Raw genomic sequence first — 71,398 nt, forward strand, 5'->3', positions numbered from 1 at the left:
GTCTCACCTTGCTCCTGGGAATACCAACCCTGTTGAGATGGGAGCTGTGCCCAAGACACTGAATCATAACACCTACATCAGAGAGTGCAGAAACCCTCTCAGTCTAGAAAATGAGCATGACTCTGGAGAGACAACTGCTATGTTAGGGAGAGGTGACCTCAGGTGTGAAGGAAGTGGCTTGAAGTGGAGATATATGATATATACTAAAGTATCGAAAAGGCAAAAGCAAAAAAAAAACCAAAAAACCAGAGGATCTCCAACAGACCTACAGCAAATCTGGAACTGACCTTCTCACCTCAACAAACACCATTAAATTCCCACCTTATGGCTTCCCACCTGTAGAATCATAGAATGTTAAGAGGTTGGAAGTAACCTTAAGAGTTCATCTGACCCCCACTGCCATGTGCAGGGACACCTTCCACAATACAGGTTGGCCCAAGCCCCATCCAACCTGGCTTTGAGCACTTCCAGGGTTGGGGAATCCACAACCTCCTTGGGCAACCTGTCCCAGTGTCTCTCGACCCTCATAGCAAAGAATTTCTTTCTAAGATCTAGCCTAAACATCCCTTCTTTCAATTTCTACCCATTCCCCCTTGTCCTGTCACTGCAGTCCCTGACAGAGAATCCCTCTCTGGCTTCCGTGTGGGCCCTTTTGGATACTGGAAGGTGCTGCGAGGTCTCCACAGAAAATTTCTCTTTTCCAGGCTGAATAGCCCCAGAGAACCTGCTGGGTATCCTTGCAAAGGTCTCTACAGACACAACAGCCATGGGTTTCACAGTGGGTCCCCAAATATGCACTGTCACAACAGGCTCTGATTCCCTTATGGTGACCCTGGGCCCCTGCTGGGGCACAGGAATCTGGTTACCTTTCACCATTACCTCAACACAAGTGGTTAAAGCTTTGCAGATACTATTGAGGACAGTAGCTAAAAAAAACCCAGCATATGGGGGAACCCCTATGTTAAGAGTTAAGAGTGTGTAAAGAGTTACTGAGTTTGGGGTGCAGGCAGCAGAGGGAGGCTGGGCAGGCTCTGGGGCTGCCTTGTGTCCATGTCACACCTTGGGACCCCTGCCCTGGAACTGTTGTGCCATTGCTGGACATGGAGCTGTGGGCAGTTTGAATCTATTTAGAACAACAAAATCGTTCAGGCTGGAGAAGCTCTCTGAGACCAGTGAGTCCAACTGTGACACCAGCACTGCCAAGGCCACCACTGACCCATGTCCCCAAGTGCCACATCCACATGGCTTTTAAATCCCTCCAGGGATGGAGACTCCACCACTGCCCTGGGCAACTTGTACCAGGGGTGGGCAGCCCTTTCCGTGAAGGAATTTTCCCAATGTCCAACCTCAACATCACCTGGGGCCGTTTCCCCTCCTCCTGTCCCTGTTCCCTGGAGCACAGCCCGACCCCCCCGGCTGTCCCCTCCTGTCAGGAGCTGTGCAGAGCCACAAGGGCCCCCCTGAGCCTCCTTTGCTCCAGGCTCAGCCCCTTCCCAGCTCCCTCAGCCTCTCCTGGGGCTCCAGCCCCTTCCCAGCTCCGTTCCCTGCCCTGGACACGCTCCAGCCCCTCAGGGTCTCTCTTGTCCTGAGGGCCCAGAGCTGTCCCCGGCACTGGAAGTGCCTCAGCAGTGCCGGCACAGGGGGGCGGTCGCTGCCCTGGTCGTAGTGTCACACTATTGCCGGTAGAAGCCAGGTGCCACAGCCCACCCGTGCAGATCCCAGCTGGAGTCCAGCGGCAATTCCCGCCGGGAATCGATGCACTCATTCTCAGCTTCCACCGAGCCCGCCGCGGAAGGATATGGAGCGGGGGCGCCGCACTGCGGCTGCGCTGCAGCAGCTCATCCAAGCCTCCGACGCGCGCCGATCAGCCTCCCGCGGCGGGCGCGCGCGATGTGACTGACAGCCGAACCAACCAATGAGCGCTGCGACCTCGACCCGCCTCCCTTCGCCTCACGCCTGTTTCTTCCACTCCCCTTCCCTTGTCTTTTTTTTTTTTCACGCTGCGGGCACCCTATTCGCGATTCTGTCTGCCAATTAGACCCATGGACCAATCGCAGTGCGGATCTTTAAAGAAAAGATAAAGGTAGCCAATGGGCGGCCTCCCCGCCCAGCGGCGGGGGCGGGGCGGCTCGGGGGGCGGGCCCTCAGAGGAGGTAACGCTGAGGGAAGAGGCGGCGGCCGCACAGCACTCGGAGGGACGGAGGAGGATAAGGAAGGGGAGAGGAGGAAGAAGGAGGCGAAGGAGCGGTGGCTCTCGGCGGATCCTGGTGGCTCCCGGTAGGTGCTGGTGGGTACCGGGCCCGGGGTCCTGCCCCATGGGCAGGGTCGCTCCGCTGGCGCTGCGCGGGCCGTGAGGAACCGTCCGGGCCTGGTCCCGGCGGGGCCGGGGGCGCCTCCCTACGCCCTCGCCCTTTTTGTTGTGGTGGGACCCGGGCTTGGTTATCCCGCTACCGCCGGCATTACCCCCGGGCTGTGGTGGGAGGGCCGCGCTGTGCTGCCCGTGTGTGTGTGGGTGAGGGGAGGGAGGAATAAAGAAGTTGTGCCGCTCCCTCTCTCCCCCGCTCTCCCTCTCCCCCGCTCCTTCTTTCCCCCGCTCCCTCCCTCCGTGCCCGGTGTGTTTTCCTTGCAGGGGTCTGCAGAATATCCCGAGCTGGAAGGGACCCGCGGGGATCATCGCGTCCAGCTCTTACCGCTGCACAGGACACCCCTATGTGCCTCCTGGACGTGCAGTCAGGGCTGTGTGTGCGAAACTCCGTGGAGTTTTGGAGGAGAAAGTTAGCAGCGGTGTGGGGTGAGGGATTGTGTTTGGAGCTAAGAGTTTGTGTTTGGGATGGTGAGGCCTCGCCTCACCCTTTTGTCTGTCCCCTCTCCTTGTCTGCAGAGCCGCGGGTGTAAAATACACACAGCCCACGTGAGTAAGGACTCGAGGTTACTGGTTTTATTCACGCCTTTAATGCTGCAGCATCCTGTGTGTTGTCAGTGGGCAGGGGTAGGTGGGATACTGGGGAGAAATTCCTCCCTGCGAGGGTAGTGAGGTGCTGACACAGGCTGCCCAGAGGAGCTGTGGCAGCTCCATCCCTGGGTATTGTTTGTAAACAAACACAACCTGGTAATGTCTCATCTGTCTCGATAAGTGCATAAAGGAAGCTCTGTCGTGATAAGGGCAAGTGGTTGGTGTTGTTGCTGCAGAGTTGTGGAGTTCCTGTTTGTAGGGTTTTTTGGTTTGTTTTTTTTTTTTTATTTTGTGGAGAGTGGAAGGGAAGAGAAGTGCAATGCAGCGTAGTCTTTTAGTGTTCACTCTGGGGAAATAAAAGAACGGAAAAAAGCGTGTGAATGAGCGAAGAGCTCTTGTGATGATTGTGGAGAGCTGTTGAACAGCTGGCATTCAGGCTGCAGGCTGGTCTTGTGTCTCTTTGGTCGTCCGTCACAGTTTCTGACTGAGAAAAACCCAACACGTGTGTTGTGCTCTTTTCAAATGCTTGTGAGTGGGGTAGCATTAGGAAAAAGTTTGTTTACTGGGCTAACCAAAACAAGTGTCTCCAAAAACCTGCAGCCTGTGTGTGTATTGTGTGTGGAGCTCATGCTGTCACAGTCCAGGGGTGTAAAGGGGTTAGATTCCATTGGTAGTGAGAGGTTCATAATAACAGCTTGTTAGGAGGCCGCAGGTAACAGCAGGTTTGTCTTTTCTCAAGCGTTCTGTCTTAGCCTGGAGAGCTGTACTTTCAGACTGATTCATGACATTACTGCTGTGGGGGCTGGCCTCTGCAGTGAGGGACTGATTAGCTGTTGCTCTGTTCTCCAGGCTGGAAAAGAAACACCCTCTGGTTGAGGTGAGAGGCCAGCAGAGCGAGGTTGCTTGTTTAGATTTTCTCATGCTTTGTCGAGGTGTTGGTGCGTGAGTGGGTTGTTTGTGTGCTCCTTCTGAGGCACAGCTTTCAAACTTCTAACATTTACAGGATCTGGTGAATTCGGGGGGGATGAGAGAGTGTGAGTAAAGGAGGTGTCTGTGAAGTCCCTTCCTCCCTTTGCTTAGCACTATCATGATGAAAGATAACGTTAGTTACAAATGCCTTGAAGAAGTGGAAGGGGAGGGTCTTGTTTAAGGTGTTTTCCACTTGAAGATGAGTCTGAGCATATGTTGGACAGCATCTTGGGGTGTTGAAAAGAGTAACCTGGCAGCTGATTGTTGTTCTGCAGTTGCGTGGGTCAGATACACAGACAGTCAACAAAAGGAGTGTAAGTGTTTGAAGATCCAGTTTTTTTTTCATTGAAGAGGCTGGATGTGCGTGATAGAACCTTGGAGAAGAATTCATCAGCTTTCCTGAGGTTTTGTTTAACAGTAAAAGAAGCAGGACAATTGAAGCAATTGAAAAAATGAGGTTAAGATTTGGTCTCTGAATTGTTCTCTTGTTTCCTTCCACCCGGCAGCTAGATTGACCAACAAAATCAAATACCCTGGAGTTGCACAGTGAATCTCCAAATGAAAGGCTCTCCCTGGGTCCTCCTCCATCTTCCTGTTCCACTTGATCTTTCAGAAGTCTTGAGCACCAGTTGATATAATTGAGTTTATTGGAGCTCAAAAAACCCTCCCTGCTACTGAGGGCAACTTTAAAAAACAAACCTTGTTTCCATCTCTCTAATCCCTTTCCCACTAAAGTACTGGGAGAACAGGCTTTGTAGTATGTTCTGGGTAACAATGAATCGGAGCTCTGCTTGAGACTGAAGCAAATTCCTAAGTTTTGTTTGTATAAAGAACAGTACGCAAAGTTTTAATTATTATAAAAAGTATTCCAGAGTTTTCAAATGTATTCAGTGCTGCCTTAATGGTTGTGCATGTAAATGCCCTGTAATTGAAAGCATCCATTTATGGGCCTGACTTGCTAAGTGAGCTGTAAATTCTGCTTTTCAGATTGGATTTAATGACTTTTATCATAAAGCCATAAACTGGTTGTGAACTGTGCCGAGAGGCAAACAATACCTAAGCTTACTTTGCCAAAATATTTGTAATTGTTGATTTGTTAAACTGAATTGCTGCAGGTCATGCGATGGGATTAGGTTTTTGTAATAGAATGGAGAGTACAGGCAGCCCTGTGCTCAATACTCTCTGGGCTAGAAGAAATTGGCTACTGCAGAAAACCTCTCTAAACATTCCTCTCCACTTGCAGTAACAGAAGCTCCATTGCAAACAGTAAGCCTTCATTCCAGATGACTTTTTGCTCTGATTGTGTGTTTGACAGCCACAGTGTGAACGAAGACCAAGCAGAGACTGCAAGAGGGGGGCTCCTGAGTCTCCCATCAGTTTAGTCTGGGGCTTGAGCTTGGTTTAAAACCCTGGAGCAATAGGAGATTAACATCAGATAGATATATAACATAATGGAACCTTGCTTATCAAGGGGGTGGGGGGCTGGCTTGTCTGAGGAACACTAGGCCTCTATTGAAAGTGAACTCACATTAACTAATTGTTAAATGCAATTGTTTGGGCTTTAACAAAGTGGAGGAGCTGCTAAGCTATAAACTGAAACAGGTACCTAGGTAACTGATAGCAGCTCTGTGAATATTCCTGTCAAATTTAGCCCAGGAGTATTTATTTTCTAAAATAATGAAGCTGACACTTGCCTGTCGCACATGGAAAATTTTAGTTAAAATTATTGAGGTGAGAAGGGCTTAAACTGCTGTGTTTTGGAGTGCTTAGTCACTGCTTTTCTGGGGCTGTTAATGTCCTTTGAGTTTTAAGAAGCAGTACTCTGATCTTGTTCATAATACTGAATAAGTGGAAGAATTTTGCGTCTTTGTAAAGACAGGTGGATTCGCCAGCTACAGTTGTGGAAGTTTTCCTCTTCTGCAGTTTTAGGAGAGTTGCTAAAATACATTGGGCCCTCCAGGAGTTTAATCAAAGGTCAATAAAATTAGCAACTCTTTCTTCTCATGTCTCCTGTTGCAGCCAGTTTTAGTATGCCAGGAGTGCGTGTGTTAGATGGAGTGCTAATTTTTTAATAGCAACACACCTTTTCATTACTGCATTGGCTACAATTTGAGGTAGCCCTTAGTAATTGAAGAAAAATCCAGCTTCCCAAGCTTTTTTAAGATCATGATCATGCTTGTTTAGTTCTGTATATGAGAAATTTGAGTTTTCTCATTTGATTCATAAAAAGACTTCATGGAGTGAGTGACATATACAGTCATGATAGGTGAGTAACTATGTTTTCAATGAGTATAGTTATGTAGAGTTTCAAGATGCATTGCAATACTAGAGCATGGTAAACTTAAAAAGATGTGTAAATTGAGTCTCTGTATAGGCATGTTTCAATTTCTCGCTGTAAAGCTGGCCCAGAGGAGGAAATCACTTTGCTCCTCCTTCCCTCCAAGGTCACAAGCATCATGCCTTGAATTTCATCAGCCTGTGTCAAAACAGAACCAGGACCTTGGTCTTGCTGACCAGAGCTCCTTGGGATGGGAGCTCTCCAGAGCCACCTTTCCTATTGGGCTGATGGGTTGAAAATCTAAACTGGAGTCTGAAGGCATTACTCAGTGAGGCTGAACTCCCTTTCTGAAGGAAAAACCCAAAACAATCCCAAAGAGCCAAACCCCAGTACGGAATACTGCTCTACTCTGGCCTGACTATGAATGAATGAATGAGCAGTAAGAATGAGCACCATATCACTTTTTCTGGTGGTGGTTCTTCAGAAAGGTGTCACAAAACCAGATGTCTGTTTGTAGGAAATGAAAGAGTTAGCCCTTCTGGAATCTTGAAAGGCAGTTTTTGGAGGAGTGGTGGGTGCAATAGATGCCCCTTGTCCTTTCCACTGAGTGATTTAAGCTAGAGCAGATTCTATCTCAAATGTAAAATATTGACTTTGATTTCAGTTTGAAGTTCATACTGAATTCAGGTGCACATTGTGCGCTTGGTGAAATTGATAAAGAATCTTTTCCAGATTCCAGGATTAATGAAAAAAACATTATCTTTAAAAAAATCCCAAAAATGGGACTAAAATAGGGAGGAAATGAGCTTGTAGACTTTCTCTCAAATACCACAAATTATTTTCCTCGATCTTCTTTCCTCAGGAGCTTAACTTCTGTCCTCTTTATTTCAGAAGAGCTCTTGCAAATGAAATTCTTCTAAGCCAGAATACTTCTAGTAAAACCAGGAGAGATCAGATTTCTTTATTTCAAGTTTAAGATGAATAAGGAGACTGATATGAAATATGTTGCATAAGGCTTTAGAATAAATTAGCCAGAAATCACTTGATATTTTTGGTAGCACCAATGTGTTTATAGTATGTTCCAGACGCTCAGGAAAGGAAAATTTCCCTTGAAGATTTTAGTCTGCTAGTATGCTGCCCTTAAGGTTTTCTTCATCTTTTGTGCTTAGTTATTGCTGGGATCATGGGCTTAATATTTAATACTTGTTCCAGAGAAGCACAGTAGAATGGAATAATAGTAGACATGACTCAAACTTTGACTTTAGAAGTTGCCAACTATGACACTGTTTGACCAACTATAGAAACATGTGTGCATCAGGGAGGAGAGATATGCTGCGGGGGCAGAGATGAAACAAATACCACCAAAGTTAGGCAATTTGTAGCTCTTCCAGTCTTAATCTGTTGGGAGTAACAGCACATGGCTCTCTGTGTTCCAGCAATCTAAAGAAACTTTTGTACCTTTCTGGGTAACAATGAGTACTCCCTTGGGTATCCATAGCTAGAGTTTGAAGGCACAGTCCAGAGATGAACTTGGGATGGAAAGGGCTGAAATGGAAGTTTTCTGTTGACTTGATACTACTAGTTGAACTAGTAGGGAAGGGATCCTGAAAATCTCCCTACAGCTACCCAGAGAGTCCCTGAATCTTGGTGTCTTGTAGTGGATATTGGAGGTAGTGCACAGGAAGGAAATAAGGATCAAATTTGGGCCATGCCATTGGGCCTCAGCAGAAGAGAGCACAGGGGTCATGGTGCAAAGAGTCAGTGATGGTGAAGCACATCTGAGCTCCTTTTAAAAGCAAAGGCTGTGAGCACTCAGTTTTTTGAGGAGGTTGGCTCTAAACTACAAGGGAATCACAAAAAACCACTTCAAGTAAGAGGGGATGTTACATATTCAGCATGTAGTTAATCTGAGGCCATTTTAGCAATGTGGAAATGTTTCTTGCAGCATTGGTAAAGATTGTGTTCTATGTGCATTTGGGGGGAGAATGTGTTTAATTTTTTTTTAGTGGAGGAAGAATGCGTACCAGGCAAAAATCTAGAGGAATGTTTCTAGCAAGAGGTAAGTGTCAGCAATGTATGCAATTATTGTTGTTTAAGAGATCAAATCTTCTTCTGTTACTGTATCCATTTGAAGCTAAAAGTTATAATTGATGAATAGAAATGGGATTTGCTGGTCAAAAATGAGCTTTAACAGTGACTCCTAAACCCATTGGTGTAAACAAGGTGTTTCTGATACCATTTGGGTGGGTACAGGTAGAATGATCAATGCAGGTCTAGGGATCCTTATGTTTGTTTGAGCTCCTGACAGATGTTCTGCAGCAAGCAGACATGTGCACCCTGCCTTCGGTCTCCAGTTCCTCATGAGGTGTAAATTTCTGTCTTTGTGCTTTATATTTAAATTATAATGTTGAGAGCTTTAGGATAATATGACAAAAGGAATAAATGCAAAGACAATGTTAGGCTGATACAATTTTTTTCTGTGGTCCTTGGATTAGTCCTTATACAGTGTCTTCAAGTACTTGGAATTAATTTAATGGAAGAAGTAAAGCTTTCAGGCTTGGCCTCTGTCCAGGGGAACATCCCAAACTGTGTGAGATGTGTTCAGATAGTTTCTTTGTGAAGAGAGGCTGAGAGCCCTCTTATTTGAGGGAGGGGCATGATTCAATTGTACACAGTTGTGAAGCTTGCAAGCCAGATGAATGCAAGTAGTTCTTCATTCTTCAGCAAAATTTTCAGTGGTAGAACAAGAGTGACTTTCTGAAACTAGAAGGGAATAAATTAAATTACTAGAGGTAGTTCTTTTAACAGTGGGCACTTAAATACTAGTGCAGTCTGCCACAAGAGGTTGTGAAGGCATGTTCAAAAGGTGGTTAGATGGGTTTGTGGACAGCAAGTCCATAAATTGCTTCTGATGGAAGTAAGTAGTAATGTAGCCTTTAATTTTGTAATAGTTAAAATTGCTGAAGGATTATGAGGAGAATGGACTGCAGAATACAGCCAGGTTCACATGCTCAGAATACAGCCAGGTTCGCATGCTTTCCTTGAGTAGCATGTCCTCTTGCCACCTTAGGAGCTGTTGGAGAACTGGGCTGGATGCACCATAGCTGCATTTTCATTGCAAAATCTCCATTTATCCAAATTGCTGATAATTCAGCCTACCCGTGCCTTGCAGTTTGCACTATCTCTCTAGTCTTGGAGCAGAGTGCCTTTTTTTCGTAAATTAAGGTTGAAATTTACTCTCATGCGAGTACTCATCACAATAGGCTGAAGTATTAAGCTGAATGAAGTCCCTGTCCTACTTGTGTCACATTCTCTCTGCTCACCCTTTGAAAGATACAGGGTCACTACTGGAATAACTTACTGAAATTCTTATTGATAACTCCTGGCAAATCACTGACATGGCAAAACAATAGCTAGAAGGAAGAAGTTAGTTTAAGCCTCCGAGACTCCTAGTCTGCAGCTGTGATGTATGTTGTGTTTTTGTTAAATAGCTGCTAAGCTGCAAAAAATCATTGTTAGAAAGGGCTCTTTAAATGTATCTCTTGGTGTTTTGGGATTTCTTACAGTTTATTTTCATGGAGGTAACATATCAACTTGTGCTTTCTGATATCTTCTGCAGAAGCTGGATGAGCCCACATCTGTAAGGCAACTGTATAAAATTAAGTGTAGTATCTGGAAATTTCTGATTAGTTAGATCTGAGCTTACAGTCATTTGGAAATGTAAAAAGAGATTTTTTAAAAATTTATTTTCCTCTGAGTATGTCAAAATAATGTGAGAGTTCAAATGAAGTGTATGGAATTTCTAAATTCTTTTGTGCTCCAGGATTTAAGTTACTCAATGTACATTTGAAGCAGGAAAGCAAATCTTTAATAAAGAAACACCAAACCACCAGATAACACAGAAAATTTTATTTCATTATTAGGGGAGAGAATACTGCAAAATTGAGCACCTCATCACAGAGAGTATTAAAAGCTGAAAAATTGGATAAAAGCATTGAGACTGTTTGGAGGGCCTGGGAGAATAGGCTCCAAAAGAGGCTATTTACCGCCTTGGTGGTAAATGAGACCTCTCTGAAGTCTGTGTTTTATAAGGCTGACAGTCAAAGGAGTATTCTGTGGCACTGAAAGGTGTCAAATTTGAAGCTAAAGAACAGTAAATATTCAGATAAGGATAAGAATTGGTGTGTGGAGCAGCAGTGATATTGGTACTTGATTGCCTACATCTGTCAGCACTGAATATTTAGATATCATACATCAATTGCTGCTCTTTGAAACAAGTCTTAAAAGCCAAAGAGGTTGTCTCCTTTAGTTCAGTCTTTCTGAATTTCTTGTGTGTGCCTCTGAAGCACCCAGCGCTGGCCTTGCTCAAAGGCTGAAGTATTTTTATAAAGCTCCCAGGGACTGCTGCTCCCTGCTTTAGAAACCCAGTGTGATTCTTCAACCAGTGGAGGCTCTGCAAGCCTCCCTGTTTAATCTTTGGAGCTGCTTGGTGTACTCATTAGGGGTCTAATGTGTCTCACTGCCAGGCCCTCAAATGGTTCAAAAGATATCAGGCTACTTAATTTGGCTTTGTCACCAAAATAAATGATTTAAATTAAAGCACATTTCCAGCTATGCAGTCAACACTAGTGCTGCAGTGGTAGTCTGGGGCTGGAGTTCTCTTTCCACACTCCTGTAATTCATCTGACATCACTTGTAGTACATCAGTACCATGTGTGAGCAGCTTTTTAGCTTGAAAGAGAACTATCTTGGCAAAACCCCCAGAAAATTGATGGGTTTTTACCCTTACCTAGCTGAATTTTTATGGAAGAGCATTAGCACTGGTGCTGAGGTGATGGTGCCACAGAAAGGAAAGGAAAGAGAACTGGGCTTCCTGTGGCAAAAAGCTGTTCTGTTGGCTTGACTCCTTTTCATACTGGACCTTGAGTGTCTGAGTCAGTGTTTCATTAAAAAATGTTGTCTATTTAGTTTTATTTTTCTTGTTTGCTGTAGCCAGGCCTCCAATGCAATGCTCAGCAAAACCATCAGTTGGAGTTATTGGGGACAATTCAGTAAAAATTTAATGTTGCTAGAAGAAGAAAATTTCTTTATAGTCTTGTGTGAAAATGAATGTTTTATCATTTACCAGGGCCTCTACAGACAAAAAATGTGCAATAGTTTAAAACTCAGAGAGGGTTGTTCTGGATTGGGTGTAAGGAAGAAATTCTTGCCTCTGGAGGTGGTTAGGTTCTGGCACAGGTTGCCTGGAGAAGTTGTGGCTGCCCCATCCCTGGAAGTGTTGCAGGCCAGGTTGGATGGGGCTTGGAGCAGCCTGGCATAGGGGAAGGCGTCCCTGCCCATAGCAGAAGGTGCAACAAGATGATTTTTAACAGTCTCTTCCCAAACCACTCAGTGATTCTGTGATTTAGGATGGAGTATTTTCAATGGCTTGCATAAAATTATCAGTGTTGATCTTGGTCCCTGTTAATTAGAACCTCTGTCTCCCTTACCCCAGAAAACTACTTTGCTTGCTTCTGTCATATTTTTTGGGTGCTCTGAGAAGCTGGTTTATGGAGGTGTAATTTATTTGAAACTGAAATGTCATGCCTACTGAATGTTCTGTTTTGTAGAAGTTGCAAAGTTATGACTTAAATTACCTGTAGAATATAATCTAGTGTTTGTTGACTTGGCCCTCACTGAAACTGCAAAAATGTGACAAGGCATAAATTAGCCATGAATACTGTAGCCTGAAGTACCTCGGATCATGCTGTTGTGCAGGTGGGAGACTTCAGTAAGATGAACTTGGTATATTTTGGGTAGATGTGAGGAGTGTGCCTGTACAGGTTGGAGAGGCACGTAAGCTGCCTTCAAAGCTCAAATCAAATAGCCTGAAGGTAGTGTTAGCTTTTAGCTAAAACAAGGTATTTTCAGCTGACTGAACTAACTTACTCAGCTTGGGAATATGGGAAATTTCTGGAGTTCAAATACCCATTTGTTGCCTGGAAATAGGATCATTTTTTACTTCAAAGCTATGCTTCCATCCATAGGACCATTAATGTCCTTGTGCAATTTCTAACAGCTGTCTGCCTGTTGATTTCAGGTATTTTATTTTAATGCCTAAAACCAGCCTAATGGAAGATGCAAAAGCAAGATGCTTTTTCCTAAGTGGCTATCATTTCTCTTTTAAATGATTTGAAGTGCATAATGCAGTGAATGCTAAACATAGCTCCAGTTTCAGCATCCTTTTTAATATTTCATTTTATATTAATATCCTGATCAGGTAGTTATACTGAATGAAGGGCTTTTAAAATTGAAAACAGATAGTTCTACTACCCTGATGCCTACAAAGTAAGATTTTAACTGTTCATTTAGTGAATTTTGAAAGACTTGATTTTAAGGACTGCCATTTGAGAGGATTTATTATCTGTAGACCACTGAATTTTAGAAGGGACTAGGCTTATTACTAGACTTGGGGGAAATTTGAAATTGGTGTCCCCCCATGTAAAAATAACTGGTAGTTATTTCAAACATGACAAATGAGAAAAGGTTTGTGAAATGGCTGGCTGTTGGAAGGTTTCTGTCAAGCCATAATGACTAAATCACCTTCCAAACACAATTTCATCTGCTAAATTAATTTGGAGATGGGCAGAACATGCATATATATGTATGCAATTTGTCAATCACTTGGGGAAAATATTAATAAATTACTTAAACCAGCTAGCCTAGGTACAAAGCTAGACTCAAGTTAACCTTCTATATTTGGTGAAGTTTGCTTTAGTTGGGAAAGATTTGAGAAAAAATTAATTTTCTATTCCAGCAGTAATCTTGGTTTGTGTTTGCTATTGCAGAGTCTACAGCAAACTTGATCTTTATTGATGAAGTACCTAACTGTGATACAGACTACTTCTGAGCTAATTATATTTTTTTTTTTTTTTTTTGGGATGCAGTGTCCTGTGGCATTTGGCAGTGAAAGGTCCTGAGGCAGACAGGTATTTGTTTCATGTGAAACCTCAGTGCTAACATGTCTCTTGTTTTGGTTTGTGTTTTCAGGGATCAGGCGGGAATCCCCAATTCATTGCTTGCTGAGTGTCCTGTCTGGTGGAAGTCATGTCCATATTGCCATTCACTCCACCAGTTGTGAAGAGACTTCTGGGGTGGAAAAAATCCGCTGGTGGCACTGCGGGGGCTGGTGGTGGTGAGCAGAATGGTCAGGAGGAGAAGTGGTGTGAGAAAGCAGTGAAAAGCTTGGTCAAGAAGCTAAAGAAAACGGGACAGCTGGATGAGCTTGAGAAGGCAATTACCACTCAGAATTGCAATACAAAATGTGTGACAATACCAAGGTAGGTGCTATTGTATTTGAAGTTACAGCCACTTAGGAAATGATTAAATGGATGCTCAGACCTTCTGTGAACAAATGACTAAAAAATAGTTGCATGCTTTTGATTCTTTAAAATTAATTAAAACCTGTATTGGATTAATATGGTGCTTGCTTATAATGGAATCACATGCTTTGTGAAGTCACAATTTCGTTACATTTCAATTTTCACTGATACGCAGGATCCTGTTTTTGTGTATTCTGATGATATTTAACACCGGTCTTAGTTTGTAGCACTGCTTCATGCTTTTATTTAATAACCCTGTCTATACTTGGGGAGGGGGGAGCATGCTTGAGCCAACACTTGTACTTGAAAAAATACCAAAAGACTAGTTTTTCCTTGGTCAACACTTCAGTAATCTAATTATTTTCAGTTTTATCTGCTAGTTTAAATGGTACAAGCTGCCTCCATTCTCCCTTTTGAAGGGAAATTTTATCCTTGGAGGCAAGTTGTCTGAAGACCAGTTTATTTACTGTAATTATTGTTATTGTTTAATGAAAACACTTTTTGCATAATAACTTGGGGTATTTCTAGAATTGCTCCTCTGATATGTATAAAGATTTAGATGAACAACTTGCATTCTACCCCTTTGGCTTTCCCAGCTTTAATTCATAGCAACTGCTGTGCGAGAGCAAGGGTTATGTTTGTAAGTATAATGCAGTCTGCTCTTGATTCATGTTGCACTGAAATCCCACTGGGGTGCCTGGGCAAGCTCATGGTGTGTGACAGAAGTATCAAATCACTTCACAGGTGTGTTTTTCCCTGAAAGTTAGAGAATTTCACTTTTCTGGGCACTTAGGTCACTTGATGCTAAAGTTTTTATAGGGGAGAGGAGCTACATCTGGTTTATGAACTTCATTTCTGTATTAGCGCATTCATCCTAGCTACTTTCAAACTTTCTATTAATCATAGCGCAAGCTAGATTTGACTGGTGTCACTAATGATTCCATATATCAAATGTGTTGTAGCTGTTATCTGATAATGGTTTCAGCATTCTGTTTTCGATTTGACACAGCTGTCTGGGAAAGTCATGACACTACCCTGAATAAATGACTATTTTAATTCTTATTTTTCTCTTTTCACGTTTTGTTTCTAATGCTGCACTCTGCTTCTATTTTCTTCCCTAGAATATACCCAAAAATTTCTGGTTTTGCCTTCTGCTTTCTTCCTTTTGCCAGATGGAAACAATAGATTATTAGTGCTTTCTTGTCTCAGTGTATTATCACCAGACTAAGATTGGAACCTGTAAGGTTTTAGGTTTCTTGAGATGACTCTGTGTATTTAGCGAGTCTTTACTGAAACTGAGATGAGGTGCTTAATTGGAAGTTGTTTCATATGGCGCAAGTTAAACACACTTGGTATAAAAATGTGTACCTAGGTTCCAGAGCTCTTGGATTTTATAGAGCCCTCCTTCAGGGAAACTGGAACAGTAGATATTGCTATTTCAGAAAAAGAGATGTCTGCAATGAATTTTGTTAGAAGATACAAACAGTATTCTAATACATCATTGTTTTTGAGTAGACTCATAGTAGTCTACTCATAGTAGAGTATGCTTGCGTGACCTTTTGTGCTAAAGTAGACATAATAAATAATTCTTTAAAATGGAATACAGATATTCTGTGACTAGCAGTTCTTGCTGTTCTCTGTCCTCTACTCAGCTGTAAAAAGAACTGGACCTGGATTTTACTCCTCTTGAGTACCTTAGGAGTTAATCAGGAAGAGTTTTTCTGTTGGTGTTGGCTATTATACAGGGCTTAATTTTAAATTAAAAAATTGTTTTGGCACTAAGGGGCAGGGTGATATCAGGGCTGCCAGCAGTGCCATACAGAATTTTTTCATTTCATAGCTGGGTTTTATATTGTTGATATTACTTCACTTTGACAGCAGTAGTTTGGGTTCCCAAGAAATAATGAATGTCAACTCAGTATTGTAATGACTTCTTGGAGATTCTGTTCTTGGATTTAGTAAGTTAATGAAACCACTGCTTGAGACCCACTTTAATGAATGTCTTAAAGATCTGCAGATCAGCAGGGATAAATAATAAAATGCTGAATTTGAAACTTTTTTCCTTACTAGTCAGCAGGAAGTTTGTGGTGCCAAGCTGCTGAGATGCAGTTCTGATGTGACAGCTGGGCTAGCTTTCCAAATGTTTTTGTGTATGTTGGTTTTTAGCTAGCTTTAGTTTTACTTACTACTGTTTTTAATTTGGTGCAGATATCGACAACTGTCGTGGGATGCTTCTGTTTGTCACTGTTGCATTATTCTTTAAAAAAAGTTTCATTTGCAGTTTCAGAAGTTTCTGGTCCCCTGGGAGATTTCCAGAGGTTTGATACAGTGTTTAACTCTAGTATACTTTTTCATCATTGAAACCTAAAGCTTCCAAACTCCCACAGACTTTTCACGAAACTGAGAAGCAGCTTGAACAAAAGTTGTAATAAATCACCTACTCAGAAATCTGCATTTTTTACTGTGTGTCATTGATAATTGTGCTGAATCAGGTTTATTCTGCTCCTGTGCTGTTTGTCAAGGTGACTGCACACTAAGGGAGGCTGATCCTGTGTGTACTACACAAAAGCTGCTCATGTGGTAATTAACACAACTTCTTACGAGACTAATGGAGGTTCTGAGAAAGCAGAAGCAAACAGATGGAGTGGGTGTTGGCATTGCACAGCAGGACTGCTTAGCTCTTCATAAGTGGGTCAGTAATCTAGAGCAGAGGCTAAATAAGTACAGAAGTCCTTTTGACACTAGCCCTCTAAGTAATTTGTAGTTATCTTGCTGAATCCTCCCAGCAAGCCAGTGGGATTGTAATCACATAATCCTTGTGTATTCTGAAACTAAATGTTGGCACGTGAGTTCACTTTTCTAAAATACAAAATGAATTTGGTGGCATTTAAGAACTTGTCTTTATGCTCTCTCATGTACTTTTGACATGGTCAGGAGATGCTGTCAGTGTAGAAACACTGTGAGCATCCTTCTTCTAAAGGAGCAGTTTCTTCCTTCCTAGCCTGGATTATTCTTTTGAATCTCAGAATCCTAGATTAGTTTGGGTTGAAGGGAACCTTAAAGATCACCTAGCTCCAACTCCCCTGCCACGGCCATGTGCAGAGGCATCTTCCTCTAGACCTGGTTCCTCAAAACCCAGTCCATAAATGCTTTGTAACTAGTGGAGGCTGAAATCCAAGCATCTAACAAACCAAACCATGCCATGTAGTGAATAATCAGCTGGCATATTGTCATATCTTTTGCATGTAGTCTGGCATATAGTCTTATCTTTGTTATTTAAAAAGTTGTTTCAGTGGTAACAGCACAGAGAATTGGAATCCAAAGTATGAAAACACAACTAGTTTCAGCATCTCAGTATTTTGGTGTGATCAGCTGAGTCATTTTTCTGTCTTAAAAAGAGTACAGATATGCTTCATGCCTTATTTCTGCTTCTTTTAAATGGGACCAGAAAACAGTTGCTTTTTTAAAGTGCCTTATAATGTACAACTAATGAAAAGAGTTTGGTTGGGTCAGGTTTGGGATAATAGTGACCTGGACTGTTGTAGTTCCTTTATTTTCAAAATTGGAAATAAATTTAAAAAACAAAAACAAACCAAAACCTAAGGGAAGGGAAGCATTGAATTTGGACAATTTTTTGTTGACATTAGAGCAATAGTCATATTACAGTTATTATATATAGTTGCTTTTGATACTGTATGTGGAACTGTAGTTAACACTTGAATCTCAGCTTTAATTGGGGGGCTTAGTTCCTGCAGAGGAGGTAAATTTTACTGCTGATTTATATTAAATTGCATCACAAAAGTAGAGCAATGTTGAAAGTTGATGGAGAGCACTCTGGCAGATTTTTGGCTGAAGAAAGGTTTAAAAACCCAGCTTTCTGGGTTTAAAAAACCCAGTTCAGAGAGTCTCTTCTGGGGTGCTGGTACCATGCAGGTGCCTCAGAGTCCCAGGTGAAATGCAGCAATTGCTTCCAGAGCAGAGCAAGGGCTAATACTCTTGTCATGCTCTTGCTTTCCAGCCTGCTTTGCCATTGGAATTTTACTATTATCTGGTCTTACGTGTGCTTTCTGTCCCTCTTGTTTAACATGAGGATAGCTTCTCTGTGCCATGGTTTTTAGAAGCTTATTCTTGCTTGTTTTTTTGCAGCTTCCCAATTTTGACTTAAAGAGTGAGAGTAAGAATTTAAGATGATCTGTGGAATTTGCAGTCCATAGTTAAATTTCTAAAGCACCTAGCTTCTGCTTCCAATATGAGCTGAATAGTGACTTTTTGTACCATTCGGAATCAAAGAGAAAGCCCTACAATGGGTTCCATGGTTTTGGGAATGTGGAAGATACTGAGGGAGTGTTGGGAATGTGAAGCACACAGTTACAAATTAAGTGATTGGTTAGAATTACTGATCAACTTCATTAATGTTGATGGTGCTTTGAGGTTTTTAGGAGGAAGTCGTAATATTTCAAATATTTTAAAGCCATACCTGTATGGGTTTCACTTCATCCAATACTAAAGGCTGGCAATTTTTTTAACTGCTCCCATGGCATTGGTTACACCCTGATTCTGGGGTGAAATAAGTTCTGGGGAAATAAGGTGTTGTTATTTAAGCATTGCATTCAGAATACCTTTATGATATTCTTTCCTAAATAAATGTAAAAACACAGTAGCATGCATTGATTGCATCTGAAGGCTGTAGTGTTTTTGGGTTTGGTTGTTGTTTAGTTACAGCTTTTTTAGTGAAATAAATGTCCATGTGACTTCTGAGCCTGAAAGACTGCTCTTGATGCTGAAGTGAATAATGCTATTGACACAACTTCTCTTAGGCTTGCTTAAAGTATCCAGGAAATAAATCCAGTATATCTTAATTTTGCTCTATTTCTGAGTACTCTGAAATGCTTCAATACTTAAAGCTGCAGAATCTGATGAAAATTTGTCAAACACATGAAAAAAAGGCCATTTGACTGGATTAAAATCCTTTGAAGAAACTGTGTTTCTCTGTTGTATAAATGTTATTCCTTTGGTTGTCCTGCAGCCCTTTCCTCATTCCCTACCGTGAATAAGACAAGGGGCCTAGGCATGGCTCATGGCCCATGTTAAAATTGTTTTCTGCAGGTTGGCTCTCTTTATTAGTTACTCTGAGTCTCCGAGAATGGAGCTTATGGGTGCAGATCACAGTGTCTACACAAGAGTTAACAGCAGGAGTACACTGGGCAAAGAAATACCCTGTTCAAAGATGGGGAAGCTGGCTTGGAACTGCTGTTTGAAAACAAATATTTTAAAATAATGCCTTTTGGATGCCTTTTTCTTCACGTAACTGAGTAAAAAGTAAATTTAGGTGTAAAGAGGCGAAAAAAACAAACCCTCTACCAGTTAGCATGTTGTCTTGAATTTCTTGGGGATATTTGTCAGGAAAGTGATCACATAGCTAAGTGCAGTAACCTAGTTTTAAGAATGCTTTTGATCACTAATAGAGCTGAGTTGTCAAGTTGCAGCTTCTAGAATAGATTGTTTTCAGGCTTTAATATCTTTCCCCAAAATAGGTTACTTCAGAGGAGAGCACTACAGGTACTCCTTTGTTCCTTCTCAGGTTAAAGCCATAGGACACAGGTGATTTCAGCAATTAAACTGGGAAGCAGGGAAAGTTTCTCTGGGAACTGTTCTAGGAGAGTTCCCAACATCTGCTAAGGTATGAGCAAGTTAGTGAAGAGGACAGTGGTAGACATTTGGGTTGGCATGGTAGAGCCTAAAATAACATTGCAATCCAGACAGAGGTGAAGCCTGTTTTCTCAGAAAGAAAACTTGGCACTTTCTGATAGTTTGTAGCAGAGATGGGATAATTCACTATTCAAGCTGGGGATGGACACTTATTCTTAATCATAGTTTAATATATAAAAAATGTCCTCAAACCATGTAGTGTTTCTCAGTCTGGATGCATTGGGTTGGATGTAAATGGAAATGCATGGAAACTATAATTGAATATCTTAAGCTTTCAAAAATATGTATAGATATTTAAGACGATGCTTCAAAGTTCACTAAGTGCTGTTTTTCTTGCTGAGATTACAGGAATAATATGCTTGTAAATCGTTTGTTGACAAACTGACTCCCTTTTCTCATGACAGGCTTATTGAGGATTAAGCAGACCCCCCTCTGTTTTTCTCTTGTTGGAATTTCAATAAAAACATTCTTTCAACAAAGCCAAAGAAATCTTTTCTGGAAGTATGGCAAGAAACAGCTGAGATTGTGGGGGATATTGGCCAAGATTAGCTTCATAATCTTGTGCTCCTCCTTATGATATCTGATACTGTGAGTACATTGGATGTGTTCATAGGAAAGGTGTAGCAGGAGAATCAAACTGCCCCTATTCTGCAGTCTCATAATTATGGTGGAACTTAAATATTGTTCTCTGTAAAAGACTAAAGGATGTGGTTATAGACAAAAGGATGCTGCCCTAATTATGTAAAATGACATGTTCAAACTCTAGGCTGCAAAACGCCTTTAGATGCTGCATGTATATACAGTGGGAAATAAATATTCACATGAGGTTTGACTTCAAGGCTCCCTGAAACTTAATGTCTAAACTAGAGTTTAGCAATTAATATGGCAGTGTTGTTATCCTGTTAAATACTGTTATTCCTTCTTTTATTAACCCTTTCAATGTAATTTCCACATTATAGTCTAAAAGCAAATTTTGTTAGTTTTCTCCTATTTGGTTAATGATGTTGCTATATTTCATGTGTGGAGTAGGATGCAGAATGGATATGAGCACAAGATAATGCTTTTTTTTCTCTAATAGCTTTCTTTTCCTCTACTGCCACTGGAATAGTCTCTCTCAGGGATACCTGAGAGCTTCTTCAGATGGCTTAAATGGACTTCACGAAAGGGGCTTTTGACAGGGGCCTGGAGTGACAGGACACAGGGAATGGCTCCCCACTGCCAGAGGGCAGAGTTTGATGCAATATGGAGAAGGAATTGTTCCCTGTGAGAGTGGTGAGGCCCTGGCACAGGGTGCCCAGAGCAGCTGTGGCTACCCTTGGATCCCTGGAAGTGTCCAAGGCCAGGTTGGATGGGCTTGGAGCAACCTGGAATAGTGGAAGGTGTCCCTGCCCATGGCGCAGGATTGAATGGGATGAACTTTTTTACTGAAATTAAGGATAGCAGTTGTGTTCAAGTGTAATTGAGTGAGGTTTAATTACAAATAGTAAAACATAACTGTTAACTTGTTTTGTGGCCCAGCTGTGGCTGGTGGTGAGGACTGAATTGCTGTAGCTGAGGTTAAGCTTTAGTGTAGGCATAGCTCAGGTTACAGCATCTTACAATGATGTCATCCTGAAAAAGGAAGTCTTAGAGTATTAAACAAAGATACTTAGGGCTGCCAGTTTTAAGCTCGTGCAATTCAGGAAGCCACGTGACTTACCCACATAATTTGTTAGAGTTGGTGTGCCAAGCAGAGAGTGTTGGCATGTCATTTGAACTAGGTCAATGTGTAAAAATACAAATGTGAAAAATACTTAGCACGTAGGAAAATGCTGTATAGTTCAAAGGAGCTTGTCTCTCGAGTCAGAAGGAAGAAATGTTGAATTTTTAGGATTACATTGTATACTAACTGGAATTCTGGATAAAGGCTGGGGGAATGTGGATTCTGGCCTTGGATTTCCTGCCTTTTCCCAGGTAACCTAAGTTTCTAATTTGCTGTTATTTTTCTATAAATGGAGATACATTTTTTTAAGGATTGTAATAATGCCACCTTCACTGCTATAAGGTGTATTAATTGTTTAGAGAGTGAGCTTAAAGTATTTTGCTGTTGAAGTATCAGTGATGGGAAAGCAAATTTGGGGGTGAGAATGTGAGTGGTTAGGATTTGTGAAAGTTCTTTGTTTAAGTTGATGCTGCTCTTCATGAGGATTCCCTTAATGGTAAGAAGCAGGAAAAGTCTGAATCAAAAATAAGTGTTAAAGGAAGTGCTTAGGCTTGCTTGATTTTTTTAAATTTTTTTTTTAATTTTTAATTTGCAGTTAATTATCGGGTTAACAACTGATGCTGAGGCTGCTTGTGTTTACTTTAGCAATTTACCTGCACAGTAGGTTCTGGTAGAAAGTTTTGACTAGGAAGAGTAACACCTGCATCTTGACAGTTCATGCTGCCATTAAGAAGATGTATTAGTCACTCAAAAAATTTTGTTGACTGTGCTTTATTGTCAATACTGAGCCCCAAATTATCTCATAAATAGTTATTTTTTCTCCAATAAAGGACTCAGTCTTTACCCAGCCACAGTCTATGCTAAACTATTCCCTATCTTGCTGTGGTAACTCATGCCTTTATAGCTGGCCAGCTATTTAGTGTGGTGAAGATTCCTCTTCTCATTATATTCTTCTGTAGAAGTCAGCCATTTTAGTTTTCTTGGTACTGTAACAAAACACCTGAGTGCTGTTTTTACTACTGTGAATGTTTTATGACAACCCAGCCAATTTTACATGAGAAACTTCCCAAATATGTTGCTCACGCTGTTAGGCTAGGAGGAATTTATAGGCTAAACAAGATACTGCAGTTCCTTTACTGCTGCAGCTTTGAACACAAATAGCTGTTTAATAGGCTCCCTACTGATTTAATCCCACTTGTAATGTACACCTGCTAATTTAATAAAAGTAATTTCCCATGTCTTGTTTACTACTTGGGGTTGTTTTGTTTTTTTTCACTTACTCTGACTCAGTTGCACTGCTGATTGGTAGAAAGCTTCTGAAATTTACTGTGTACAATGCCATGGTCTCATCATGAACAGCTTTCTTTGGCTTCTGTCATGTTGCATTGTTTGAAGCCGACTGGCAGGATAGAAGAGAACAATCGGGAGCTGGAGTGAGTTCACATCTCGCTGCATATGCTTTAGAATTGGCAGAAGAACAATGAGGTTGGGGAAATCCCCTTGAACAAGTGCTGCACAGTAATCTGACTTCAGCATTTGTGCAGGAAAGATCCTCCTGTGGCTTTTCATTGCAAAATATACAAGGAAGTCTTAGAACTAGAGTTGAGAATTTTCACATAGAATCTTCACTCATAATTGTAGGTAGACCAGGCCCCTTTTTCAGTGTTTGGTTTGTTCTTTTCTTGAGTAGCGGAAGAGAAAAGCCTGGTGCAAGTGAAGCATACTCAGTTTAGCTTAAATGCAGAATTTCAAAGTTACTGTTTAGTTCAGTTAGTGAGTTACCTCCCAGAACTGGTCTTTACTTCCCCTTAGTTTTGTGGAACGCTTCAAGTTGAGTTCCTCTGATGCCTGAAATAATTTCAACTCATGCTGTAATTTTGAAGGTTTGAACATGAAGAAAGGCTTATACCAACTGATGTTTGAATCTTGCAGCTTTGTGGCACAGAAGTTGTGTTTGAAATGGTTTTTGACTCAGGTGTTTGGCTGAAAAAGCCTTGTCTCTAGTAGACTACTCAAATGTTCATCTCATGGACTCCAACTACATTTTTCAGGAGTGGCTTCTGTACCTTACAGTATTTGCATAACCTGCAGCAGCACAGCCTCCAGTCACCCAAGCTCATTGATAATTCTTTACTCTCTTTATGTCTTCTCCCACTTCTGCTGCAGTGGGAGGAACTTGAATATGAACTGAACAGCCATACCAGGGAAAGGAATTCACATGTGTCCATAACCATAAATTCCGCAAAACCAATAACAAAAATGCTTTTTCAGTTATTTTGCATTTTAATTTTGAATGTTCTGTTTGTCCCATGTACCTGTCTTGCAGATTGATATCTTGTCTAAACACAGTTAGTACCCAAAAATTTGCTGTCCACTGTATGTCTCAATTAGATGAATATAGGAGGAAAACAGAATGGCTCTACCTAGTGCAAGCTGCATTAATGGCAGTCATTTAAAAAATTCTGTAATTCTGTTTGCTGATGGGAAGACATTTTTACTGGAGTTGAGTACTGATGTGTTTGTCGATCCTCTGGGAGCTCCTCAATGTTTTGGCAAACAACCACAGACATTCCAAGAAGGATTTAAGCAGCCTTCCTTCCAGCAAAATCCATGTATTTGTTAACTTAAATGTTAGTTTTCCTTGAGCCTTTGAAACACTCATCTTTTTGGCTGCCATAGGACAGAGGGAGAGAGCAGGGCAACTGCCACCTCAGCAGAGGGCAGGTGATGGTAGATCAGGGCTGACTTCTGGTAGGTGGAGTGAGGAAAAGAAACTGTTGGATGTCCTGGGAAAGTGTTTTACCTGTTAAGCAATTGGATGTGAGGCAAGAGCACTTGTGGGCACAGTCTTCAGATGCATGTTGTGGGTGTGAATCATGAGCAAGATGTCGAAGACTTCAGGACGTGGCCAAGGTCTTAACACATCCTTTCTGCCTAAGCTCTAGTCAGCAAAGCTCAGGAAGTACCTTTCATTCTTATTCTAGAGGTCTCTCCTGCATATTCCAATTTTCTGATGACAGTATCTGCTGTAGGGTCCCATGTTCTCTTCTGGGCCTGAGGAGAGTAGAGGCTTTTAGTCAGGCACCTTGGCTATTACCGTCTTGATTTTGTCTTATGAAAAGCATATGAAGTAATATAATATCACAGCAAACATGCAAAGCGCATTTTAGAAATGTTTTATCTATTTATTCTATCTGAACAATGCAACTATTCAAGGCTTTTTATGGCTTCCTTGCTAGTTGTGAGTTTTCTTTATTTTTGTCATGAAATATGGGCATTGTCAGTGTTGGTGAGGGCATTGTCAGACATAACTGTATCTTTTTGGCAAAAAGCGATGTCACAAGTACCATTCAATTCTCAGCCTCAGTGTGTTGCTTGGGGAAGCTTTCTCTAAGGCTCAAACTTTAACTTCATTTGAAATTCCTTATAGGAAACAATTATAATTTAGCTATATAATAGTTGGTATTTCTTTATGTTTTCATAAAGACAGTCTGTTGTTTGGGATATGGATCAAGGTCAGTGTATTCTCTGTTTCACCAGTTTTCTGCCAGGTGTGCATGGCTTGGGCTGCAGCAGGGATTGTGGTGGCTTCCCTGGATTGAGCATTTCATAGCATATAACCTCTGTTTTTCTTCTTGCGTTTCTGACATGGGTGTGTAATTCATAGCGGCTGTCCAGAGGAAAGTTCAGTTTGAAATGAGGTACTTGAAGATCCTGTAACTGTTGTTCCAAGAGTAATCTTTTTGACAAGGTAATATCCTTTTTGAGGACTGTGGACAATTAACTTGAAGGGCTAATCTCTCCCCTTCACTGTCCCAAATACACAGTAGTTTGAGAAGGTTAATCAAAACATCTCATGTTTTCTCAGCTGTCTATCAGCTGCAAACTAGCCCACGCAGGTGGTAGCATCAACCACTCACCCACTTGGAGGATGATGGACTCCTCAAGAAAAATTACTTGACTTGGCCCTTGCTTGGTAGCTGTACCTGTTAGCTTGTGGGGAAATCTTTCACCACACCTACTGTGACTAACAGTGGTTAGAGAACTTGAGATAAAGGTCATTTTTTAATGTCTGTTGGGAGCGTGATCTTCTGTGAGATTTGTCTGCTATTAACAAAACAATTTGTTGTGGATATATCAGCCAGTATTGGGATGGATAGGTCTTCATATACAGGTACTTTGTCCTTGGATATTTCTGATTTTCAGGTCTGTAAAGAATGATACAACATTAACCTATGGAAATGCACTGGGTGTCATCATAACCCACTGCTTGATGTTATCACAGAGTAGTTTATGTTTCTAAAGATGTGAAACTGCAGCAGTTAGAAGACCTTTATTGGATATAATAGTGTAACAAATAAAGCAGTGTAGGAATTCCAAGCTACCATTTCAATAATGCATCTTAAAGCATAAACATCTACGTCCTCAGTGTTTTTAGGTTTATTGTTGGTTTTGTTGTGTGGGCTTTTTTCCTTTTTCCTTTTTTTAAAAATTTTTTAATTTGTTGTTGTTGTTGTTGGGTTCTCTCCACCCCTTGGTTAGTCTTTAGAGAGCTACCATTGTGAATGCTCTTGTACACTTGTCATCTTCAGTAGATACAGGGCATCTATGAGTGACTGGTTTTGATGGCTGTTTTGGGACATGTGACTGAGGGCAGTTTTTCCATGCTTAGGTTCCTGTTATCTCCAGTTAGACTGCTTCAGTGTTTGTGAGATGCAGAGCTGCTGAAAGCTGTGTGGTGTTTGGTTGGGAGTGGGGAACTGCAGGGCAAGTTTCCCAGCAAAGCTGTTAGCTCATGATTTCCGTGGGCTGCTTTTGGATGCTCCACATCTTTGGTCTTTGAGCATAAGACTTGTGGCCAGCTCCCTGCTGAGTCTTGAAGGAGGCTGAGCTGCACTGCATGCCTTTTATTTCTCACCTCTATGTTGCTTGACCTTGTCATTTAGAAATTTTCAGGCTCTACTCCCCACCTGCCTTTGAGCATAGTGTAGAAACTCCTTGATCAGATCTCTGTCTGAGCAGACCATATGGACAATGAGAAAAGAAAGGAATATTTTACTTCAGCTTGGTTTCCATGGCATCCTGGGAAAATTGCTCTTGAACTTTGAGGTTCTATCCTTCCAGGATCTCCTAGCATTGAGAGAAAAATAAAGGTAGCCCTGATGTTGACTGCTTTATTCTGTCTGACAGCACTGGGCTAGCATGTCAGGATCTGGGAGAAGGGAGGATAATAAAGTGCTTTGAAGAACCTTGTATCTGTATTTTTGCCTATGTAGGCGGTTTGTTGCACATGTGACCAGGAAGAAGTGTTCCTTTAGAAAAGGCAACAGAAGCATAGGCTGTTCATCAAGATCACTTGTTGGCCTGGCACTCAGCAGAACTAGAGAAAACCAGCTACTGGCCCTGGGCAGCTCAAATGCTGGGCTCTAACAGTATCTTCTGTACATCACGTTCCACTTTCGTGTCCCCTGTGGACATCCTTGAAGTTTTAATCTGAAGTAAATTGGAGTTATTCAATGACTTTTTTTTCTTTTCCCACAGTGTTAGAGAGGTTAATTGCATCCTGTGCCTCCTGCTTTTCTGGCTATTTTGATGTGTTAATTTTTTTAGCATACATCTATTTATAAGGAAGGTTATTAAGTCATTTTCCTCAGTTCAGATGCTGCATTTTGTATTTGATGTGATGGTTTTGAATATACTTTATAAAGTTCTATGTAAACTTTATTTGTAAAAGCATTCTGAAAGATGAGAGGTTGTGTAATGGTTCCTGATTTATATTCCACTAAATATGCACATACATAAATGTATCTTTCTTGGCTGCATGTAGTGTGTCTTGGACGTGCCTGTGGGGTGGGGGAAGGGAGGGAGAGAAGGTAGTGTTACAGTTTTCAGCAAGTATCTGTGGCTTCTGCTTGAAGCGTAAAGGTCTGCTTTTGGATTCTAGGGAAGGAGGAAAAGTGATTTTTTTCTTTTAATTTTTTTTAGTAACTATGTTAAGCCAGTTGCTTAAATAAGTAAATCTAAGGGGTTAGAGACACTTGAGGAAGCACTCCTAGCTGTAGATGATCAGTGCCCAGCCCACACTTTTACTCTTGTTTTGCTGAGTTTGTGCTGAGAGAGAAATCTGTGATTTCAGTTGTGCAAGAAGATCAAGTCCAGGGCTTTGTAAGGCATTACTTTGTATCCTTTTCCTAGACTTGCCAGGCTCTATTTCTTCTATGAAGAATGGAAGATTCTGGTGGCAAACCACCTGGAACTACTTAAACTATCCACCTATGGTTGTGTGTAAATACATGTAGATTTTCATTTACTCTGGTTACTAGTACAGCCCTTTAACAGATCTTTTCTAGGGGTCTGCTTTTCTACCAGGTTCTATCACAGAATTGTCTCCATAGAAGAACCTTCGTCCAGCTCCTCTAAAGGGCAAGTGCCGCCACAGAGTGGCGTAGATAATTTTCGAAAAGAATTTATACCTATGGATTTTATTGTGTGTTTGTTAACTTATTAGGTCATCCCTCTAGCAGGTGATTGGAAGAGAAATCATTATTTTATGCTGAATTACTGAAACTTTATATTTTCTGTTGCAGGATAATGAGATCAGGACCTCTGTAACTTGATGTCATTGACAAGCAGGAACGAACCGCTGTAGCTCTGAGTCATTCCATTTGATGAATGTGTGTGCCTGGTTCTGTACACTTAAGTGAGCAGATGACATTATGTCACTGTAACATGAGATGCTGGAGATGCAAGACATTGATCAGTTCTGCAGGGATGCAAAATAATTCAAAGGAGGAGTATGATAGATATGTCATGAAAGGAGCTTAGCATTCATGTCCTTACTGCAGGTTGTTTTAGTCTTTCCTAAGTCAGCATAGTGCGAGTAACCTTTCCCCTGTCACCCCCAGCATGGGGAAAAGAAGCATAAGCAACATGCAGTAGCTGGGGCATTTAGGTCAACCAGACTGCATTTCAGTGGGTTTGTTCAGGCACTTAGTGATGCAGCTAGCTGAGGTGCTGCTTGGAAAGACTGTTAATATAGTTAGCATTACTCCTCTCTGGTTTGTAGGCATTTCAGGCTGTAATAGGAAAAAGTGCTAATTGTCAGTATACAGAAAGGACTATCAAATCAGAATATAAAAGCATATTTTCATAAAAACATATTTTCATTTGAAACCCAGAATTAAGGAAACCATGATCGGGCAAGTTTGGTCAGAGTTGTCTGTGCTGAGTATAATACATGTATCTTTGTAAGCCAGTGAACTTTTTAAAATGCTGACTTAGTTTAATCTCTGTTACACTTAAACGTTTTAATTCAGTTTTTCCTATTACTGGCGACTTTGAGGCCATTTCTGAACTAGCTCCAAAGGCTTGGTATATCTCCTCAGCTGTTCTTGAATCTCAGTTGCAGCAGGAAGAAGGTAACTAATATGAGAGGAAGGATTCTCTTCTTCCATACATCAGTTCACTGGTCCTTTTCTCAAAGGTAGAAACTGTGGAGTGTAATGGGCAGTGTGTTCACAGGAGTGCAGCTTCAGCGTAGCCACACCAGTGATAAACTGGAGGCCAAGTCGGTGTGGTGGTTACTGCCTTGGCTTCCTGCTCAATACATTGCTCTGAATTCTTGGATCTAAGACATTACATATAGCAAGATTGATTTATTTCTTTAAATACAAAGGTACAGGTCTTGTATACAAGGTACAGATCTGGAGTTTGCAGACTTCAACCTGTTTTCTCTGGTAAATTTTACAGAGGCAGCCATGAGCAAAGCTAAAGCACTGGCATTGCCCATTTGTTATGAGAAAATGGGATTCCATAAGTCTAATGGCCATTTCTTACTGCTCTAACTCCAATTTGGATAGCTTGGTATAGCTCTTGAAGCAAATTTTCTGCCTCTTTTTTGCCTACTTGGCAAAATAACAAAGTTGTAAGCCTAGTAAATGTTAGGCTAGTATAAAGGTGCCTGCATGCTTGTATAAGTAACTTCTCTAATTCAAGTGAAAAATCTGATCATTTTTGTTGCTGTAGTATTTTTTTCTTGTTTAGTCTTTGAGTAAAAACAGTGAAAACCAACATCAGGCTGACGTCTGTAGGGAAGACTTTGTGTGAGAATTCTAGAATTGGAAAATAACTTTGATTCTCATCTCCCATTTTAAAAGAGATAAATGGAGTACTGTCAGAGATTGCTGAAATTATTTTTCATTTCAGCCACAGCTCCAGCACTACAAGTGCCTCAGAAAATGTAGGGGCAGACAAATTAGATTCAATGGGAGAAAGGCTCATGATTATAAGATGCAGGAGAAAGGCAAATGGAGAAGATTGCCTTGAACATGAACTTGGCAGACTTGTTAGTGGCTGCAGATTCTGAAAGATGTGAAAGATTCAGGAAGGATATTAGGGGCTCCGTGTAATACTTCACAAATAAGCAAATTAAATGTCCAAGACCATTTCTATCATGTTTTCTGTATAATGTGGGCTTTGACTAGCACAGTGCTATTTGCATTTCAGGTTTTATTTGTCATAATTCTAGTGTTACCGCTTCAGGTAAAGAGGAGGCTGCCAACTGAACTCAGTGCCTTTTAGCTCCTTTAGAGCTGTTCCACCTTGCAAGACTTCGAAGAAAAAATGTGTAACTACAGTTACATATGAAATGTGACAATATTTAACAACTTCTTTATAGAGTTTGTGGTACTTCATATGTAAGTATCTTTGAAGTGGTTCTGCCTGCTTCCATCTGATGTTGTACTTGTTGCAAGCACTTAATTTAGTACAAAAAGTACCTTGAGCACACGGAGTTACCAACACTGTAAATAGTGGTAGGATAGTTATTTGTTCATTCTGTTTCTCAGTAAAAATTGGTAATAAATTCATGGTAGCAACAACTTGTAAAATACCTAGATCAGCCCAAGCACTGTGTGTTTTAGTTTTGGTGCACACCAAAACTATCACACACTGGATACTGATTAAAATTCTGCTGGCTTCAGGTTTTTCAGCTATAGCCTCATATAAACTTCTCTGTAAAAATGAGTATTGTTGACAAGATCTATCACCTTTATCCCTGTTTGTATCTCCTGCTTTGCAGGTGCTCTTGGGGAAGGTGCAGGAATGTCTTGGAGGATGTGCAGTGCTGTGTGTAGACATGAGCTTGATGCTGTGGCCATGAATATCTGGTCAATGCTTGCACATACTTGCTTGGATCTGCAAATCAGTACATCTGGCTTTTAACTGCATTGAGAAACTGATCCTAATTAAGCAGCCAATGTTGAGTACCAGTAGGCTTTAATAGTTGGCATCTGGACATGAGTGAAGGGATTGTGGATTGATCTGTGTATATACATCTCCAACTGCTGATGTTTCTAGTTACAATTACTGCTGCCACAAGCCGAGATGCAAAAGTCTTTTTATATTCACCGAGATGAGGTTGTGCTGTCATCTTATCCTGTTCAGTGTTCTCCTGCAGTGTCCTTTACCACCTAAACATATCAAATAGAAGAACTTGTTTTTGGGCAGTGTGTTCCAAGTGATAAGAGGTCCATGTGTATTTTTGGACTCATGTAGATCAGTACAGTGCATTTCTTTAAACTATTTCATTAATGTAGGTTTTTTTTATTGGTATGGATTTTGATAGGGACAGTATTCCTCTGGTTGAGATACACTGCCTTAAAATAATTTTATTGCTTACTCATGAGTGTAGCACAAACTGTTTTCTATGTTTATTTGTTGTGGGCAGATCAATAATTTATTTGTATTTGTACCAGGACTTGGTAGTCCAGTTTTTATAGTAGACTTACAGTTAACTGTTATTCCACTAAGGTGGTGGAATAATGACTGGGAACATCATCTGTAGATAAGGCAATACAAATACTTGCAGATTATCTTCCATAGTTGGGGTTGTCCTGTATCCACATGTTTCTTGTGTATGTCAGAGTTTTCTGTCTTACTGAATAAAGACAGTCAGATTTGGCATTTTGTGTGAAAATAATAAAGCCTTGCTACAGCTCATTGCTGTGTAGGTAATTTCTTGCCCAGAGTACAGGTTTTTTGGAACTCAGATTTTCCTGTTAAAGGAAATGATGAAATGGAAGAAGTGAAGGCATACTGTGAACTGTTGCACACTGATAGCCACATTAAAGATTCTTCTTGCTAGAATTGCACAGTATCATATGAGATGATAGTCCTTATAAGCAGATAAAAAGTCAGGTTAAAACACCAGCTCTTACAACCCTTTCCATTCAGGGAAAGCTTCTGACAGAAGTAGCTTTGGTTCCACCATGTATAAACTTATCTGATCCTTTCTTTACCATATCAGCCTTAAAGAGTCCCAAACCCCAGTTGTCCCAGGTTTAGTGTGTAGCAGCTTAACCACATACCTGCTAGATTTGGTTTCCCTGAAAGTACTTGATCTGAAAGAGTGCTTCTTATTCCTTGTAAATATTTTTTCAGCATTTCTTCTTTCTCTGGGAAATAGTTTTCTCTTGTTAGACCTTCACATCACCTGGGAATCTGAGCTAGATTGGTGTTTATATCCCTGAAGTCCCTTATAATAAATTCACTTACTTGTGGGAACTGCAAAAGTAACAATCTTCTGTTGAAGCATGGAGTACTAAAGGCCACAGAACATGATGATTTGCTGCTGGGAGCTACTGTTGAAAAGTGTTGAAAAGATAAAAAACTAGCTTTTGTATTGTTGACCAAATGTTCGCTTGTTTCTGTCAACAAATTGTTTTAAGAACAGCAGTGAAAATGCTCTTTGGAATGAAAGTGTCCAGGAGAGAGGAAGTACATTAGCTTTGAACTTGTGTTTTGGAGTATATTTAAACACTGTCTGCACAGGAAACATTTGGGTACAGTGACACAGAAGCCAAATTATATTTTGAAAACAATGATGGCTTACCAGTGATACAGTGTACAGCGAGTTCAAAACCAAGCCCCTTGTTTGGTAAAATACAAAGCCTGAAGTGTCCTTCCAGGCTTCAGCTTGAGTGCTTACTGAAGGTGAAATGGTGATATGTTTTGGCTGCCTCCTTCCTAATAAATTAAACGTGCCTGGGAACATTCCCAGGCACCGTCCAACTGGCTCAGGACTGCCTTGTCCATTCTCTTCAGCCCTCAGCTAGCAAAGCAGGGGAGCTGCATCTGAATTGTCCACTGTGAATGGGTCCCGATGGTGTGCGACTCACAAACCTGGGAATTGTGTGGGAGAACAATAATTGGCACAGCCTGGTGCTGGGGAATGTCCTAGCTGCTTTCTAGCATACATGATCATGTTCCAGGGCCTGGGAATATTTCCAGACAAGGCTTGACTTATGAGTACAGATGTTAGTACTTGATTCTCCTGAAACCTTTAAGGACTAATGCATGGAAAGGACTCTGCATCACACAAGATTTTGGACGCTTCAGAAAGGTAGATTTAGTTGTGAGTGATTCCTGTTTGTTTTGAGGCAGTAATTCTGCACTACTAAAAATCTGTACCTCCTGTCTTACTTTCAGATGGTTTTACGGGTGGTTAAAACATCTTTCAGAATTCAGTCACCTTTCCAGCACCACCTTTCAGGGATGAGTAGACATGCCTGCCCTCTGTCAGGCAATGGCTTGTGTATGAATGAACATACTGTGGCCTTTCATGGAAGTACTGTGTATTGAAGTATGGTTTTTAGGGTTGTGAGGAATTTAGTTTTGATCTGGTGTGCGTGTGTGTGAATTTTAAGAGTCTTGATTTATTGCCTGGGTGATGTGGTGAGGGGACGGTCTTGCACCTTGTAGGCAATGGATCTTTTATGTCAGCAGGAAGTAGAGAAACCTCTTTATTTCTTTAGATGTTTCTTCCAGCAAACAGTAAAATCTTTGTTGAGCTGACTTCATTGATCATATGGAATGATTTCCTGCAGGCTCTTTCTTCTGTGTTTGATTGTGCATTGCTGGAGTTTAAGTAGAGTTCTGGTGTAGATGAAACTAAAACACTACTACTAATCCCAACTCTAAGCAGATGTGCATCCCAGAGGATAGCACATCATGTAAACCAATGACTTTGGAGCAGTTTTGCTGCTCTGACTGATCACTTTTCTGTGCTTCTTGGCTTGTCCTCCCTCCATGGTGTTTTGAGCTTCATTCCAAGCTGTGGCTCTGTCACACATTCCACTTCAGGATACTGTTTGTCTTTCTGTAGGTTGTGGAATATGCTGTCAGCTTTAAATATTAATAGGGAGAAGAGGTTAGCAATATAAAATACTGTTCCTGTTCATCTTGTTTTGTCAAGGGCTATGAAATTGTACTTTTGCATGTGCTGTATTAAAAGCCTTGCGAACCAAATGCATGGCAATGTCATGCTTACACCAGTGGTGCACCCCACAGTTTTGGGAATGTGTAATCTGTGTGACAGCTCCACAGTTTTGGAGCACTGCTTTGTATGAAGGATCCATTGCTCAAAGGTAGTGAGCTGTCAGAGCTCACTGTGTCAATTAATATGCAGCAGGGTTTGTGTCTGCTGATTGTTCTCCTAATTGCATGTAAAGATGATCTGTCTTAGCCGCAGTAGTGGTGCATATTTAAGGACACAGTACAGTGCAGAGGTGCTCCCTGGTGTCCGTGTGTCTTCAGGGCAACTACTTCAATCCTTGCAAAGCTTCTGGCAACCCAGGGTTCTGACTCCATCTTAGGAATGTGGAAAAGAGAGGCTGCAGGCCCTGCTGATGCAGCCATGGGCAGGATCCCTCTTTGCCCACTCCTTTGGGAGAGCTGTGATGCTGCTTGAGATCTGGATGCAGCTTGTTTGGGATGGTTGGCTTTTCTGAAGAGCTGGATCTCTGCCAAAGAATGGGCCTTCATCTCTGGCTCTCTGCTGCTCTCTACAAGGCAAACTCATCTAGTACAGGGTTTTACTTGTACCTATAGTCAGTAATGTATCAAAAGGCCTTATTTTATTTAACATATTTATTTGTGATAAAAGCAGGCTGTTGCCACTGACAGTTACACTCTCCTTTGTAGTGCTCATATAACTACAGTAAAGAGAAGTGATCTGACTGAAAAGTAACTCAAAACTTACATTTTCAGCCACGTTTGTTCTCTGGTCAGATAGCCAGTTTATTGATTTGGGTGCCTTCTCACTGGCATGCACGTTTCAGCCTCACTGGGATGGCATTAGAAATGAGGTGTGTGGTAGAGGCAAGAAGGAAACAAGACCCATTCATTGCCTTCACCAGCTGCCAACACTTAGGTTTTATTAAAAGTCACTGTGGAATTGAGGTGGTTGTCAGCCCTGACAGTAGTTTCAAGTCCAATGAAGTGCTGTCTGCTCTTTTGTTTTGTAACACTAATGAATTTTCCCTGTGTAATGAGAAGAAATAAAAACATCAGCCTCACTTTTGTTTTCTTAAGCACTCAATCCAAACTTGAGTGTATCAGCTAAACTTGGTAATTTAAATTTCAGTCACAACACTTGTATTTAAAATCAGAAGTTTGGTGACCTTGGATTCTTCTGTTGCAACTTTTCAGAGGCTCTTAATTTTAAAGGTAATACAGCAACCAGCCAACTTCAGGCTGCATAATTAGGAAGGAGAGATTTGCTTGTGAAACAAATTCTCTCCATTTCTGAAGTGAGAGTATATAAGTATGTTACTTATATAAAATAAAGTGTCTATTTTCAGTGGTCACTGAGCAAGTATGTTATAGAACTGAGCTTCATTTATGCTTCTGAAAGTCTGCTGCCTGTTTGCAATCCTATGCTGTTTTCTTGCTTTGTTTAAATTTGCCTCTGCTTTAGTTTGTGTCTGTGACTGAATGTTCCTTTGTCTTTTCCATTGTGATCTGCTCCTTGAGCCAGTTTGGTAAAGGCTTAGCTGCCTTTCCTTTTCTCCTGATTGATTTAGCAATTAATGATATGTGATAGTTGAATCTTAAGGTACTACACTGTAAAACATTCTGTTTTGTATACTGTGTGAAAGAATATTTAGCTGTTTAATCAAGGAGAGTACAGAAAACAGCTAATATCAGCTATAATGTGTTTTTCTTCAGAGTTTGAATTTGTTTTTCAGAATAGCAACAAATTAGTCTGTGCATGGAAAATGAGATTAATGCTGATGAATCAAGTGGTGATACTTGAACTTTAGATTGTGATATTCAGTTTTGGATACACATGGCCTTTGTTTGAAGTCTTAGGGCAGTTTATGTTTAGAAACAAACAAAAACAAAAAAACCCAAAACCAACCCAACCCAGAAACTACCTTTTAAATTTGAATTTTGTAAAGAACTAGGCTGAGGAAGTTTTGCCTGTTTTAAGGAACATTGCAACTGTATCAATTACTTGAAACCTGAGAACTTGTTCACCTTTAAAAACATTTGTCATTTACCTTGAATCACTTGTTCCATTTTGATAGCCTCCTTCATATAGAAAATATAGCATGAGATGTCAGTTTAAATGCCAGTCTAACAGTGCTCTATCTTCTATGTGAAAGGAAGTATTCTGTACATTTTTCCATGTTTGACCTCATGGTGTTTTGAATAACCATGTTCCATATTCATATCAATTTTTTGTTTTTGTTTTCAATTTATGCACAGCACTTGCTCTGAAATTTGGGGACTGAGTACACCAAACACGATAGATCAGTGGGATACAGCAGGCCTTTACAGCTTCTCTGAACAAACCAGGTGAATATTCTGCCCTCTCTCGCATCATAAAAATCTTGTGGGAGGGATTGGCTTTGGAGGGTCTGTAATGGGATGCTTTAGCTGTAAAATAGACTAAAATGATTCCTAGGCCTCTCATGGTACAGCATTTTGAAGTATTTCCTTGCCAGTGTAGAAATCAGTATGTTCACAGCTGATGTTTTGACCAATGAAACTCTTAATTCTATTATTACTCCTTTTTCACGCCAGTGCTATTGAAAGAATGGGAAGACTTGTAAAATGCAAGCTCTAATGTGATTTGGTATTTATATTAACAAAATTGGAAAACTTAATTCTTTAGACCTAATCTTACAAAGTGTTTAAACTGCTTTGTATGCCACAAGCTTTCAGTTAAATCTTGCTAATTGGCTCAGATATGAGCTACTAAAGAATTGTTTATAAATTCTTCAGTACTTAATGGTGGGCAAATTCTAAACAGGGTCTTTATTTTTTCATGTCACATTACTTGATTTGTGTATTGAGGTTTGTCTCCCATCCCATAACAATCATAAACATCTGCATTTGTGTAAGCATATGCAGTCTGTCTTAAAACTAGCAAAACATTTTCAGCTGGTAGCAAGGCAGACGAAGTGAAGAAGATAAACTGTACAGCCCTTACAAGATGTGCATTCATGTGTTTTGTATTGCAGTTATACTGCCATGTGGATCACTTGGGCAGCTGACTGCTTATAGGCTTATTTGCAGTCCTGTGGGAGTTCTTATACTTAAAACCATAAAGCATCCATGCCACAGCAAAGCCTTGAGGTGCCTTTAGCAGTGGAAGGGACCATTAAGTGTGTGATTTTATTTTTAACAACTGTTTTCTGCATTAAAAAAAAAAAGTATATGAAGCAATCATTCTAAATTCTTGGTTGTATGTAAGTGGCTTTTAATGAAGTCTAAATTCACTGGCACTAATTTGAGCAGCTCAAACATGAGTTGACATTGCTTGATACGATAACTTTCTTTGCATTTGAAGCCTTTCAATTAGGGTATAGATGTCAGTAGCAGAGTCAACGCACTGAATTCTGAGAATGAGCTACCCATGTGTGTACTCTGTTGCTGGAGGGACCGAGGCAGCGCGCAGTCTGTAAATGCTTCTCCACATCTTTCCCCTGCAGATCCCTCGATGGCCGTCTGCAGGTGTCTCACCGCAAGGGACTGCCACATGTCATTTACTGCCGCCTGTGGCGCTGGCCAGACCTGCACAGCCACCATGAACTTAAGGCAATTGAAAACTGTGAATATGCTTTTAATCTTAAAAAGGATGAAGTATGTGTAAACCCTTACCACTACCAGAGAGTGGAGACACCAGGTAGGAGGACTGCTTCTGGCTTTCTGTGTCAGCATCTGTTTGTGTTTATTCAGCGTAATGTTTTAAATAAAAAATGAGAGAAAGGTGATGTCCTCTCTTGATAGAAGTAAAAGATTCTTTTTGAGATCATATCCCTGAAAGTTTTTAATAGTAAAGGTACTGAAAAATCTTTACAAATGTGTTTATAAACACTTCCAGGACTGCTAGCAATTTCCAGCTGGCCAGGTGCAATTCAGACTGGATGGGACAAAAAAGTTGATTTACCTTTGCTAATGTGAAATGGTCTTATTTAAGGCACCTCAGGAATCATATCTCTTCCAGTAACTAGCTGTGCAAGTGTAGTATTAGCAGTGCTGAGTTTCAGGAGATTTCAAAACATCTGAAGAAGCTCTTAGACGTTTTAGATTTATTTTTTTAGTTTTAGCTCACAAAATTGTGTGTTTTGATTACCAGTGATTTTTTGAATTTTGCCTTTCCAGTCTTGCCTCCTGTGCTTGTGCCACGGCACACTGAGATCCTAACGGAGCTGCCACCTCTGGATGACTATACCCATTCCATTCCTGAGAACACTAACTTTCCAGCTGGGATTGAGCCACAGAGCAATTACATACCAGGTATTTTCTTAACTCCCACTCTAGACAGCGTGTTCTGACACTGTGCCACTGGAACAAAGATGGTAATTTCATCCTTGTAAATGATCAAATTAATTGAAATATGCACCACTAAATCATATTTAGTTGATCTCATGTACTAATTCCAGTGGAAATACCTAAACAGTGTTGTTTGCAGAACATGATCCTGCATGAAACTATATTGCTGTAATTTCACAATAGCTGACTTGGTTTCAGTAGCTTGTTTGAGATTCAGAATGCTAATAAGTCCACAGTAGATCTTCACTTTCTGCTTTAAGCCTCTTTCATAAACATGCAAGGGGTTGCCAAATGCTGTGCATTTGAGATTGAGTAATAAACTGATGCTCAATCCCATCCTATGTAATATGTGGAGAAGACTTTTAAGTTGCAAAGCAGTGACTTATGTGTCTTGATCTGTAGTTCACATCAGTAGTGGTCTGCTTTAGCTTTTTGTTACTATTGTGTGCATATTGTTTTATCTTTCTGTATGAAAGAGCAACCTAAAAATACTGAACTGTTAAAGAGTTTTTCCTCCCTCTCTTTTCCCCCTTTTCCACCCCAAAACAAACAATGCTAATCTGCTGCACCTGAAACCCTGTTACCCTCATTGAAACAAAATCAGTGACCTTTTTTTCCTGCCCCAACTTCCTGTTTCCTATCTCTTCAGGAAGTCGCATGGAGTGTAAAACCAAGTGAAGCTGAAGTTTGCTCATAAATGTTTAATGCATTCATGTTACAAGCTGAAAATTCACATCTGGAGTCTCTGAAAGAATGAGATGACTGCCCCAAAACTCAAATATGTGCAATGTACAAGTTGTATTTACAGGTCTTAAGCAGAATGTTTCTTGTGTTTTCTTTAAATATATCCAAGAATTGAAATGGCATTAAACAATCAATTAATTTGACCTTTCTGTTTTATTTTGGCCACATCTGTTTCCACCTTTATAGAGCAATTTAAGGCACTAGGAGTTGGTGTTGCTTTCTTAACTTGCTTATACTTTAACTCAAACTGAGGGCTTTTGGTAAGGTTTGCAAACATCTTACTGGAAAGCCACTTTCTGCAAATCAGTACTATGGAAATGAGCTAAAGTAGTTATTTGCAGGAAGTTTGCTCAAGGTGATTGTAGGCATTCACATGATCTTCAAATGTTTATGCAGGTAACCACACCTCCTTCTCTTTGTCACTGACACCCTCCTCCTGTGCTCGTATTGTGGTATCTTACTTTATTTGACCTTGCTGACCTTATCTGGAGTGCTTGGCTGTGTTCTGATAAGCCTTGTGTGCCTTGATAGCCTTTTTCAGAGAACGGTTTTCTTCAGTGGGAGGGCAGGCTCACATCTGGTAGCTTTGTACCCCAGACCTGTCTCAGTACTTGATCTGCAAGAGAGAAGGAGCAGGGTGGCCTTTGGGAGCTGCATGTTCCAGTTCAGGTTCTGGATGGGCTGAGCTGCATCATCCGCACTTCCGGCAGCACTCAAGCTCTAAATTTTCGGTGCCTCACCTAAGTGTTCATTTCCAGCTGTGTGGTGCTCAACCTCTGACCCTAAACTGCTAATAGTACTAGGTAGAGTAAATCTTCTGTGTTTGGGCAGAGACTAGACATGGAAAGCAATCTGTGCCAAAGAGCCTAGATTAGCAACTGGAAACAGGAGTCATGGGTTGGATTAGAAATGTGTATTGACCTTTTGCCACAGCTGTGGGCTTAGCTGTGGGCTTATGATTAGGAGAAGGGTGGAGTCCCCTTTATCACAATGAATGCTGTAAAAATCTTCAAAATGGATATGATTTTTGTTATCATATTTCTTACTAGTGATGATTTCCTTTAATTGTCCTTTTAAATTGAATTCTGTCATGCCTATACTTAGCACATAGAATGAATCAAAGATAAAATTCTCTCAGTTAATTTTAATTTAATCAACTGACTTAATCTAGTTTCCTCTCACTGGTTTCCTTCTGATCTCACAATATTGCAGTACATCTCAGACATGATGCTTGTTATAACTTTATTTTATTTCTTAAGCAAAAAGGCTTTATCTTTAAATTCCTACTGTTTGGTAATAGTGTAATTAAAGGTGTTTAACCTCTGGAAGTTTCAGAGACAATGCTAAGGTGATTGTAGAGATAGTTAGCTTCAAACACTTTCACTAAAGAAACACAGGTTTTGCCTATAAGATGTAGGAAAAGACATTTGCCCAGTTCAAAGAAATTTATTTCCTGAAAGGCAGTTGGTTAACTCGTTATCTGGATTACAAAGAACATCTTGAGTGGAGAAAAGGAACATGCATACTCTCCTGGGTTTTGAAGATATTTCAGAGGAATTAGACACAGTTTCTGGTATCAGAACGCTTCAAAGTTGGTACTGAATTTGCTTTGGTCTGTAAAATTCTGTCTTTAAAGAAAGCTAGTTAAAACAGTAGATTATAGTTTTAATAGAGCTTAGAAGTATTAGTGGTAACAGTAACAGAACTTGTGCAGTGTTTTAAGTTAATATAGTTATAAATTAGTCAAATCAGCTGTTGTGTATGGAAGAAATATGTATTTGGGGACTGAACTGAAAAACAACCTTTAAATCTAACAACTTCAGTAAGGTGTGGGAGGGTATCTGATCTGATGGTTATCCTACATGAAGACAGCTCACATTATTTTTTTGTGGAAATCACCAGATGGTTTTTTTCATTTGTGATTCTACTAAATATGAAAGCTGTTGATCACAATTGCAAAATTGTTACTCGTTGTAGTGACAGCATCTTGTCTTAAATGGAACAAACAAGGATTCTGATATTTATATAACAAATTTCAGCAACTGACTGACATACAAAAGAAGAAACATTTTACATACCAATAAGGCAGGTAACATGTTTGAAGTCCTACTGTAAGGAAAAAGGGACAGCAAAATGACATTCAGATTCAGTGTTCAGGTAGGTGTAACAGAGCTCATGAAGATGTCATGACAAAATGCACAAGACTTAGGTCTTACAGAAGTTTGCCTAGTCATTTTACAAATTGGTGGATTTTTCTTTTTTTTTTTATAAGAAACACCTCCTCCAGGATATATCAGTGAAGATGGAGAAACAAGTGACCAGCAGCTGAACCAAAGCATGGATACAGGTAAAATTTATTTTTCATCACTTTTAAGGCTTTGTATTACTAGCTGGGATCCCTCTGCATAGGAGCATGAATTCAGCCCAAAAGATGATTGCAGTTTTCCTCTGTAAAAACTGGTGGTTTATGCCTAAAATACCACTTTCAGTCTTTAATGAACAAAGCAGTTTTTTGCCAGGGAAATGCTTCTAATACATTCTGTGACTTATTAAGTATATTACATTTGTTCTGTAACAGAAGCATACAAGTCTAATTAAGACTTGACCAGAAACCCTTAAAATAGATTTTAATAGCTAATTGGTTTCAACCATTCCCCAGCAAACAGGTTCATTGAAGCACAGTGTCTTTTGGCCTAAACAAGGTACAGACAGTCTGTGTTCTGAGAACCTGTCTCTAACTCTGACAAACTTACCACTTCTGCCATGTTTCAAATTAGTTCTTGTGTGGAAGGTTCTGTGGCAAAAGTAACGGCATTTGTGCCTTTGTATGTAGGGGTTTCTAGATAATGTGGTTAACCTTAGACTTGGACAAAGCACAGTTAATGTGCTGGGTAAGAACCTCCTGCTGTGTGTTGGCAGACTTGAGTGTGCTTGGTTAGCTAATGTTAGCAACCATTTTCAGTAAGTTGAAATCCGCTGCACCAGTTTCTGTAAGAACTGCAATATTTTCCCACTATGTGACAATAAATACCTTAATTAAAACAGCCTGACATCAGTGGTAACTGTAGGAATGTTTCTGGGAAAGCCTTTCTGTATTTTGCCACCTTGTGTGCAAATTATGTTGGAGAGTTCGTGTTTTTATGAGTGTTTAAATTCCTCCTTCTGGGAAAGAATTATTTCCTCAAATGAGGAAATCTAGCTTGCTCTTTTCTGGTGATCATAGAATCATAAATTATAGAATGGTTTGGGATAAAAGGGACCTTAGAGACCGTCTCTTTCCACCAGGGACACCTTCCACTACCCCAGGTTGCTCCCAGCCCTGTCCAGTTTGGCCTTGGACACTTCCAGGTATGGGGCAGTCACAGCTTCTCTGGGAAACCTGTGCCAGGGCCTCACCATCCTCAGCATAAAGATTTTTTTTCCCAATATCTAATCTAAATCTCTCCTCTTTCAGTTTGAAGACTTTCCCTCTTTTCCTGTCACTACCTGCTCTTGTAAACAATCCCTTTCCAACTTTCTTGAAGGCTCCCTTCAGATACTGGAAGGTCTTTTCCAGAATAACCCTTTTCCTTTGAGAACAGAGAGGCAATGTCTTGCTTGTCTCATCAACTCTTTCCTACCTGTTTTTTTACTGAATTTGGGAAATCACTACCTTCTCACCGGAGAAGTGCATAAATAACGTTGAGAGTGTGCACAAAGTGGCAGAGTTCTGCCAAATACAATGCTAAGTTAATTTAATCTTTACAAAGGGGGGGGAGGGGAGGGGGGGTTACCCAGAGGTCTGGAAGATTGAATGAAATCCTAATTCAGAGTAACTGTGTGATATTCCAGAAAACTGACCTTTCTTACTCTGAAAAACTTCAGTGAAAACCTGATGTAGATAATGGTTATGCCTACTGATCTGAAATAACAAAAAACATTTGCTCTGAAACCTGTCTGTCTTGCTTCAACAGGATCTCCAGCAGAGCTGTCTCCTAGTACTCTCTCTCCAGTTAATCATAGCCTGGGTAAGCTGGAAATACTTACAATTATTTCTCCATGTGTAGTGATTCTTCATTATATATGTAATTACTTTAAAAGTGAAAATGTGCTGTAAGAAATTAAGAGCTATATTAAGAGGTTACTGTTGTGTTGGCTTCCTGGTGTTAAGCATAATGGGGCTGGGTTAATCACTTGTTAACAATTACTCTATTTCTGTACCTGTTGAATTCATAGCAAAGAGAAGGAGAGGTATCTTTGTGTGTGCGGGAATAGCATTTATAAAATGAATAGTTTGAAAGGATGTTTGCCTCTCCGTGATGCTGCCCAGACTTGCTGTCTCCCTTGTGTGTGTGTTCTGCTGCTCTTCTCATGTACTGTTTCACCTGTAGCCACAGCACAGTAGTTGCTCCCACATTAGTAGCCCACCTGCTTTGATCCAGTGCTATTGCTGTGTGTCAAGTGCCGCAGGAAGATCAGATTGCCATGGGTTTGTTTAAGGAATGGTGACAGGATGTGACAGGAAAATGCAGAACGCTGAGTAAGTAATTAGGGTAGGTAAAAAGGGGAAGCAGTGAAGAAAAAAACCTGAAGGTAGAGGGAAGAGTCTTTAATAGGGGACAATAAAGTAGCTTAGAACTACCTTTATCTAAAGAGAGAGTGTAATACAAAAGAACATGATTTTCATATTATTTTTTTTCCTTTGTGTTGTTCAGTGTTTGATAGTTTAATCTTTTCTTTAATGCTGCCAAAATGTTTGCAAGCTACAGAAAAGGCAACAGGAATGTCTCAACGTCTGGCGCTCAGAGCACCATTAGCTTAATCATTTTGCCGAGCAAAATGCAAGTACTGAACTAAATGAGCTGTGGTCAGATTAGATCATCCCTTCTTCCCCTCCTCCTTCCCTTGTGTGGAAGATTGAATTCCATTCTATTTACTGAAGTAGGTAAAAAGGACAGCAAGCAAAATATAGTTTGAATAGTTTGAGGAGCCTACTGCTGTCATTTCTGGGAGAGACAAATAGCAGGGTAGATCGATCTACTTTCAGCCTCAAAACTCTGTGTTAAGTTTGGTTTTTAAAATTTTTTTTTAGACTTGCAACCAGTTACTTACTCGGAGCCTGCGTTTTGGTGTTCAATAGCATATTATGAGTTGAATCAAAGAGTGGGAGAAACCTTCCATGCGTCTCAGCCTTCCCTGACTGTAGATGGCTTTACAGATCCATCAAATTCAGAACGATTTTGTCTAGGTCTGCTTTCCAATGTAAACAGAAATGCTACAGTGGAAATGACAAGGCGACATATAGGTAAAGATCTCTGATCTTTTAACTGTTTAATTTCATTTTGTTGGTTAAATTATCTGGAATGACCCAGGTAGGATATGTTTTGGGTTCCTTTCACCCTTGTGCAGCCAGCCATCAGCCATATCTCTCAGGGCTTGTCAAGGATAGTTTGGTCTCACTGGCTGGGAACAGAAGTGGAAAGACACAGTCACTGCTTCTGAAGTTAGGAAGAAGCATGGCAGCTTCTGCTGCTGAAGCCAGTTTGAGCTGGGAAGAGATGTAGTGATGGCTGGAGCTGAAAGGAGCTGCCTTTCCTCACTTGGTAGCCCCATAGCTGGTGGCAGCTGCAGTCACACAGCTGTCACCCTCAGGGCAGCACAGGAGGAAGCCACTCTACTGTGTGGCACTCCAGTAGCTCACATTGCTGTTCTTGCCTTCTGGGAAATGATGATGCACCAAAGCATCCCAGGGGGCAGATTTGTGGCTTCCAGCATCCTCAATGGACCACTCTGCCCTGGGCAGCATTTATATTCAGAATTGCTTGTAATTGAAATTTAAGCTTTAATTACAAAATATTCCCGTGTTGCTTAGTTTACTGTAGTTTATAAAATGCAGAATGGACACTGATAGAATGAAATTCTGGATTCTTTTCTGAAATGGGGAAAGCTGCTATTGAGAACCCATTGTTTTGACATGATTAAGGTTTTCTTTGTAATGGTTAGTCAAGAATGTTGTTTTCCACAATGCAGTGTCTTGATTTCAGGTTCTTCAATAAACTACCTTCATTCTTTTTTTTTTTTTCTGGATACTTTCATTAGCAACATTTACGAGATTTTTGTTGTTGTTGTTGTTATTTTTACTTGCAGTAAAATTTCAACCTCTTCAGCAGAACTGATTCCTTTTATGCCAAGTCCAAATGCCAAATCCAGATGCTTGTCTAATAAAATTTTAGATGTGCAGAAACCCAGGCTGTGCTTGTGCTGACTGGTCAAAATGATCAATGAAGAGGAAAAGCAAAAATCTCATGAGCCCTTACTCTTTGATAGAGGGAGCTCACATTTTGTTTGAAAAATTGTTTTAATAGAAAAAGGCAAATGGAAACTGTGGCCTCTAAAGTATCTGTTAATTATAAATAGTTCTCTCTGGAAGATCATTTGCACATTATTTACTTTCTGCTAGAAATAAACCATGCAGATTTGTTTTCCACTCAGAGACAGAACAAAGTAACAATTGAAAGGTGGAAAATCGAGATTTTTTTTTTTCACAGTTTGTTGGGGTTTTTTTGTAATAGGGCTAAATGAAGTCATATTGTTTTTATTAAAGCAGCACAGGACCATGCAGTGTGTTGTGAAATAATGTGGGTGTATGTAAGCAGAGAGTGTTGCAGTGGTGATCTTACGTTTTCTCTTTTGACCATAGTGGCCTGTGCTGCTTCACATACAATGCTTTAATATTAGCACAAGTTTTAATTCTGTTTTATGAACACTACTTCTGAACTTGGATTTGGTTACAAGCCATTATATGGCTAAAAAAGGCTCTTTAACTTTTGACCAAAAATTATTCTGCTTTTCCTTCATAAATTTTGCATTCATGGGAGAAAAATGCAATGTAATTGTTTTCTGCTCCTGCTACAGCTGTCAGCACAGCAGTGAGGTCGTGTAGATAATTGATTTCTGTTTGTGTTGTAAAGAAAAACCTTGGCCTTCTCTTAAAAATAAACTTCCTTGTTCCCTAATCCAGTCATACCACAACTGGAGTTCTTTTGAATTTTGCTACAGGCAGGGGAGTGCGTCTGTATTACATTGGCGGAGAGGTTTTTGCCGAGTGCCTGAGTGATAGCGCGATCTTCGTTCAGAGCCCCAACTGCAATCAAAGATACGGCTGGCATCCTGCAACTGTGTGCAAAATTCCTCCAGGTTAGTGGCCTACCAGAGGTCTCGGGTGAAAATACCCAGTGGAGGTGTTCACTGAGTGACGTTTGCTTTCCTTTTTTGTGATTTCTTCATAGATTCAGGCTTCTGTGTAGTAAATGCAAGTGTATTCACTGACTGTGCCTTTTTGACTCTTTATAGGATGCAATCTAAAAATCTTTAATAACCAAGAATTTGCTGCTCTTCTGGCTCAATCTGTGAATCAGGGCTTTGAAGCAGTTTATCAGCTTACTAGAATGTGTACCATAAGAATGAGCTTTGTTAAAGGATGGGGGGCTGAATACAGGTAAGAAAAGAACCTCCTTTGTACATAAATTTAGAGTTAATGGTTTTTGTTCTTTCACTAGTATAGCATTTCTCTCTGGCTTGCAAGCCATTCATACAGACTTCTTGCTGCTATTGTGGATATGCTGTCTGCAAATTGAACCCATATTTTCCTTTTTTCCCCCCCTCAGCTATGGAACTGCTAAGTTACAAAGTCCATAAACTGATTTTAGTGTTGCATTGAAGCCAACTGTTGAGCAAGGAATGTCGTCAAAGTTCCGTTCCTTGCTCAGCCCTGCTGGCTTGCATGTTGTGGTGAAATCCACGCCATCATCTCAAAGTTCCACAGTTGATGCTGTGAGATTATTTGCTTTGTGTTAGACTTGCAGTCATTCTGGTCTCTGTCCTGCTCTGCCTGTAGCATGAGCTCCTTAGGCTGTTGTGCAGGATGGGGTTGGTGGTACCCAACGGAGAGACGGGCAGTGCCTCTTGCAGAATGGAACAGCTGGAGAGCATGCATCTAAGGGATGGCAAGTATTTTGGAACTTGCAGTGGAAAAAGCATTGCAGGAGTGAAATGATTGTGTTTATGTAGTAAAACTTCTAAAAACAGTTCTTTGAGTGGAAAGAAATAGCATTCTATCTGCTTTGGAATAGATTCCAATTGTGTTCTCTATTAGCACAAAAGAAAAGTGGTAGTTGAGGACAGTGCCTGTTTTTAATGCAGTATGGAAATTCAAGAAGAAAAGGAATTGACTTCTAACTGAGCAGTTCTAAAGATTTCATTATTTTGGAGAGCTAGACCTGTGGTTTTAAACAAATCTCTTAAACCTCTCTAGAAATTGTCCACTGAAAGAATGAAGTTTGACAACTCAATATCCTAATGCAATACATAACGATTTTTTTAAAAGCCATATAATTTCTGAAGTTGAATAATGGTGTGTACGCTCCACTTGGGTTGATTCCTTTATCTGCTCTTGAAATACATATATGTAAATAGCAGTGTCAGTATGTGGGGGAGGTTTCTCAGCTAAATGAAGCCAATTTTGTAGTAGTCTAATGAGATGAAATGAGAAATTTGAGTAATGGAATAAATTGGTACCTCTTTGTTAGGAAGAAGTAAGAAAAAAATCTGGCTCAGGTTTAAAGAGCTATTGGATTTGGCTCTGAAGGAGTATGTATACACTTAGGCATAATTAAATACAACATTCAAATCTGAGCAGAAGAAAGGCTTAATCAGTCAGATTATATAGAGGCATCTTGAAGTGAGTGTAAGTGCTGGTTTAAAACTGTGGGGAGGCTTTTGTTAAAGTTACTTCTGAGTGGGGAGAATGTTGGTGGTTGGTCTATAAACTGTTTTGTATTCCGTAGGATTGAAAAAGCTGCAGTGGTAGCGCTGCCAAAACGGCACAAAAACTGGTTACTGACTCATGATGAACTAATTTCTTCGCACATCTCTTTAAGATGATGTTATTAAATTACAGATACACAAAGCTTGTAAATAGGGGATTAGAGCAAGAAGAGGTGGCTCCAATGACACAACCTTGAATTTGAATTAATGTAGCTTGACTTGTTGAAATGGATCAGGAAACACTGTAAACCCCATCACTCTTGTTAAAACATCTGTGCTTCATTATTATGTGAAAAAACCTTTCTCATAGAACGGGCTTAGGCAAAGGCAAAGCATTACTTTCACTTTGAGCATATGTACATAAATGTGCTGGTACAGCAAGGTGATATGTTTTATAGGCTTGGTAGACACAATACCTAACAAAGCTTTTTGCTTTGTTACATGTTGGCCCAAATTTGGGATGGTAGAAGTTCAGATCACCAGTCAAATGTTTGTGTTAGCACAGGAACTGTCCAGGTCCAGGATCATCTTCTAAAGAAAGTTCAGCAGAGGTAATTAGTGATCTTTGAACTGGAAATCTTTGGGTTGAAGAGGCTGAGTTTTAAGATGGTTGCTCAGTGACTTTCACTGTTTTAACAGTTTTTACCAGCGTGGTGCAAAGGGACGATTGTTGAACTGAACCAGTTGTAAAATTTTGAGGAATTGTGTTGTGAAACACATTGTAGGAGAGTTGACAGTGGTGGAATAATGAACTTCCTTCTTTGGGAGAGGATTCAAGAGTAAATGGAACTATATTTCCTGTGGTTTAGATTTGTTTTTCTGTTGTATCACTTCGTTCTGGCATAGGCATTTGGGGCTAAGATAACTGTTTTGTAGAGGGCTGAAAGAGCACAGACCCAGCTGCTGTCATCTCCTAGAAAATGTGAAACTTTTGAAATCAATCTTCACTGTCCTAATTTTTTTGCCTTTTCAGTTCCTCTGTTTATATAAACTGATTTCCTTAAAGCAAAGGGCTGCAGTGCTGACAGTAAAAATGAAGGAGCTCTGTTTGTGTCTGACTAATCTGCTGCCTTTGAATCTTGGGATAGCTGGAATTACTACGAAAAACTGGCTTAGCAACCATTGTCTTGCCAATCTGGTTAGGGAAAACTCCCATGCCTAGAGTGGGTACAGTGAAATAGGATTTCTCAGGCAGAGTTTGTTCTGTCCAATACTGATTTCTTTACTTTGGAGATGAGAAGGAAGATGTTTGAATAACAGATCTGTGAAACAAAGGTATATGGGAGAGAGAATGATGCTTTTATGGTTGTCAGTCCTTCAGCTTTACTGAAATTTGCTATATGGTATTTAAATAAGGTCTTCTATTGTGGAAAATTATAGGCAAGTTAGTATAAAAGACAAGGGAAATCCAATTTCTACTTCAGTTGTTTCTGTGAGGATGTTATACTACAAAACACATGTAGAAGTGTGTAAGATTACGGGAAATCAGAAATAAAGTTTGGTGTTCCTTTGAGATACCATCAGTTAGCACAATGCAACCACACACTGTGTTTTGATACAGCGTTTCTGACTACATCTACCAATTTCCTTGGTACATTCATCATGTAGTTTACCTCAAAAAGCCAGAGCTTATAGCACCATAGCATTGTGCTATTGGCCACGCTGGCAGTGCAGAGCGAAGGGTTTCTATTCCATATTTCTCAGTAGTTGTCTACAAAATTCAAATCCAGTTACCCAGTTATGCATGCAGACCCTTGAAAGGTTGAGATACAGCTGCACCCAGTTGTTTGCAGTGTGAACACTGCATCAGCTGGGCAACCTTCATTTCTGAATTTCTTTTTAGAAGTAAGGCTCTTGGTGTGGCACTTGAAGAAAATACTTGTGTTATTATTCTCCAGGGTGAAATATTCTTCATGTATTATGGACAAGCATGTAATTATTGATTTGTCTTACATATGTGAAATGCTTTGGAGTTCTGGGACTTTTTTTTTCTGGGAAAGGTTTAGTAACAGTTATGGTAATAGTTACAGATTTTTATCTCTGTGTACTAGATATGGATGGAAACATATCTAATCATATGATGCAGAATTTTGTGGCAGCTGAACCTGCCCTCTGGCTGGATTCCAGGCAGCCACCAAAGTAGCTCTCTCACTCCTGTCCACAGCTGTACTGGGGGGAGAAAATAGAGCAAAATGGTCATGAGATAAAGACCAAGAGAGACCCTCACCAAATACCATTTGGGAAAAACAGGCTTGAATCAGAATTATTGAATGAATTATTGCTTACACAGCCAGAGCAAGATAATGAGAAATAAAATAGGACCTAAAACACCTTCACCCCTTGCCAGCTTTACCTTCTCCCCCAAAGGGAGGTAGGAATGTGTGTCATTGTCAGTTCTTCAGATGTTGTTCCTGCCGCTGCTCAGAAAGAGGAGTTGGAATCCTTCCCCTGCTCCAGTGTGGGGTCCCTCCCACAGGAGACAGTTCTACATGAACTTCTCCAGTGTGAGTCCATCCCATGGGCAACAATTCTCCGTGAACTGCTGCAATGTGGATCACACTTCCAAGGGGTGTGGTCCTTCAGGGACAGGCTGCTCCAGCATGGGCTCCTCCAGGGGCTGCAGGTGCATCTCTGCAACCCTGGTGCCCTCCATGGGCTGCAGGGGAATCTCAGCTCTGGCGCCTGAAGCAGCTCCTGCCCCTCCTTCTCCACTGCCCTTTGTGTCTGCAGAGTTGTTCCTCTCACTTGTTCTCACCCTGCTCTTCTGTGGCGATTAAAACTGGGTAACAACCTCATGTTTTTTCTTAAATCTGTTATCCCAGAGGCATCACCATTCCTAACTGGCCCAGCCTTGACCAGCAGCATGTCCATCTTCAAAGCTGCCAAAGGATATCTCTGCCAGACAGAAGGGAAGCTTGTGGCAGCTTCTGGCAGAAGCCGCTCCCCTGCTACCAAAACCTGGTGACACCAACCCAGTGGAGTGACTTTTCCCTATTCTTTGTTTTCTAGGCGGCAGACGGTAACAAGCACTCCTTGCTGGATTGAGCTTCACCTGAACGGGCCTCTACAGTGGCTGGACAAAGTATTGACTCAGATGGGCTCCCCTTCAGTTCGCTGCTCCAGCATGTCCTAAAACTCTCCTCTGTCACCAGTGGGCTAAAAACCGAGTCCAGTCAACAGACTTAATATAACAGCTCGTCTGTCGTAGTATTTGTGTGTGGTCCCCATGAACTGTTTACTATCTAAAAAGGTTTTTTAAAAAGGAAAAAAAAAAAAAGAAAAAGAAAAAAAAGAAAAAGAAAAGAAAAAACAGCACTTGAGGTCTCATCAGTTAAAGCACCTTGTGGATTCTGTTTCCTATACTCTGATACTAGATGAAAATTTAGTGTATAGAAAAGCCTTCTTCAGAAAGAAGGGACAGTTCTAAAGACTCTTTAATGGTGTTTTTTATTGGGTATATAATTGAGTGTCCTAATGGTTATCAATAACATGAATAGCTAAGTATATATACAGATAATGTATCATGATCTCAAATATCACAGTATTGTGCTGTTCTACATTTTAGTTCCCATAAATAGTAATTTTGGTTTTTTGACTGGGGCAAGTATCTCATGAAATTCCAAGACTTTGCTCCCTTATTCTTTTATATTTTTTAATATAAGCAGGTTTTCAACTTGTCCTAAACATAAAAAGACTTTCCTTATAGAAAAGCTGAATTTTTTGCTGCGTTCTTAAAGAGAAAGTCCCTCCATTGGAAGGGAAAGAAATGTCTTGAGATTCATCTGTGAAATCTTAAGACACTTTATATACTTAATGGGGCCTAAAATGAATTCATATTATAAATTCTGAGTGTCCATCACACTAGCAGTCTACTTTTTGATACCCATTTGAGTTGATGCATCTGTTGCCAGCAGTATTGCTGGCAGTAGTGTAATTTGGGACTTTTTTGTACCTTGGATCATTGAAATGAGTGATTTTTTTCTCATGGACTGAGAATTTACCATGGCTTTGGATATTGGATTAAGTGCACAAGGTTATTGGCTTACCCCTTACATCTATATTTTTTTTCATTGAATAAGTCTTACCCCTTATTATCTGTATTTTTTTCATTTTTTCCTATGTCACTAAAAATAATGGGGTTTAGTTTTTGGAGCCATATACCTTGAAAAATTATTTCCTGGGGTAAGCTAGTCTCTTTGTTTAGGTTTTAAATAGATGCAGCTTCTTAACATATTTCAGTAACAGAATTTAAATTTCTTATCTGAGTCGCTTTTATAGTTTACTTACACACCAGATCATACGCATTCATTATGTCATAATGGGCCTTGTTATTAAAAGTAGTTGCTTCTGCAAAACCTCTAGGATAGTGGTTGCTGAGGTATGACCAGCGAAGGAGGACTTCCAGGTTCTTCATGACAGTGCATGTTATTGTGAACCCTTGGACACTACAGCTGCACCATATTAAAAATATTCTGAAATATATTCTACAAATAAGTCTGGGTTGGGGATGGGTTGGGAAACTGTATAGAAGGGTTATTCTGACTTGAAAAATACACATCTTACTAACAATCTTGTGATCTAGCTGTCTGTCATTCTTTTGTTATTGTGGCAGTAGCAGGATTGCCTTTGTCTGTTTTTTTCCATTGTTTCATCAATTACACTAGTTCTGTACTTTGTAAGTACAGCTAGTGATAACTTAGCTTTGAGAACAAAAATGTGGCCAGTGTTACAGCTTTTAATCACTTGACTGAATTGATGATAGTGATGGATATTTTTATGCCATAATGACTAGGGCATAGAAGCAATACCAAAAATCAAGCCTTGAGAAAATGGGCCAGACACCTTTCAAAAATTGGCAAAGCAGTTACCAGTTTGTGCTAGTTTTACCAGTAGACTAATGTATTGGTAGAACTTGTGGACCTAAGAAATAAGCTTCATGCGTGTTGCATTTGCCTAATATGTGAATACACTAATAAAAGTTTTAATTCTCAAAATGGCTGTTGTTTTTTTTTTTTTTTTAATAAATTGCTCTCTATATTTTTTTCATTGAAGGTTAGGAGTTACCCTTATCCACCCAGGAAAATGCTACAAGTGTCCTGCATGTGGTGGGTGGAAAGGTAGAGTTTGGATCCTAATACCACTTCCCATGCAGCTGTTGTGGAGGTTCTGGATCTGTGTGTGTTTGGTGGTACAGACTCCTGCTCCTGATGCAGTTTATTAAAGCATTTGTTTTTTCCCTGCCACAATCAAATTGCATCCTGCTGTCTCAGGTGTTTACTTTCACCTGTGAGACAGATAAGATCAACTTGTCCCGGTCAGGCTCACATTTTTGAGCAGTTTGCAGCTTGAATCAGTTGGGTGGCCTAATGGTGTGGTCTCCTTGCTGTGTGTTTCTGAATGTGCCTTTCACCTGTGTCAGTGTTAGTTGCTTTGCTTGAACACTGTAGTAACCTTGACTCTGCCTGTTCTCAGGGTGGGCACTTCCAAGGAGAGTGCCAGGACCCTGCAAACACTGCCTGTGGTGCTGCCTGGTGCAGGACTGTTCTGGTCTGTGCTGAAGTCACTGTTTTTGACTACTACTGGTACCACTCAAATGTTCTCCTGCCATTGCTGTTCCAGCCACAGCTTAGAGGCACAAGGCCTCTAAGCTTAGAGGCACTGCTGTGTTTGTAGTGTTCACTTGTCTGTGTTCCATTTCAGTGCCTTTGGCAGTTCTTGACTAACTTTAACCTACCCCTGTTTCTTAATCCTGTGCCTTTCTGACACTGCTGTTCTGCTCTTCTTCAAATTCATGCAGATGACTGCAGCATCTTAGTGCAGAATGCCTGTGGTACATAAGGAATGTGACTTTCCTCCCTCTCCTCTTCTGCCAGTCAAAGTACTGATGTCCAAAATACAAAGTGGTTTTTTCTTTTTTTCAATGAGGCTATTTTGCAAAATAAAACACCTAGCAAATAGGGAGTACTCAAGTGGAGATGCTTTCAGTAAAGTATGGGGAGCCAGCTGCTTACATGTATCACAGAGCTGTGGAAAATCTGTACAAATCTTGTGTAGCATTGACTTTAATTCCATGAGCTGGGGTTCTGATCTCTCTTGTCACTAGCCCTGCCTGAGCCTTGATTTTCATATTGCCAAAGCCAAGTAATCCAACACCAGGCGGTTAATGTAAACATCCAAACCTAAAAATGGTTTTCGAGTTGCCTTTTGGCAGCTTGAAGGTACAGAGTTGACTTTTCAGAACCCTTCCTCCAAAGAAAAACCTGATTATTTATAAGTTGTCTCAGGGCTGAGGCTTTGAGAACCATGTCAAATGCCTGGACTTTGGCAGCTTTAAACTGTGAGAATTGATAGTAGAGTGTCATGATCTCTGCATGTTTCCCCCTTCTTTTTGCACTTGGCTCCTTTTTAGGTGGCAAGGTCCCTGCAATAGGCATTCCCTACTCATATTTCAGCATTTTGTGTGGAGTCCTTTGATTTCAGGTGGTGTTACACAAATCTGGAACACCATGAGAGCTGTGGTGTTCTCTTGTTTTTATTCAGGACATTGTGTTTAACCAGATCTTAACCTCCTTGAGACCAATTGCAGGCAAGGAGAGTAAATAATTTAACTTCAGACTCCATATAAAATTGACAGGGAGAGGTAAAATCTGAATTTGGCTGTCAGGTAGCATAGGCTGTTGGCAAAGGAGCCTGTTTTAAGTGCATAATGTAAATGTCTGCCTTAAGAGGTTCTCTGGTGCTATCAAAGTAGTAAGCTAAGATATTTAAGAATAAAAAGTTTAAACTAATTAACACACTGCTAGAAATCACAACTCCTATACTTCATCAAGCTCTTTGTTTCCATGTGTCCAACATTTTTCACGTTGAAGTGGGAGGGTGTGAAATTTGGGGGTTTGATTATCATCTGCAGCTCTGAATAGCTGGCACAATGAACTGTGTTTTGTTTTAGCCTTGAAACTTGTCACACTTCATTGTGGTTACAGTTTTGGGGTTTTTTTTTAGCATTGCAAGCTGAAATTTTACTGCAGCTGGGTTTTGAGTTAAAATATTGTGAAATACAGGATTCACTACACTCTGCCCACACAGTGTTTTACTTGACTATGAAGCATTGTTCTTTTTACCAAAACAAGTTTGGCTAACCTAATTTTGGGGATGCTGAAGTTCCAGTGCTAGCTCTGAAGCACTGGTACTGTCTTTGTTAAAAAAAAATAAAAATACTGTCTTTGTTAAAAAAATTATAAAAGTAGTTTTATAACTAAAAATAGTTATAAAACACACCAGCTGCATTAGCAACCGCTTCTGGAAGGAAGAGAGGAAGTTCCACCAAAGTGAAATCCTGTGATTCCCCCTGTCGCGCCAGCAAGAGAAACAGGTTCTGCCCCCACATGTCTCGATGGGATTAATGTACACTGTGCACCGGTGTCTACTAAAGCTTCGTATTTTTGTGGTTCTGATGTGCCAGGCCAATGAATCCACACAGTCCAGAAAACATGGTTATCCCTAACATCTCCCTGGCCAGAGGCAGGGCCCCTCTAAGCCTGGTTATCCTCCTTTCCTTGGACATATGTCTTGGATGTTCCTTCAAGGGGATCGGACATGTCATCATCATCATCATCATCATCATCATCATCATCATACCTGGTACTTCAGCTACGGGCAACTGGAGCTGCTTTCCTCTTGGTGGAACTCCCTCTCTGAGCCTTGCCTTCAATTCACGCAATACCTGTTGTGCCAGAGCAGCAGTAGATTTTCCATCCCATCTCCTCATTTCCCCCAGTCACACAGGAAGAACCACAGCTCAGCTCATGGGCTGTACCTTCTCTTGCCATCTGGGGAACTTCCGTGTCGGATACCAGAACCTCAGATCTGTACTGCTGAGATTTAGAAAAGGTCCTCTTTCATCTCCTCCCTGAGTTTCTTATGATTCTCCTCTCTCTTGTCCTCTAATTTCTGCAGATGTGTTTCCACCGCTGCAATTCTGGCATGTGTTGGGCCATGCACAGCATCTGCATATGCTCAGAGCTTCTTTGCCATATCCAGCACAGTCTCATCCCTCTCATCCCTCTTCATTATGGCTAAGGCAGAAGTGTATCCTTGTGGCCCAAGTTGTACAAGTTTTCACCACATCCCAGATGTACATGGTACCAAGTCTGGATTCCTTGTTTTTATATCATCTGAGAAGATAATCTCTGACACTGCCATTTCCCTCAAGCATTGAATCTCCTGCTCTGTGGTCTTCCATTGTGTTTGCTGCATATAGAGATCATCTGCACACAGGTATCTTTGTGCTACACTTTCCAAGAGCCGTGCCCAGAGGCTCTGAGGGTTTGCCCCCCTCATCATTCCTTGGTCGATGACAGGATCATGTGACAGGGATCCCAAATGCCTCGCTTCTGTGCCATCCAGAATTGTAGCCTTGCCTGCAGCATCCCAGAGACGGACTAACCAACTAATTATGGATTCATCAGGTGCAATCCTTCCTTAGGCCACGAAGGTCCTTCAGGGAAAAGGACTCAGTAGTGGCTTCTGATCTTGCGCCTCTTGCTGGCCTTGAGGTTCCTTCCCCCGCATCATCATCATCATCATCATCATCATCATCATCATCATCATCATCATCATGATAATCCACTGGGTGATTGGTTTTGGTTTTGTGTTTCATACCTCTCATGGTAGGAGCAACAGCCACTGGTTTAGGCTCACTGTCTGGTTTAGCTGCTGGCTTAGGCTCACTGTCTGGTTTAGCTACAGCCGGAGTAGCTGGGGTGTTGGCTGCAGCCTGAGTGGCTGGGGTAGCTGCTGATTTATCTCCCTGCCCTGCTGCCTCTCTCTGCTGCCCTGCAGTATCTAGCAGCATGCAATAAGCATAGGCCAGGGCCCAGCTTATTGCAATGAGCTTTTTCTCCTTAGAGTCATCATGGCAGTTCTCTTCCAGATATTTCCCCATCTTATCTGGGTTCTTATCTGGGTATCTGAATTTGTTCACAGGCTATTGGATCAGAAAATTCCTTCAGGGTTCAACCCATTCTCTCCCATGCTCCACTCCACTCAGAATTTTCCATGATGGGGTCAGGGGTCTCATCAGCCCCTCTGAACATCTCAGCTCATTCTAGACAAGCTGCAAACTATATAGAGGAAGCCTACCAGATGAAATACCAGAAGGGTAGTATCCTTGGCATCCAGGGGAAACTGAGCATTCTCAAAAAGGGAGGTTAACAGATTTCAGGGAAAAGAAGGAAAGGAAACTGGGTGCAATTACTAATAAACCCCAAAACATGCTACTGGAACTAGGACACAGGGTACAGAGAAACCATAAACCACTCATATTTCTAACAAACCCCAGCACCTTTGTTAAGTCCTTTTAAATCATTATCACCACATCCAGTGAAATAGCAATCCTAATCCATGCCCCTCTATGTGCCAGGGATAATACTGGAGCTATCTGTGGACAGGAAAATAAACCTAGGGACCAGAAAGGTATTAACAGCTCAAACAGACCCAGGGGCCACAGAAACATCAAGGCTTCCATAAACTCAAGCAACATGGTGGGTACCGAGTGCTTAATTCCAAGACAAAGTAAGTGACACCAAAATGCAGTCAGTTCAGGTTTTTTCCACTTTCTTGAGCTTCATATTGGGCACCAAGATATTTGTCCTGGTTTGGGACAGATTTGGGAGAAAACTTCACAAAGGGATCTCCTCTAAAAAAACTAATTCCAGCAGCTCCTCCACCCCTCCACCAACTGATTTGGTAGAAAAGTCTCCTTGGAGAAAAGTGGAAAAAACCTGTTAATTTCACAAGTAAAGTACTCACGAACATGAAAAAAAAAAAAAAAAAAAAGCAAAAAACCCCCAAAAAAACCCCAAAACCAAACCAAACCAAAAAACCAGTGAAACCTCTTGTTGCTCTGAAGAGATAGCAAATTCAGAGAGTCCTTCTGTGAGTGTGGCTAAGTCTCTCCAGGGCTCAGCCTGGCATCCAGGCTTGGTGTCCAGCTTTGGGGGGAGGGCCTGGGTGATTGTCCTGGTGTGTTGGACCAGAGGAAAACCTGAACAGTTCCAGAGGGGGAAAAATCCCCACAGTCCTGGGAAAACTTTTCTTGCCTTGGCTAATGAGGAAAACCAGTGAAAAAAGCAAAGAACTCCTGGTCTGTCCCTTGCTCTGCACTGCTGTGAGCTCGGAGAGAACTGAACTCTTATATCTGTGTTTTGAATACAAGCATAAAAAAATTCCACCACTCCCCCTGCCCCTTATCTCTCTCTCTGGGCCCAGCTTAAAGCTACAGGACCATTTCTGGGCACACAGCAGATCAGGGGATACACATCCTCATTAAGTAACCCCAGGACACCTGCTCAGGGACTTAATTTGCAACTGGTCTGAAGCTTTATCACTACTGAGAAAATATGAATGAAATGTGTCTTTCCTGACCACTTAGGCTTTGTGAGTGAATAACCATCATAAACCATATTAAAGAAAACCTTTTAAAAACGTCTTCAGTCATGTTGGTCCTCTTTTCCATCTCTCTTGGGTTGAAAGTTCTCTGAGTAAGATTGACATCTCTTCTCTTGGGAAAGCAGTGTGTGGAGCAAGGTTCTGGTCCTGCATTGTCCCAGCTACAAGAACTTGAACCGAAGCTTCAAAGGTGAGAGCAGTCTTTGATGTTGCCTTAGCTGTTGTTTCATTAACTGTAATCAGGATGAAATCTAGTTGGCTGGCAGAAGAAAAAATGAATGACAATGGATATGTAGAGATGTCAGACCTCAGTGCTCTTGATCCTTCCCCGTGTAGAAGATCTAGTCAGAATGGATTTGATAAAGCCCAGTTGCTTGTCCTGTTTCTTTTGGACTAGGATCCAAAGTGTCTTTGGGCATAGACATTCTGGCCCTACTGTTTTCCCAGCAGGCGAAGGTGAAACAGAGCAAGCTTCTGACACTCTTGATTTTTTCTGTTAGCAGCCGCATTTTTGCCCTATTTGCTTGCCTAAAACTATAGCAAGGTATCATAAAGAATTTATGCCTCATGAATTAATCGAGCTTATGAGCAATGTGTACCTGAGGCTGCAAATTCAGCTTGATTTTAACACTTTCTCTACTTTAAAGTCTAGTTTGCTTGCCGTTTCATTTTGAAGTAAAATTCCAAGAACAGCTGTTGTGTACTTAGTGTGGTGGATTATTAAACATAGTTGCAGGTGATCTTTGGGTAGAGTTGGATGCTCACTATGAGTTTGTATTTAATCTCGGAGAGGAGTTGTTTAGAACGTGGTCATCTTTGATCAAGAAGCAACTTCACAGGGAGACCAGAGCCTCAAACATACACCCATTTCTGAGGAAACTGGAGTGGAGGCAGGTCAAGCTGTAGAGCCAAGTCCTGGACCAGGGAATTGCAGACCCCCCAGTTACCTGCCACACACTCAGAACTCTTCGGAGATACCAAAGGGTTGGATAGATACACTGGAACTGTCTAGTGCATGAATTGCTTTGAAATTACACCAATGCATAATGAATTTAGAAACACTTCAGAAGACCTGTCTCTTCTGTTTGTGTTGCATGTCCATGGTGGGTGGATCTGCAGAATTCACAAAATGAAGCTGAGAAAAATGCGCGTGTGTGAGAGCTGGTGAGATTCGTGTGGGGGTTACTCAGCATGGATTCCTCAGGGCTTTCACACCTGTGTGTTGGTGTATTTCTTTTTCCCCTGTGGGATCACTGGTGGAGTCTGTGGTTAGAAACAAAACACCTCAGGCAGCAGAGGGGCAGGACTTGATCTCAGTGAAGCTCTGGGAAGAATCACACTGGTCTTGCTGAGAGGAGATCTGTGAGCTGCAGGAAGAATTACCCTGCTGGGTAACACCACGTAAAGGACAGGGGGTGTTGATTCAGGTACAGGCCCAAGTGAAATTTCTAATGGGCCCTCAGCCAAGGTGTTCACAAGTAGAATTACTTGTGCCTGTGCTGTGCTTCCTCGTGCTTGGTGCCAAAGTTGGCAAAGGCAGAGGGAGCCTGGGCTGGTCTCCCCTGAAGGCATAAATGGATGAAGATCAGCAAGGTCCACTTGAGGGCTGAATGAATAATCACTACCCAGGCTGCTGCCTAATAGTGGAAAAAGAGCCTTTGCCTTATGTTTTTGTAAGTGGTCTGATGAAGAGCAAAGGGCATTAAATTTGATAAAAGAAGTCCTGGAAGAAAAAAAATAATTGTAGTGATGAACAAATAAAAATATCATTTGGATAAAGAGCTGCCAGGCACCTGAGGAGCTCAGCAGGCTGGCAGGACTGTCAGGCACTGAGGCAGGCTGTGGGTTGGGATGCACTGTGGTCACTCTGGAGAGTGTCTGCCTCCAGACTGGACATTCCTAACAGGATCCTGGTTTGCACAGGAGATGCATCTCCATCAGGGAAGTGTATGTTCATAACCCAGCATCTCTTTTGGCATACTTAGGCCTGGAAAATGATAACATTAATTTAGAAATAGTAGTCTCCTTCTAGACAAGTACACTTATCTTTTTTTCTACAGCTTCAGAAGTCTGAGAGTCCAATGGGAAGAAAAACCACAGCAATTAGCAACGGTGCTGTTAGTACTGATGGGAGGGAAAATGTCTTCATAATGTACGCAGACTTTGAGGTTTGTGCAGCGTATGAAATTAAAATGGGCAAGGAGCCAGGGCTGGGAAATACAAAGGTTTACTAAAGCAGGAAAAGTGGTGGAGCTGAGGAAAAAGAATGAGAGGGTGGCTGGTGCTCAGCTTCAGCAGTGATACGTGGTCACAAAGGCGCCCTAAGCAGTTATCTGAACGCTCGTGATATGCATCTGCTTAAAGATCATAAAACTCATTTTCCTTTTGTTACAGCACTGAGGGAGTTGTTGCAGCACAGAAGCAGGTTTAATGGAAATGGGGCTGAGGAGCACAAATCCAGTTTTGCATCTCTGGTTGCCAAAGCTGAGGCTCAGCATAGTCTCTTTGGTAGTAACTTGAGTTCAAGACTGAAAAACCAACAGGACTTGTCCTGTTGCCTGACCATGAGGATAAGCAGTCTTATAAATAATAGTAATAAATAGCCCCACAGCTTCTGTGAAGAGGTTTGCTGTAACATCTGCATGAATTTTTATTCTGAAGAAGACTTTTTTGCTTTTTCTTTAGTGCTGGGACAGTTCTTAGGAGTGCTCAAGTGCTCCTTGGCAAATAGTACATCTGTAGCATGAACATGTTTTGTGATGGGGCTTTGGGAGGGAAGGCTTTGTTTTTGAGGAATTCAGGAGAGAGTCTGACTTACTGAAAGTCTGCAAAACTTTCTTGTCTCCTGATTCTATTCTTAAAACACTTAAATCCAAAGTTAGTGGAGTTTTGCGTGACAGCAGCTACGCTTGTAAAATGTAGGGAAAACACTATGTTCTTCTGAGGCCTTGAGGAAGAATATTAAAGAGGAAATTTTTCAGAAGACTTATTTGCCGATAGCAGGAAGTCCTATTAAAAAGGGGGAGGAGAAAACGAGCTTCGAAGTTTTCTACTTTAAAACAAGGTGGGGGAAGTGGGAATGGAATTAGCATGCGAGTAAAAGTCTAAATATTTTAATTGTGTTTGGATTGCACTGGGTTGAAACTTGCCTGGCTGATGGACCAAAGCCTTGATGAAGTGAAGCTTGAAGAGGCTTAATTTCAAGCATAGGACATTTTGTCATAAATGTGCATTATATTTTTAGCTTGCTGTGTCAACAGACACCCTTGCTCTGGGCAGTTTCACTTGGCTAACAAAAGCAGTGTGACAAAGGTGTTCTCTCTCCACTGGAGACACTTGGAAACAGATCAGCCATTGCTTGAACTATTGATTTGTATGATGTCAGAAACTAACTTGGTGCCTCTGGGAAGGCAGTTCTGATCTGTGTACCATCCCAAGGACACAAACTCAAGGTTGGTATTCCCATTTCTGATGTGCCTGTTCACACATACCCTCTTGGACTTTACTTCTGATCATCTTGTTGAAATCAAGGGGGTCCAACAGATGTTTGCTGCAGTAATGCCATAATTAGATGATAATGACCATAATTTGGGTGTTCTCTCTGAGCTCCACCCACTCCCCATGAGTTTACACAAGTGGACCCTTGGGAGTCAAAACCCTTGAGCTCACTGAAAAGATGACTGCAGAATTTTGGGGCTGTAGAATTTTGGGATCTGTTTGTACCCAGTGCTTCCCCCCGGCGTGCTCCAAGGGCTGAGACACTTGTGTGAGCAGAAGGAAGGATTCATCCTGACTTTGGGATGATGAGAAGAGCTTTGGGAAGTTGTATCTCTGGCATGGGATAAGGAGAGATTCCCCGAGTCTGCCCCCAGTCCCCAGGTCTCGTGCTGGCAAAAGATCTGGGCAGGTTTAGAATAATTAATGTCCTGTTAATTAGCACTGCAGCAGGTGGCACTGGTCATACCAATTGCTAACGAAGGGCCTCTTGTGTCTGACTGCATGTCTAACAAAAAATAAAGGCAGATTAATTTCTGGCTGTGGCCTAAGGAGCTCCAGGGCCCTTGCAGAGGGTGCTGCTAGCCTAAATTTGCCATGGCCCTGTCAAAATCCAGCTCCATGGGCAAGCCAGCTTTTGAAAAGCATTTACATTTCTTTGATATTAGGCCAAATCATTGAAAGTCATCCAATTGAGGAAAAAGTCATCTAGCTAAGGAAGTGATTAAAAACTATGGAGGACCAAGGGGGTAATTTGTGGACTTCTTCCCATGGCATGGAGTGTTTTAGTGGCAGATCCAGTTCAACCCAAAATTCGTGTTTAGGCTGCTAACACTGGTGTACCTGCATCCATGGAGCTCTGTTTGCAAGATTTCTCCTCAGGTGTGATTGAGCCAATTCTGAAACTGATGATTTCAAAGATGTGCCTTTTGAGGTTTACAGCAGGTGTTCCCCCCATTTTAGATTCTCTACTGCCCTGTGCTCTGGCTTTAGTGCAACCTTCCCTTTCATTGAGTACTCTGGGATTTTTAAAATTTTGTGTTCCTGTTATCCATGTGGTCAAGAAAATGTCAACTCTGTGACAAACCAGGTCCCTTAGAGCCTCCTCCTTACAGAAAAGAACTGATTGAGTGTGCTGATTAAAAATGAAATACTCATACTGAACACGATCAAGGTAATACCATAACTTCAGAAGTTCAGGAAGAGATCTCTTTTCTCAGAGATCTCTTTTTTCTCTTTCTCCCTCCCTTAAAAGGTGTTTGTAGGGGTTGTTTCACCCAGAAGAGGCATCAGATTCTCTCCACGGGGACGTCAAACCTCCACAGCCATGGGAGGGAAAGTGAACTGCTGAAAGTTTGTGTGGAGGAATGCCAAGGGAGGCAGTCTGAGAGGAGCACTGTCTGTGCACAGATGGAAAGCAGATAAGAGCAGTCAGTGGGTAGTGCTTTGTGCCCTTGTTTTGCTGGAGTCCTCGGGTCCTTCTGTGTCAGCCCTGGCTGCTTTTAAATAAGGTTAAACTCCTGGGGAGTTTCTCTGTTGCCACTACCCCAGGATGCATCTGCAGCAGCAGCATTTAAACCCACGTCTTCCTGCCTCCCAGCCTCAGGCTGGTTCCACCAAGCCACAGCATTTTTCTGACAGGGCACCAGCGTTGGCAGCCCATGGCTCTGAGTCATGGAAACTCTGAAGCGACTTTTGTAGGGCTAGGGGGTTGTTTTGCCTCGTGTCCCCCTTCCTTTGGCTTGTGGAGCTGGTCTGGTTTGAGCCCAGTGAGACCCAGCAGGGTCTCTCTTGTCCTTGGTTACTGAGGCACTGGGGGAGATGTTGTGAATGTGACTCAGGAGGGGGGTTGGCTTTCTGACCAGCTGAAAATGGGAAAGTGTCTTCTTCAAAGAGGCAAAATAATGATGAACAGGTGTTGGTGTTTGTGAAACTGGTTGTACAGCAGTTGACCGACTGTTTTTGTTCCCAGGTAGTCTTGGAATTTGCAGAGGTGATACCACTACAAGCCACCCTCACTGGGAGGGCAAAGCCTGAGGACCTCCAGTGGCCTTGGCTCCTGGTGTAAGAGAAGCTCATTTGACCCTGGGCATGAACCCAACAGGTGCTTCCAAAGAGAGCCAATAACCAATCTGTGCTCTCCCCACCTCTCTGAGAAGGTGGGTGAGGATGGACAGTGACACAGCAGGGTTTTAAATATGACCTGGTGGTTGTAGCAGTGCAGAAGTTTGAGGCAACAAATTCTCACGTTGGCTTTCGTGTTGCGCTGAGAATAACTCACTTCTTCAAAAACTGTTGCTCTTCAAAAAAAATAATGAGGGTACCTTTGTTGATTAAAATGTTTTAAGAAATTTAAAATATATCAAAAAAGCCTTTATTGAAGAGTGCTAGGTGATAGTTTTCAGTTTACACAAGAGAAACAAACAAATTTTGTTATATTTGGATTAAAAATAGGGAGGGGGAAGCACCAAGCACTTTTGACAAGAGTTGAAATATTACATGGGGAAGTGTTGATTATGTGGGAGTGCTAAATAAAAGCAAAGCAGACAATTTGGTCCCTTGGCCATCATTGCAGACAGGCAGCCTCCCTGAGCTGATGTCACCCCATGTGTCTCCAGCTATTTCAAAATTAAATTTTTCTGACAAGCCTTCTGCTGAGTATTTCTCTCTTTGAATCTTCCTTTCCCATATCACATGGAAATTATCTCTTTCCACCTAGGGTGGGCATTCAGTTCTGAAATTCCTGCAGCTGTGGTTGTTTGCATCACAGAAATGCATTCCCAAAACTGCTGTATGAATTCAGGCTGCTTCTAAACCCCCTGTCCCTACCTCCTAATAACAGGACTGTCTTGTCATCCAAAAATTGTCTGTGCTATGTTGTCCTTTAGCTCTCCAGCCTCATTATTTTACGACTTGGGGAAGAAATCTTTTGATCTGTGTCATTGACAGGTCTCATCTTCCCCTCTCAAGATGGTCTGTCCAAAACCCCAGGTCTCACCAAGCCTAGGACAGCTAGATTTTGGGGGGAAAAAAAAAAGCCACAAACAGACGATTTTAAGACATCCTACAGTGATTGCATTTAAGTTGGTGCAACTTCAGGAAGGTGCCAACACTTGGTTGGAATCGTGTATTTCTGTGAGGATGGAGCTCGTTAGAGCAGCTTGTGACTCTCTAGCAAGGCACTTGATGTCAGGATCTCTGCTGCTCAGAGTGACTTTGAGAAATGTTAAAAAAGTCTCTTTTCCCAGCCTGGCGCTTCAAGAAGGAGTCAGAGCTCTTCATTTCTCTGTCTCAAAGTTGTTTATTGTTTCTTATCTATAAAATTCTTTCTCCAGTCCTGCCGAGGTCTGCTCAGCAAGTCCGAGGCACTCTGCCTGCCCCCGGGGGAATTGTTATGTCTTTACACTAAAAACTGTGTGTATAATGTTTACAATTACTTTCAAATACCCTTCACCTGTGTTAGACAGTGACCTTCTACTCTAAACCAATCCAAAAGTGCCAACATCACAGCAGAAGATGGAGGCCAAGAAGAAGAAGGAGAAAGGCAGGACATGCCCAGATCCCTCCATCTTGCCCCCTGAATCCCCATTCTAAAAACCCCAAAATCTACTTTTTCCACCTTGTGATAAATTCACTATCATTCTATTTAATTCGTCATGGCTTGCAGATCTTCCATCTAAGGTTGGTGACTTGCTCCATGGGTCATGATCAAACCCACAGGGGCATGCTGGGCTCTGTGTCAGGGTCTCTGAGCCCCCTGGCAGGGGTCCTGGCAATCCAGGACAGCCAGAGGGATGTCCTGGGTCCTGACAGCTTGACTTCCTCTTGGACATGGTTTCCCCTCTGCTCACCCTGGTGCTGCAGCTGACGCCTCAGCCAGCCCCGTGGTCTGATGGTGTCTGTCACTCCTGGGCACAAATCCTTTATTCCTCACTCGAGGTTCCCTCTGTGAGCTTTGCTGCAAGTGTTCCCAGCTGTGCTCTCTCTCCTCTCCTGCCAGACTTTCCCACAACACCCTGGCCACTGTTCTTGCTGTGGCAGGAGCAGATGGGTGGTTTTGATGAAAGCCAGGTTCTCCCTGGGCTGGTGTCAGCAAACACCATCTTCCCTGGTTGAGTAGCTCAGGCAGGAAACTTCAGTAGCCTTGGCATGGTCCTGGTAGGCACAGAAAGTTCACACAAAGCTCTGGGCTGTTTTAAAAGTCATTCATGCAAAGCTATCTGGTCTGTCAACCACAGTTTGCTGTATCAAAAACTGTTACCTTTTCCTCTGTCAAGCAGTCCTGATTTCCCTGTGGGTTTGGGGCAAAGACAACAGGATTTCCTTGTCTCAGCAGCTGCCCTCCTGCTTGTCCTTGAGTGCTCTAGCAGATGAGCTGAGTGGAGTTTTGGTTTTTTTCCCACGAGGTAGGGGATTATTTTGAAATTATTTCAAAGGCATCTGATGTGGGGTTAACCCAATGTAAATAAACCCAGTCTGCTCATTTCCCATGTGATCAGCAAAGGTGGATGCCTCTGCTTTTGAGAAGATTCATGCCCAGGGTCTTTCTGAGGTGCTTTGGATTGCATGGCTGAACTTCCCTGGAATCTCTCAGGGACAGACAGTGATAGGACCTGAGAGAATGGCTGGGGTTTTGTCAGGGGTGGATTAGGTTGGACATCAGGGAAAAGGTTCTTCCCTGGGAATGGGCACGGCCCCGGAGCTGCCAGAGCTCCAGGGGTGTTTGGACACCATTCCAGGGATGCTCAGGGTGGGAGTGTTGGGATATGTGTGCAGGGCCAGCAGCTGGACTGGGTGATCCTGGTGGGTTCCTTCCAGCCCAGGATATTCTGTGATTCTGTGAATTCTCAGCTTTGCTATTGATTTGTGCAGCTCTGAAGTCACAAGGATGGCCCAGTGATTCTGGCCAGTGGAGCAGTTTGGAGCCAGATCTCAATGTGTGTCCCGTGTGCAGGGAGGGTCAGAGCAGGGCCCAGGCTCGGCTCTGGGGACAGCAATGGCACCAGAGGAATGAGCAGGAACTGATGCCCAGGGAGTTCCGCTGGACATGAGGAGGAACTCCTGCCCTGGGCAGTGACCAAGCACTGGACAGGCTGCCCAGAAAGGATGTGGCATTTCCCTCGCTGGGCATATTCCACAACCATCAGGATGCAATCCCATGCCCTGTGCTCTGGGATGGGCCTGCTGGAGAAAGGAGGTGGGACCAGCACCCACTGTGGTCCCTTCCAGTCTGACCCATTCTGGGGTTCTGTGATTTATATTGCCCTCTTCATGTCTGCTAAAGACTGATGTCCCTGAAATCTCTGTGGGATAATCCCTGACCTCCTGAGCCAGAGATTTGCCCATTTGCTTCATCCTGAGCCTAAAATTCACAGCTGGGATGTCCTACAGGTCTCCTTGTTTGCTCACTCCTCTTCCCCTGTAGTACCAGAGGCCTGAGTTAATGACAGGGGGACTCCCAGGAGAAATTTTCCCTCTTCCTCTAACAGCTTCTGAAGATTTTGGGACACCTGGCAGAGCCAGCAGTTTGTGTTTCCCCTCTGGCTCTTTTAGGACCTCCTGTGCTGGTTGTGGCTTGGGAATCTGTGTCCTTCATTTGTTTTCTTGAGCTGTCATGGGGGGGTGGAGGAAACCAGACTCCTCATGGCTGACACAGCTCAGCTCTGAGGGAAGGGGTGTTCCTTCAGAGTCTTCTCCCTGAGCCTGTGTCTGATTCACCCAAGAGATTGATCCTGTCATCTTCCACACCTTCTTCTCGAGCAGAGTCCCCTCACTGAAGCACTGAGGGCACCAGCAGTGCTGGGCTGAGCAGCTCCATGGCTGAGTTTTGGCGTGGAGGGATGACCCTCTGCCCTTGGAATTAGTGACACGTGGGAATAATGGGATCAGGTGGGGATGGGATCACCCATTGGTGAAAAGCAGCTGTGAAAAAAACCCTGGTTGGTGGTGTCAGCTGCATGTGTGGAGTCTGCTGGAGCTGGGTTTCTGTATCTGAAAGGAAAATTAAAGAGGTGTGATGCACCTTCATCCACCTGTGCACTGAGCTGTGAGTGCTGATCCGGGCTCTGCAGGAGACACCTCACCCTTTCTGTGTCTCCAGAGCTGTGCTGGGGTGGCTCCAGGAGGATACAGAGCAAACCCCCCCCCCCCCGCTCAGCCCACGGATCTGTAAAAATTTTGAAAATATCATAATTTTTACCACTTAATGACATAGAGGGAAGATGGGGCTTTTTTACACTGAGGGTGGGCAGGCCCTGGCACAGCTGTGGCTGCCCCTGGGTCCCTGGCAGTGCCCAAGGCCAGGTTGGACAGGGATTGGAGCAGCCTGGGACAGAGGAAGGTGTCCCTGCCCATGGCAGGGGGTGGGGCTGGAAGAGCTTTAAGGTGCCTTCCAAACCAAACCCTTCTGTGATTTTTGTAAGGTCACTCAGCTAAATGGTAATGGAGGGGGAAAAAAAAAAAGGAAATAGAGAAAATTCTTCTGAATTATGCAGCCGATGATCACTGCATGCACCAGGAACTTATGGAAATGATGCACACGAAAAAAACCTCTAGGAAAGGGATCTGGGTCATGTTTGGTTTTTCTAGTCTGATTATAGCCAACCGTTCTTGGAATTTAAATCACATTTTATGGGGAGAAAAATTTGTGGTAGCCCCAAGCCATGAAAATTCAGATTTCATTTTATTTTTTTAAGAAAAGAAAGCACACAGCAAAAGTTGAAATGAAAAAGCTAATGAAACCCATATCCTACTGAGCACTTGCACTGAAACTTTATAAACATGAAAGAAAATATTCTTAAGTAAGCTAATGCTCCTTGAATAAGGAGGACTTTATGTGATCCACTCTGGTAGGGTTTGGACTATGCTGTAGGGAAAACAATGAGATTTTTATGTCAAATAATATTTTTCATATATTTTACTTAAAGCAATTAGTTCCAGATTGATTTCTGTGTCACCACATCTGTTTTATAATAGGCATCATTTTTATACTAGCTGTAAGAATCCAGATTCCAAAAGTTTTAGGGTTTTGGGTCAGATTTTTTGGTTTTTGTTTTTTTTTCTTTTTTCACAGATTAATGTTAATCTAACAGGCAGGGCCTTCATTTCAAGTAGAAGGGTAAATATGTGAAGACTCCCCAGGAAATTTAATACACTGCCAGCTTAAAAACAAACAAAACAAACAAACAAAAAGAGCGAAACATGCCCAAAATGCAGATGGGCATTGCCAACGTAAGGTTATGGATGGGAGAAAGCCATCAAACATTGGAGAAGGGCTGGTTGGGAGAAATAATTTTTAGAATCCCTGTCAGCTGGGACCAAGTGATGTGCCTGAGCTCCCCGTGGCCTTGAGAAGCTGCAGAGAGAGACGAGCGTGTGGCAGAGAGCATCCAAACAGCCCCGCTCCGACGGCGGGGAAAGTCAATTAAAGGAACAGGTTTGATCATAAACCTCCTGGAAAATACGAGGATATTAAAGCCGGCTGGATAATTAGCATAATTACATCACAGCGAATGCAAAGGAGATCATCTTAAGGGATATTGTGCTGTGGGAGCTCGGCTCCGACTGGTAGTGCATGTTGAACGACAGACTAATAGACTGCTCCGGGGAACAGAGCAGTAAAATCTTGTTATGAATTTGTTTATCAAGAACGCAGAGATAGGGCGGAACGGCAGTGGCAGTTAGTTGGCTGAATTATTGCTTTTTTAACCTTGCTTTCTGCTGATAGTCTTTTGTCAACACCTGGGCATCCTATTTACTTCAGGGGCAGAGGGAAAAGCAGGAGCTGGCAGAGAGCCTTGGGGCCACGAGCGCTCTGAGCACCTGCAAAGCAGGAGACACTTTTTGTGGCTGTTTCTTTCTCTCTCTCTCTCTCTCCTGCTGCCTTTGCCACACTCTGCTTCTGGCTCTGCTGGTGCTCCAGCAACTGGATCTGGCTCCTGCACCAGTGTTGATTTGTGTTCATAGAATCACAGAGATATTTGGGTTGTGGGGGGACTTAAAATTTCATCCAGTACCACTCCCTGCCGTGGGCAGGGACACCTCCCACTATCCCAGGCTGCTCCAAGCCCTGTCCAACCTGGCCTTGGACACTTCCAGGGATGGAGCAGCCACAGCTGCTCTGGGCAACCTGTGCCAGCTCCTCCTTTCACCAAGGTGGGAAGAGGAGTTCTTCACAACTTACAGATGATCAAAATCTACGGGGAAAATTTAAGATACTTCCTTCGATGTCCTGTTTTCCTTCTGTGTGGGTTTTCTGAGTAACTTGAGAGTGTCCCCTGTGGGGTTTTGATTAGGCATAATTGTGCCTGTGCTGTTGTCAGTCCAGGCTCTCCCCTCCTGTGGCATCTTGAACCCACTCACTGATTAAGGTCATAATTAACACAGGATTTATCTTGTCCAGTCTTCTAGGGCCACCTCAAGGAAGATCCATGCCTCCCACCCTGCCCCAAGGTGAGCTTGATGTTTCTCTTCTGTTTGGTCTGCCTCTGGTGAGCCAGTAACATCTGGCCAGCCAGGAACCAGGGGTTCAGCCTGGCATGAGAATGAGATCAGTGGGAAAACTCTCCCTGGTGGCTTCCCCAGCTGTGGAAAGGGCTGAAATGCAGTGGAAGATCTGGGAATAAATCACCAGGGGTGGATGCTAGGGGGATAATAATGCATTAGCCTGGGGGGTTATGGGTGACACTTCATATCCCTCTGCAGCTAACACCAAGCATCCTGGCAGTGCCCTGGGTCTCAGCAGGATCAGGCTGGTTGGCTCCTCCATCAAACTGCTGAAGTTTTTCTGCACAAGCATGTTCTGTCTGAATTTCAGTGCTGGGATCATACTCTGGGCTTTTGGTGGTGGTGCTGCTGCTGTGGCATGAAAAGTACCTGTTTACACCTTTTAAATTAGCTACTGCTTTCTACAGGAGAGCAAAACAATTCCAAACTCCTTTGCAAATGCTGAAGTTCCAAGCAATCTTTGCAATTCTACTCCACTCTGGTGAGGCCCTACCTAGAGTTCTGCATCCAGCTCTGGGGCTGCTGGACCAAGTCCAGAGGAGACCATGGAGATGCTGCCAGGGCTGACACCTCTGCTATGGAGACAGGCTGGGAGAAGTGGGGGTGTTCTCCTGGAGAAGGGTCTGGGGACACCTTATTGGAGACTTTCAGTACCTAATGTAGTTTTGGGAGAGTCTTGGACACAGATATTTTTAGCAGGGCTTGATGTGACAGAACCAGGGGCGATGGCTTCAAACTGAAGGAGTGTCAGTTTAGAGTACATGTAAGGAAAAATATTTTCATGCTGAGAGTGCTGAGGCCCTGGCACAGGGTGCCCAGAGCAGCTGTGGCTGTCCCTGGATCCCTGGAATTGTCCAAGGTGAGGTTGGATGAGGCTTGGAGCAGCCTGGAATAGTGGAAGGTGTCTCTGCCCATGGCAGAGGGTGACACTGGATGAGCCTTAAGGTCCCTTCCAAAACCCAAACCACTCTTGGATTCTATTTCATGATTCTAAGTCATGTGGCATGGTGAGAAGAAGATGCATTTGTGATATCAGATAGGAGCAGTTCTTGTCTGGGAAACCTCTTGCTGCTTAGTGGCAAATGAAGATGTGCATTTTTTTTCCTTTCTCTGCCAGCAGCTCCACTTCCAGTGCATTTAGCACCAGAAGATCTTCCAAACACTCTGGCTCTCTGCTGAACATGAATCCTGCCCTGTGTTTTCTTTTGCTTCTTGTCTGGAGACTGCCAGGACCTGGAAAAAACACACGTGCAGGAAACCTTCTGGTGATGGTGTGATGCCAAGGTGGGTGCTGGATCCTGGCACTGCCTAAAGCCTCCCCTCCCCTGGGGTGGGGAGATGCTGGGTGAGGGGAGCAATAAATGCTGCTGCACTCCCAGGTGGGGTGAGATCCAGACCACAGATTTAACAGAGCAAAACAAGACCTAATAACTCATTGTTGAGTCTTGACAGCCTTCTGTGGTGTCCAAAACCAGCTTGTTCCCTGGAGGAGGGGAAAACATCAGGGATCTTTCCATGTCTTCAGGCTCCCGTGGCTTTGCCCGTGTGACCAAAGGCCAGGCACTCAGCTGCCCGCGGGCAAGGTGGTTAAACCCAGGGAAAACGCGCTCGGATTTCGCAGCTTTTAGCTGAATAAATTGAAATATCCACCTGATGGCAGCAGAGAACGGGGAATGAGGGAGCCCGGGCTGGGTGCGCGGTCCCCAGCCCAGCTGCAGTTCCCGAACTGCGTCGGGGGATTCCCAAAATGTGGAGTTGCTGTGGTGATTTGGCTTTGCCATGGCGACAGCCGATGTCCCCTGTCC

At 42.0% G+C, this 71,398-nt stretch overlaps 1 protein-coding gene across 3 annotated transcripts; it reads left to right on the forward strand.

The window, feature by feature from the left end:
• Positions 1-2,163: 2,163 nt before the first annotated feature.
• Positions 2,164-52,138, forward strand: SMAD2 (SMAD family member 2). 3 transcript variants are annotated; one of them, XM_066568880.1, is made up of 12 exons: positions 2,164-2,277; positions 13,230-13,519; positions 35,523-35,612; positions 36,752-36,945; positions 37,425-37,559; positions 40,612-40,686; positions 41,625-41,687; positions 42,293-42,346; positions 43,411-43,623; positions 45,378-45,515; positions 45,672-45,816; positions 50,154-52,138. In XM_066568880.1, the coding sequence occupies exons 2-12, from the start codon at positions 13,287-13,289 to the stop codon at positions 50,275-50,277; spliced, it is 1,464 nt and encodes a 487-aa protein (XP_066424977.1). In that variant the 5' UTR covers positions 2,164-2,277; positions 13,230-13,286; the 3' UTR covers positions 50,278-52,138. The 3 variants fall into 3 exon arrangements, with proteins under 3 accessions (XP_066424977.1, XP_066424978.1, XP_066424979.1); XM_066568881.1 differs by lacking the exon at positions 41,625-41,687; XM_066568882.1 differs by lacking the exons at positions 35,523-35,612; positions 41,625-41,687.
• The last annotated feature ends 19,260 nt before the right edge of the window (positions 52,139-71,398 follow it).

This window comes from Molothrus aeneus, chromosome Z (assembly GCF_037042795.1).
Source record: "Molothrus aeneus isolate 106 chromosome Z, BPBGC_Maene_1.0, whole genome shotgun sequence".
Classification (NCBI taxonomy): domain Eukaryota; kingdom Metazoa; phylum Chordata; class Aves; order Passeriformes; family Icteridae; genus Molothrus; species Molothrus aeneus.

Bases quoted from the DNA above. Each gene is read 5' to 3' on its own strand.
- SMAD2 (XM_066568880.1), top strand. From the start codon at position 13,287: ATGTCCATATTGCCATTCACTCCACCAGTTGTGAAGAGACTTCTGGGG. The intron at 40,687-41,624 runs GTAAAATTTATT...TCTTTCCACCAG, and splicing joins GAACCAAAGCATGGATACAG to GGACACCTTCCACTACCCCA. The intron at 42,347-43,410 runs GTAAGCTGGAAA...ATTTTTTTTTAG, and splicing joins TCCAGTTAATCATAGCCTGG to ACTTGCAACCAGTTACTTAC.